Source organism: Opisthocomus hoazin, chromosome 1 (genome assembly GCF_030867145.1).
Source record: "Opisthocomus hoazin isolate bOpiHoa1 chromosome 1, bOpiHoa1.hap1, whole genome shotgun sequence".
NCBI lineage: Eukaryota > Metazoa > Chordata > Aves > Opisthocomiformes > Opisthocomidae > Opisthocomus > Opisthocomus hoazin.
Genome location: NC_134414.1, coordinates 110384371 through 110456459, shown reverse-complemented (window position 1 = coordinate 110456459; position 72089 = coordinate 110384371). Strand labels below are relative to the sequence as shown.

Sequence of the window (72089 nt, the reverse complement as noted above, 5' to 3'; positions counted from 1 at the left end):
AGGTTGGGAGCAGCCTTGGTAGCAATGACCATGAAATGGTGGAGTTCAGGAACCTGCAAGAAGGAAGCAGGGCGATAAGCAGTATCAAAACCTTGGACTTCAGGAGAGCAAACTTTGGCCTCTTCAAGGAGCTTATTGAAGGAATCCCATGGGTCGGGGCTCTAGAAGGTAGGGGGGTCCAAGAGAGCTGGTCACTGTTTAAGCATCACTTCCTCTATGCTCAGGAAGGGTGAATCCCCCTGAGAAAAATTCTAGCAAAGGAGGCAGGAGACCTGCATGGATGAGCAAGGAGATTCTAGCAGAACTCAGGTGAAAAAGAAAGATCTATGGAATGTGGAAAGAGGGACAGGCCACTTGGGAGGAATACAGGAATGTGGTTAGAGCATGCAGGGACGCAATGAGGAAGGCTAAAGTCTGCCTGCAATTGAATCTGGCAAGGGATGTCAAGGACAATAAAAAGGGCTTCTTCAAGTTCATCAGCAACAAATGGAAGACTAGGGAAAATGTGGGGCTGCTGCTGAACGAGGTGGGTGTCCTGGTGATAGAAGATACAGAGAAGGTAGAGTTACTGAATGCCTTCTTTTCTTCAGTCTTCAGTGCTAAGACCGGCTCTCAGAAATCCCACTCCCTGGAGGTAAGAGAGGAAGCCTGCAGAAAGGAAGACCTTCCGTTGGTTGAGGAGGATTGTGTGAGAAATCATCTAAGCATTCCGGATGCCCACAAATTCATGGGCCCCGATGGAAGGCACCCATGAGTGCTGAGGGAGCTGGCAGATGTCATTGCTGAGCCACTCTCCATCATCCTTCAGAGGTCCTAGAGGACAGAAGAGGTGTCTGAGGACTGGAGAAAGGCCAATGTCACTCCAATCTTCAAAAAGGGCAAGAAGGAGGATCCAGGGAACTACAGGCTGGTCAGCCTCACCTCCATCCTGGGAGAGATGATGGAGCAAATCATTCTGGAGGTCATCATTAAGCAAGTGGAGAAAAAGAATGTTACCAGGAGTAGTCAACATGGATTCACCAAGGGGAAATCATACTTGACCAATCTGACAGCTTTCTACGATGGCATGGCTGGCTGGGTAGTTGAGGGTAGAGCAGTGGATGTTGTCTACCTCGACTTCAGCAAGGCTTTTGACACTGTCTCCCATAACATCCTCCTAGGGAAGCTCAGGAAGTGTGGGCTGGATGAGTGGTTGGTGAGGTGGATTGAGAACTGGTTGAATGGCAGAGCTCAGAGGGTTATCGTCAGCAGCGCTGAGTTTGGTTGGAGGCTGGTAACTAGTGGTATCCCCCAGGGGTCAGTACTGGGCCCAGCCTTGTTCAACTTCTTCATCAATGACCTGGACGAAGAGTTAGAATGTACCCTCAGCAAGTTTGCTGATGACACCAAACTGGGAGGAGTGATAGATACCCCAGAAGGCTGAGCTGTCATTCAGCGTGACCTGGACAGGCTGGAAAGTTGGGCAGAGAGGAACCTGATGAGGTTCCACAAGGGCAAGTGCAGGGTCCTGCACCTGGGGAGGAATAACCCAATGTACCAGTACAGGCTCAGTGTGGACCTGCTGGAGAGCAGCCGTGTGGAGAGGGACCTGGGTTTCCTGGTGGATGACAAGTTAACCATGCGCCAGCAGTGTGCCTTTGTTGCCAAGAAGGCCAACGATATCTAGTATGCACCAAGAAGAGTGTGGCCAGCAGGTCGAGGGAGGTTTTCCTTCCCCTCTACTCTGCCCTAGTGAGGCGCCATCTGGAGTACTGCATCCATTTCTGAACTCCCCTCCCAGAGGAAGATGAGGGGACTGGAGCATCTCTCCTATGAGGAGATGCTGAGGGAGCTGGGCTTGTTTAGCCTGAAGAAGAGAAGGCTGAGAGGGGGACCTAATAAATGTTTATAAATATCTGAAGGGTGGGTGTCAGGACGATGAGGCCAGACTCTTTTCAGTAGTGCCCAGCGACAGGACAAGGGGCAACGGGCACAAACTGAAGCAAAGGAAGTTCCGTCTGAACATGAGGAAGAACTTCTTCACTCTGAGGGTGATGAAGCCCTGGAGGAGGCTGCCCAGGGAGGTTGTGGATTCTGCTTCTCTGGAGACATTCAAAAACTGCCTGGATGAGGTCCTCTGCAACTAGCTCTAGGTGACCCTGCTTTGACAGCGGGGTTGGACCAGATGACCCACAGAGGTTCTTTTCAACCCCGACCATTCTGTAATTCCCTCTAATTCACATAAATATCTGACTGAGCATTTGTTAAAAGTCATCTAGAACATCATTATCAGAAATCACAATTCAGACAATATTCTGAACTCACAAATGCCATGGTGTGAATTACTACATTTACTGTGTTCGTTGTCAAGCGGGAATATTCATAACCTCAGATGTTCAAATTATTTCAGTTGGTGGAGCAAAAATTTCAAATATGCTCTTTTTTTGATTTTGAGTGTCCTTGTTTCAAGTTTGCAATGAAGACAAGTAATAAACCCCCACTTTTCTAAAACTCTGAGACACATTTTCGCAGTAGAGTCCTTCCTACCTTCTCCAGATGGACACTTTAGAGGAATCACTGCTTTCACTACACATGTTTTACAGTCCTGGGTAACAGCTGAGTTCTAACGTCTACTTTAACAATAACATTTCTTATTCAAATAACTTTGTTTCTGAAGATCATTAATAGAACAGGATATTCTGGTACAGATTTGTTTATAGCAACAAAAGCTGTAATTCTGGCTCATTCTCAGTTACAGTGAGGCTAAACTATGCTGAAGTACCCAGCATGTGAGGACTCTTGCAGCAGAACAGTCTGTCACTGAGAACCAGCGCACCTCTCTTCTATTGCTAATCAACTGTTGTTGTCAAAGGAGGCACAGCAGCTAGGGAGCATGCTGGCTTCTGAAGCATAGTCTCAGAGTATTTTACAGTCAGCATAAATTGTTTGGTCCTTAGGTATTTGAACCCAAATAACCCTTCTACTTCTGTCTTTCCTTACTGGTGAATACAGATCAGTAGGGATCATCTTCTCAAGTTAAGTGTTTATATGGTGTCCTGCCACAGTACAGAGCCACAGTACAGCCTTTGTGCAGGGCATCAGTAGCAAATGCATGTGGTAAATATGTTATGAACAGCAAATGGGAGTATAAAAATAGTGTTGATACTACGTGTTCAGAAAAATTATACGTACTTTTCACAGTCCACCTTGCACATTTTGCTTATATAAACACAAATTATAGCAGAATTTAGAAAATGCTATCCATCCATAATGGAGTTTGATTGTCACAACAATCAAACACGTATAAAGTCACACGTAAAAATCTGCTTCTTTATTTTTGTTCTTGACGTATTGTCAGACCTGGTAAAAGAACTGACTGCTTCACTTTCACTGTTCTCTGTCCTCAGAATTATGCACAAATGAAACTGGATTCACTATTCCCTGGCAAATCATGTGTCACTGCTTGGGCTAGAAAAGGTCTGCTTTGCTATTCCTGCCAGATCAGGGAAATGAATGGAACATTCAGATCCTCACTAGTGCTACCATGGGACAAGTCTTGCAGCATTAAACAGTAGACACCCAGTCATATAGTGAACTGTATTCAACCTGCCCTGGCTCCAGAAAGGACCCAGAAATGTTGCATCTGACCCAAAATGAAATCTTGGGATGATGTCACAATTACATACAGCCTACAAGAAGTTTCACACTTGTACTGTGTCCAAGGTAAATACCGATGAATCGTGTACTAATGGATCAGGTCACAGATCCCAGAACGAGTGGATATAAACCATTCCAAGTAGTTTTATGTAAAGTAAAATTCTCCTTACGTACTAACATGTGTTGGATTTTCCTTCCACATTAATACAGATGGATAAATCAAGAATGAATAAATAAAGGTACCCTGTGACACAGGAGTGTTCCTCTTGTACCTACAAGCGTATATGAACTTCCTGTTGTTCACAGTTTGCAATCTATAAGTAGTAAAGATAGGAAGAAAATGAAAGCCACAGTATTACACCCTTTACTTCTAGCAGTTGCACGAGCATTGGCGTTTTATACTGACATGGATCTCTTCTCTCATGGCCTCATGCCGCAGCTCAGAATCTGAGTTTGTCTGGACATTGAAACCCCTCAACAAGTTCATCGCAAGAGCTTTTGGGGAAACACAGCCTACAGGATTGTTTAAGGGAGCAATTATTTTGCTCATAAATATTTTTGCCAGTATTTCCTAAGCTTTCCCTGATTTACCAAAGACAAGGGAACCAACAAAATTACTTTTACTCTTTCTTCTCTAGGATCTGTTTAGGGAAGGGGAAGCCTACAGCAATTTTACTCCTGATTCTGAGTCAGAGCACAGCTGCAGTAGGAAGAGTCCTACTCTCCTGCTGCACTGGAGATGATGTTTGTCTCCTTGTCTAAAAAAACAAACCCAAAAGAACTTAGATAACGGTTTTCAAGTCTAACCATTTCTGCCATCCCTTCTCCTTCAGTAACTGCTCAGAAAAGCTTGGATCATGCAACTGTGTACAGACATTAAAGGATCATTCGGTTAATGACCTTTTCATTGCACCAGCCAATGAGGAAATAGAAAAAATATGGCTTGGTTATTAGCTCTAGCCCCAAATCTTAACTCAAGGCAAGACAAGTTCTACTCCACCCTCCAACCATTATGGATCCCCAGCTCTTACTGATATTTAAATATTGCAAAAAATGTACTGGAAGCATTGCTTTTGACAGAACACAGGTAATAGGCCAAGGTGTTCTAAGGGTGAGTGTGGTAGTTTCTGTGTGAATTAGTGAATATGCCTCCATCTAATTATCTGTAAACATTTATTGTAATTCTTAAAACACAAACCATTTCTTGGATACTGTGAACATTTTACACTCTCTAGTTTCTGGACACTTGACAGAATGACATAATTTCAAGCTTCAACATCAATTAATCTTGTTACGGGTAATACTTGAAAAAGTGTTTCGGCTTTTGGTTGGCGTATTTACAATCCTATTTCCCTTAGTTATTTCTTTCAGTCCCTTAACAAATATTATTTTAAAAAATATAGGTTCTATTTTTACCATGTCATATGATACCAACTGCAATTGCACAAACATTTTAAAAGAAATTTTGTGTTGAGCCTGAAACAAAACAGCACATATGAACTCTCTTAAAAAATTTTCTGGCTCCTGTTCCAGGTATTACATGCTATACGCATATTTTGCTGAAGTACAGATTCATATCAGTAGAAAAGGAGACAAGAGTAGCATGTGTTCTTGCAAGACTTTCCGTATTTTGTTGCAGCTGCTGTAACAACCTTCTGATATAAAAACTGATGCTACAGTCTCTACCGAAAAAGATCTGTGGTCATACAGACTCTGTCTGAAATAGCAGGCAGAAGGATATAACAGCTTGTCCATAAGCTCTTACTCAGATCAGCAACTTATCCATTCGCAGTAAGGTTATGTACTGGGAAAGCTGATACACTGAATAGCATGGGCCAGGGATCCACACCCTCATGTGGAGGTCAGCGTGTAGCCAGCAGCATCACTAATTCCCCTGGTATTACTACTAAAAGTCAAGCCAAGCTGTCTAACTGACACCCTGATGTTGAACTCACTTGGTAGAAGTTTTGCTGTAGTGCCATAAAGACAAAGTTTTCTGTAGGAAACTGCAGAGACTGTATAGCATTGCTAGGATACGATTTCTCAGGAGGTAATTGCTAGGCAACCTCTGCAGAAACATGTCCTACTCAATCGCTTATAGGAGGCTGAGGAACTTCCCTGGCACCTGCTGCTCCATCACACACAAGCTAAGACTTCTTGCTCATTGTAGGTCCTCAGAGTGGCACAAGTGCCACAGAGATGTTCAGAGGTTGCCACTCATCTTTTAAGGGAGCTGCCCTATAGACTCTATCTCCAAGTCTGGCATTTTTGCAGACATTTCTGACATGCTCCGAGTCTCTGAGTGTCAACACACAGCAACTGGCCGTTAATGTTCCTAACTGCTGGATGCATTTTGTGTTTTTCTTAGGTTCAGACAGTTCTAATGAAGGTTTGCACAACAGTCTTATCAACAGAAGATGAGGAACACATGGAATGAAGACCAAATCCTCACTGGTATGATTCAGTACAGCTGCTGTAAATTGCCCCCAGTTTCAAGGGTACTACTCTGTATCTTACCAGAAGGACACCTAATCATAAGTTTATGCGGCTGTGTCCAGTTAAAGGTAGAGGCCAAGATTTTTGATAATGCTTTCCTTTCCTTTTTGCCAGTGACCTCAATGTGGCTACAAAATTCACTCCCAGAGTTCGGGAAAACTGGTTACTAAAGAGTGGTTGAAAAACAAATCTGTTAGCAATTTAGATATTTGAAGAGGTGATGACAGAGAAATACATGTATATGCCAGTGAAAGATACTGAACATTTTTCTTCAATGATTCTTAACTTTTGAGGTGCTGGCATCATTGTCAACCAGCAGATTTATACATAATATTCTGTACAATTGGTAACAAAATCCTAATTTGCAATCTGCCAAGTACTGGGTGAGACACAAACCTCAAAGATTTTTATCACATTATTTCTAAATCTGTTCTTGATTTAGTTTTGTTTACAAGATAACATTTTGTGAAATTCTTGTTCCCTGCTGAAGCAGTATCTGCATATGAAAGTCTGAAAATATGTACTAACAACAGCTCCTTATGTTCTATTATAGCATTATATACTAATAGGATGCTCATTTAAAAATGGTGTGGTTTGGTGACTGGGTGGAATATGCAATTGTACATGTAAGTTCATATAAAAATTACGTTAGCCTTGCAAAGTGTTTTCATGCCTTTGAGGGAAAAAAATGTATTAAGCCCCATAAATTTTGAAAAGATTTGTTTGGTTTTAGTTTAACAAAGGGTTCCAGATAAACAACCCTATAGATAAAATAGCTTTAATATTACCTACAGAATTAAAACACTGTGCAGACAGTACTTCATATCCTCTTTTACACTCTCTTAAACAACTACTTCTCAATCTTTTCCAGGTCCATCACATGTAGGGGAAACTGTGCTGCAGATTAAGACAGAGGGCCAAAGTTTCCTGCAATGTACTTGTATTTCTCATACTATGGCCTGTTCCTAAGCTCACTGCCACCCACAGCAGAAAATGTCAACACTTTCTAGGCATCACTTTATAAAAATTCCCAGAAGGGACAGCTGGAACAATACCTGTATATTGTACAGAGGCCAGCGACGTGCACCGCCAAAGTGCTAGGACTCTTACAGTGGGTAGCTTCTGATATTTCTAGGCAGATTAGGGTTCAATGGAAATATAATAGCTTCTTCTACAGTGGTGTGTTTCAAAGCCTACAGCATGTGCAGCATTCAATATCCATGTAATGCATGAACTTAAATGTATTTTTTGGAACTCGACTGATTCCCTAAGTTACTTCTGTAAACAAAACTGACAGGACTCCAAATATAAACCGTTATTGGAAAGACAAGAAGCTGTAGACAGTTCCTTTGTTTGAAATGTTCTCCCCAGAGAAGTTCATGGGAATTTTTTCATTGACTTCTGTGCTACCAAGATAGGCCTACTGAGTGAAATATGAAGTTTTTTCTATCCCAGACAACTGGCTTTCTGATCTTGTTTGGAAATTTCTAAAGTTTGAACTATAATTTTGTATCTGTCCTGGGGAAACATGGCTATATCAGGAAAATTGGTCAGACTTGATTCAATCACCAGCTACTAGAGTTTGAAAAAACAAAACAAAACTACTTTCCACTTCTCTGTTCTGGATTGAAATGCTTCACATCAGAAGCAGTGAAGACAAAATCTGTGCAATGCTGTCCCTCCTTTCATTTTAAAGACAGTTAATTTTTGCCTTTAAAGCAAAACTTCTTTGGAAGATCTGGTTATATTATACCCTCAGTCAGTCAATATGAATGTATACTTCTATGGTGGTGGTGGATTCTAACACCGTTGCACATCTCGGAAGTAGCATCTCACCTACACATAGATCAAGACTTTAGAGCAGTATTCTGAACACTTGATTACAATCTGTATCAATCTTAACGATACAAGGAACATTTTGACCCTTTTGGCCAGTGGAAGAATCTGACAGGATCTCAGCCACAATAACTGGATGCTAGAGAGATCTTTTCCTCAGAGCTTCTAATCCCACAAAATGCAACCAAAATGTGCAAGTCCACATGGTTATTCAGTGTGAAGGTAATCTAGAGCAATCATATCTATTAAAATAGAAAAGAAGGATGATGTTTTATTTAAAAAAATGGTATATCTCTGAAGAGAAATTAACTTAGAGAAGCCAGAATACTCCAGGAAGACCAAGACAGAGATACATTGCAATTTGCTTTTATGTTATGGAGCTAATGATTCCCATTACCAGCAGAGGTGCTTCAGGTGTTTCATAATAACCCTCCACCAGAAATAAACTTGCAGTGGTTTGCAACAGCTGCACCCCACCTCCCCCTAGCTGTGTCAAACAGACCTCAGTCCATCTAGAATGAGGGAAAAACTGCATTTTATGTCTAAGCCACCATAATCAATATCAGAAGGGCTTAGGTATTATGAGTGGCACACAAACATCTTAAGATAAATGCATTTTATTTTTTGTCAGCTTAGCAACTTTCTCATTGTTTTTATTATTTCTTATTTGACCACATTAAGTACTTTTTTCCCATGTAAATCTTATCTAGGGTCCTTTCCAATGACATAATGTGTTTGGAAAACTTGCTTTTCTTCAGCTGCTTTTTTTTCTTCTCCTACCTACCATTATGTAAACTAGGTAAGCTTTCAGACTTGTAGAACTAAATGATGTAAACAGGACAAGAGAAAAATAATAACTTCCTTAGATTTAGTGCATATAATTTGTACTCTGGTCAAAAAAATAATGCTTTTATTAGGCTCAAGATTTGGGATGATGGAGTTTTAGTTTCAGTAAGTTTCTGCTCTAAGGAAGGAGCCTGCTTTATTCCTTAACTATGGATTTAAATTGTCCACTTCTTTCAGAATAAATGTTAACACAAAGTTGAATAATTAAATTCTGAGATCTTCACTCCGTAGACAGAATGTGGGAATTCTGTACTGAGAGTTTCTCCTCTTCCCTGTAAAAGGTGCCTCAGTTTGAAGTGAGATTACATTTCTGAGTAAGTTATAATCAGTGTAAACTCATTTCCAAGGCAGTCTGAGGCAAGCATTTTTCCTCAGGGAGATTTGTCATGACTTGACAGTCCCTGTGAACTCAGACAAAGGAATCTGTGCTTCAGTTTCTCATTTATAAATGAGAAACGGGAATGCTGCTTCCCTGTCCCACAGTGGTGTCAAGGAAGTAAGTACTTCAAAGTCTTCAAAACTGGTCCGTCCATCAAGTTGTAGCAATATAGGCTATGTAAATAGTATAGCTAGGTAGTGAGAATGGAAAGATGGAGCACAACACTTCAAAACTGGGGAGGTGAGATTATATTAGGCAATCAATGTAACAACATGGTAAATTCTTCTCTGCCCTGAGGCTATGAATTCATATTTCTGTTCTTAATTCCTAACTGAAAATATGCTCACTTAGGCAAGAAAATATGAACTAGATATGATGCTTGATAATAAGGACAATTTAAAACCTACATTTCACTGAACACTTAACATTTTACCCCATTTGGAATATCAGTTTTCATAGTATTTCCAGCCAATGTACATTTTTATTTAAATTGAATTAAACTTTTTAGCCACATGTGCATGCCAGTTTAAATAGTGCTGTTTGGAGAATGTTATTTTTACCTTTATTGGACAAAAAGTATCATAGGAAGTTGCCTTCCTCTGGAAATTGAACCCAGTTGGAAATAAATGCACTGGGATACAGCCAGACCTGGAAACTGTAAAATAAAAATATACTTAGCAGAGAGTTGCACATCTTAAGTGCTTCAATATTGTTATTTTTTAGGAAGACGGAATGCTTTCTGGGACTATATCCCATGAACATAACTGAACTTCACAGAATTTGTGTTATAACTCTGTATGCTTCCTTAGACAAAGCAGGTTTCTAATAGCATCCATTTTATTTCAATGGGATGAAATATTTCTTATTATTGCATCTCCTACAGTCTCCAGCCACAATCAGTGTCCCACAACACATTCTGTGTACTGAGAACGCAAGATGCGGTCTTGGCCTCATGGTTTGCAGACTACATACGCAGATGATGAGGAAAAGATACTTATCATCACCATCCTTACTTTGTGAATTGACTTAAGAGGGATTTGTATAAAGTCCTAGATTTTTACCTACATCCAAATACATACAAATAATACAGCTAACAATTCAGTATAGGTCTCTCGACTTCTAGAAGTATCTACAGATCACACACTCCAGATAAATTTCCAAACAGCAGAAGGTGCAGATTTCCCTGCAGAGCCTTATGAACAGGTCATATGAAAAATATGGCCAAAGTTAGAGGAATTTTACGGATGAAAAGTATGCCATAGGACTATTCCCCTGAAAGCTCAGAGGAACATGAAGAACTTATAGCAGGAATACATGTGCTTCCTGAAAAATAGAAATATTTTCTTTATAAATTATGGCAGTGCTTCACACCAATGTTCTTCCACATTCTTCGTGCTATTCAAATCTGAAAATATGATTCAGTAATCCTATGTTTTTAATACCTGTATTTATTTGAATATGCAACCTATGAGAATATGCATGCTTTTGCTACTTGGAAGATAATACTTTCTGTTCTTTTTTTTATTTACAGTTAAATGTTTCACAAAATACTTATTTTTGACAGCTCACTAAGGAGAAACTATGTCCCCTCATTGTACTGCTAATGAACCTCAGACAGACAACCTGTTCACCAGAGGAAACTTGGGAGTGTGCTGGCCTAACGTTATTGTATCATTGCCTTGACAATAACCTTCCAGTGGACATTATAGTTACATCTGTACTGATAATTCAGAAGGTGCCATGACATAGACCATTCTAGAGCTTTCTCATCAATATGGTTAAACTGTTAGAAGATAGTTTTGACCCAAGCCAGTCAGTTCTCTCATCCTAAAATCTGCACTTTCCATCAGACATCCTGTGGCTGAAAAATTGCTAGGCCTACATCTCTTTTGGGAGATGTGAGGTACACCACTACACTAAAAAAGTTGGGCTACAGTTATCTCAGCTGCATATTTCCTAGGTTAGATGGCTCTTAAGATATTTCAGATTTTCACTGCTGCTTTCTATTGGCTCCAATTTTTGTGTCCAGATCTTGAAAAATAATTCATGTCAGTAGCAGTTGTGTCCCAGAGGAATCAGAGTGATTAAAAAAAATCTTGGTGCAGATTTCGGAGTAAGTCAGCAAAGATTGCTCTGAAGACCCAGTGTCTTAATTTCTTTTTCTCTAAATCTGCAAGCTAGAAGTGTTATTGATAATCTGGATATCTTTCCATTTCCTATCAATTTCACAAGACTCAGCAAATTATTAACAAGTAAGATGCTAGCTTTAAGAGAGTGACTTGTGAAGCTGTGGGATTGGTTCTTTCCTTCCAGCCTTTTTTTTTTTCAATGTTTCATGTTTTAAATTTTTGGGAGCTCACTCTGGCAGCATGTCACCAACATGACGGGTGAAATTGGTCTGCAGGAAGAGAAACCGTATCCTTTTTAGTTAGCACTGTATGGTGGGTTGACCCTGGCTGGACACCAGGTACTCACCAAAGCCATTCTATATCATTCTCCCTCCTCGGCTGGGCCTGGGAGAGAAAATATAATGAAAGGCTCATGTGTCGAGACAGGGACAGGGAGAGAACAGTCACCAATTTCTGTCACCAGCAGAACAGACTACACTTGGGTAAAGTAGTTTAATGTATTACTAATCAAATCAGAGTAGGGTAATGAGAAATAAAAACTAAATCTTGAAACACCTTCCCCCCACCCCTCCCTTCTTCCTGGGCTCAACTCTATTCATTGTTTTCTCCGCCTCCTCCCCCAGAGGGACGAAGGGGGATGGGGAATGGTGCTTGTGGTCAGTTCATCACACATTGTCTCTGCTACTCCTTCCTCCTTAGGGGGAGGGCTCCTCACACTCTTCCTCTGCTCCAGCTTGGGGTACCTCCCACAGGAGACAGTCCTCCATGGACTTCTTGAACATGAGTCCTTCCCATGGGCTGCAGCTCTTCACAAACTGCCCCAGCGTGGGTCCTTTCCACAGGGTGCAGTCCTTCAGGAACAGACTGCTCCAACGTGGGTCCCTCTTGGGGTCACAAGTCCTGCCAGCAAATCTGGTGGTGTCCTCTCTCCATGGGTCCACAAGTCCTGCCAGGACCCTACTACAGCATGGGTTTCCCATGGGGTCACAGCCTTCTTTGGGTCCATCTATCTGCTCCAGCATGGGGTTCTCCATGGGCTGCAGTGGATATCTGCTCCACTGTTGACCTCCATGGGTTACAGGAAGACAGTCTGCCTCACCATGGTCTTCTCCACAGGCTGCAGGTGAATCTCTGCTCCAGCACCTGGAGCACCTCCTTCTTCCCTGACCTTGGTTGCTGCAGGGTTTCTTCTCTCACATATTCTCACTCCTTGCTCCACTGCTGTTTCACACGGGTTTTTTTTCCCCTTCTTAAATGTGTTATCCCAGAGGTGCTACCACCATCACTGATTGGCTTGGCCTTGGCCAAGGTTCCCCATCAATACTTTGACATTTTGTAAAACTCTAAGATTTCAAAATTAAGTGTGAAATTTTTCAAGCATGGGTTCATTGATAAATCTCCCCAACTCATACACATGAATGTGAGGGGAATTCTGGTTCCACTGAAGTCAAGCAATTCCCGTCAAATGCCATTAATTTCAGTAGATGACGGAAATTTTTCTTCCCAGTAAATTCTCCCAAATCAGCTAAACCATAGGACCTTTCAGATCTCAGTGGAAGAGGAAACCACAGCAGTAGTGGAAGTGCAGGGTGTCTACACCACCGCATTCAAGGTATGATGCATATGAAAGTGGCTACAGGATTTAGTAAGTTTGCAGCTTTCACTTCAAGTGCCAATGTATTCAGATGAAAAGTTGACCTCTAAAGTGGAGTTGTTCTTTCTTGTGTATGAATTCCAGGTTTCTTGTGATTAAAAATAAAAGAACAGGTTAATAAAAAAAATGAGAAGTTTAGATTCTGAGAAAACAGAGAATGTTTAGATTTATCAAGAACACTTTTCAAAATACATTTGTATTTTCAAATGCACTTTTTGTCAACTTATAGCTCTAATACACTATAGTCAAAATGTGTGGATTCCAATGTCCTTTGAAAGCAGAGATGATTGTACCACGACCACTAGAATCCATGAAGTATGAGTTAGCTTTTCATAAATCTAACAAGTATGGAACTGCCTTGAAAAGGCATATTATATGAAAAGTCCATGTTGATAATCTGCAAACCAAAGAAGTCCTGTACCTACTCTGCCAATTTTTCTAAGGAAGAAACACAATAAAGGGAAGAAATGAAGAAGTGGCACACAGGAAATACTGCTGTGCCAAGAAATATTGTCAGTCTACTCAAAAGAGACATTTGACAGGAGTCTGTGTCCACACCACAGCTTCTGTCCTTAATAATTCCTGTGTATCTACTTTCCTTCTGAAGAACTACATGGGTGAGACTAAACATAGACATTCGTATGTTTATTGTGTTAGGTATCTGGAAAATATTTTAACATTAGTTTTTCAATTCTTTCTTAGCCCAGCAGGGAATGTGTACATGCTGTTTCTGTATCCATTTTATATGTAGGCCTTCAAGAAGGGTGTAAGAAAATGATTACTCAGTCTTTCAGAGTGCGTCACTGGCAATGCCTTCAGCAGTACCCACTTACATTCTGTGCTCCACTCAGTATTTTACATAACTATATCAAATAGATATATGAGTTATAATTAAAATTGATGGGTTGGTCTGTTCACTTTTTTTTTTTTTTTAATCAGCTTACTAGAATAGCGTTAAGAATAACAAAAAGCTTAAGAGAAGACAGAGAGAAACAAATGTGGATGCCATCCGAAGAGGCGCCACCAGGAGAGCTGAACAGAAGTTCTAGGGACTGAGGGAAAAAGCTGTTCTGTGACTTCCTGCAGTCAGTAAGTGACCGACTTAAGCAACTAAGGTCATTAACTTTCGGCAAGTTATTGAAAAGTATCCTTCTATTATGCTTCCACACTGGAGGCCAGGAGCAAATGTTACTTCTCTGTTTCAGCATCTCCGTTGGGTGACCCTGATTGTAAGATTTATGTTGGCTTAAGCATGCCTTGGAAGAATAATAACCAGCCCAGAGAAGTACAGAAAGTGCGAATTAATAATCGGAACCTCTATGGACAATGCTACTAAATGAATGGACTAATGGTGTAACCAGCAACAAATGAGAAAGGAAGTGCAGGAGAATTACAGGGGAAAAGAAGAAATAATCCATTAAATAATCCTGCTTTGTCATCCTTCAATGTGCCCATATGATGACAAGATTCTTCAGGATTTGATATGGATTTCGAAGTAACGTTTATTCCAGCTGGCTTGGTTGTTTATCTCCTGCTCCTTGAAAAACCTAGAAGTGCATGAAATGCCATCTGAAGGTCATCTGAACGCAACTCAAGTAAGTGATATTCAATCTCTGATCTCAGCCAGAGTGTAATTTTTTATTTAAGGCAGAAGCTTGCATGAAGTTTGAAAAAAATGAATAAATGTAAACTGAGATCTGTCTTATTCCAGAGACAATATGATTTTTTTCAGGTCAAGATATGTGAATTTTCCATTAAAACTTGATATATTATGGAATTATTAGTTCTTTGCTCATGAGAGTTCATCCAATCTCACTGTCAGAGCATGCAATGTAGGAGGAAAGCCTGATAGATTCAAGATGCTCATCTGAGCAAAAACACTTGGGTCTGTCTTTGCTGCATCCTTCACTACTCATTAAGGCAGAGACCTGAGGGCAAAGTAGACCTCTACATCCCACCCAGACCATGTCTGAAAGTGGCCACCCTTGTTGCTGAGAGGAGTGGGGGGAAAGAGAGGCAGACTGTATTTCTCTCCACCACTCTAAGCTGTGACATGAACTGTTGTCAGCTTTCCCATAGACCTCCAAGGTTCTGAATGAAAGATTGAAATAGAATGGCAAAGTGTTTTGAAAAAATTTCCATCAGAAATTTACTTAACTGTATCAAAACAAATTATTGATGCCCCAATTACTTTTAATCATACGGCGTTTACAGTACTGTGGAAGAAACAATTGGGTAGTCTAGAATCACGATTTAAATAATCACATTGTACTGTCTTGATTGCAACTGGTTTTTCCTTAGTTCCCCCCCCTTCTCAATTTTATCTGCACTAAGAAACAGCTAAGTCAAAGTCTTGACTACCTCCACCCCCTGTGTTTCTCTGTTACTACAGTAGAAACAATGAACAGATGAAAAACAGAATCCTTTTCCCAACAGGTCAATCTCAAATTGTACTCCAGAGGGCACCCATGAATGAATGGCAAATGGCCATTCAGAGAGTTGCCAAATACCATTAATCAATGCACCAGTGTGGCAACATCGAGCTTTGTGACAAGCATGATTTAATCTATTGTTTGGTAATCAACCTCATCTATGGACATTCTGTAATTCTTATAAATCCAAGAATTATTGTTAGTCTTTTAGAGCAGAACAGTGCAAGAATGCCTCACTTAACAATCACATATTGCTATTTTCTTCAGTCAAAGAGGTAACCATTTCATAATTATTTGAGAGAACAGATTATGTCAGCTGGACCTAACAGTGCATGCTTTGTCTCATTGAATACTGCTTTCCCCCAACCAACCCTTCCAAACCCCTGTGCAATCTTCACGTTGAAAGTTGCTCACTAGGAGAAATGGATAATAATGCCATTCATCCACTCTCTGATTCAGATTTAATAATGAGAATGACTAACCCCCCAATTAAAGGGCAAAGCTACTTTCACTGTTTATTGTTCCTGTGATTTACAACCTAGTACCATAAAATACGCAAAGTCAAAAAACCCCAAAACCTTTCTGGTCAGTATGCAATAGTTAGTGGATTATTTCATACTTGACGTTATCTTCTGAATGAAGACAAACTATCCATTTGATGAAGGAAGGAGTGAATCATTTTGTCTGTTTTAGAATGTGCACTCTCAAAATTTTTAAAATATTCCAAATTTATATTGAGACACAATCTGAGGATGAAACTCTCACTTGTAATATTACGTATTGCAAAGTAAGAAGCTATAAAACAAGATGCTTTCAAAGACTTAAAAGCTTGCTCCTAAAGAAAATGGAAATATCAGTAGAAAATACGAGCACTTGTTCAGATAATGCAAATGTAGTTTTGCAAGTGTAAACTGGTAGACCCAATGAAAGTGTTTTTGTTAGCAAAATGAAATGCATTCCTCCGTTTTCCACAGCACAGCTTTTCTTTTAAGCTTGCTTATCAATGCCCATATTGCGATCATAATTCTTGCATTATTCAAAATATTATTTTACTTCTCATATCACTTGCAGACATAAATTGAAATTGCTATCTGTCTGTGATGCAAATTAGGATTGGAAAATTGCATGATCCAGATAGTTGAGTACATCTGTGGATTAAAAACTTTGCTTGTCTTAGTAGGCATTACAGTGGAATAATTTCTTCAGGGCTTCACTGGTCCGCTGAATTACCTTTTTTAAAATTTGGCCTATTGTAATCAGCACTGGTTTTCTGAAGCAAGGAAGTAACTGCAGGGATATTACAAAAAGAAGGGACAAGTATCACAGATGGAAAGATGCCTTACTTTCATACACCGAATCCAGAGGCTCAATCCGTTGCTGAAACATAGGTGTTTAACTCTCATTCTTAGGTGCTCTGGGCTGCCTGGGGCAACTTGGGGCTGTCAGACGCAGCAGAAAATCTCTGCCCTTTGGAGCAGCAACTGAGAACCAGAAGAGATAGCTAAGACATGAGTGCCCACATATGGAGAGTGAAACGAAACACACAGTGCTGGTAGACACTCTATCGATATCTTATACAGATAAAATAAAAGCCAGGCTTTAGGAATCAGACTGTGTCATTAGTGAAGTAAATAGAAAACAGGGACTGATTTGTTCTTTGAAAACAATGTAGGTTGCATGGAGAGAGACAAAAAGACAGAACTCAGCTTCTGAAATTTGAAAGGGACAGAAAAAGAGGTAGAAGAGTCATGGGCTTTTTGTTTCTAACTACCTTGACCTGATATTTCTTTTTTAAAATAAACAAAGTTGGTTTCAGTGAGACTTCCTCTGTGATGAGCAAATATGATTAAAATAAATGAATCAAATTAGCTTTTCACAGCTGTTGTATCAGAATATAACAATATCCAGAGTCATAGAATCATAGAATCATAGGTTGGAAAAGACCTCTAAGATCATAGAGTCCAACTATCCACCCAACACCACTATGCCTACTAAACCATGTCCTGAAGTGCCACATCTACACGTTTTTAAACACCTCCAGGGATGGAGACTCCACCACATCCCTGGGCACCCTGTTCCAATGCCTGACCACTCTTCCAGGAAAGAAATTTTTCCTAATATCCAATCTAAACTTCCCATGATGCAACTTGAGGCCATTGCTTCTTGTCCTATCGCTAGTCACCTGGGAGAAGAAATCAACAGCTCCCTCACTACAACCTTGTTTCAGGTAGCTGTAGAGAGCAGTAAGGTCCCCCCCTCAGCCTCCTCTTCTCCAGACTAAACAGCCCCAGCTCCCTCAGCCCCTCTTCATAAGACTGTTCTCTAAACGTCTCACCAGCCTCGTTGCCCTCCTCTGGACACTCTCCAGCCCCTCAGTGTCCTTCTTGTGGTGAGGGGCCCAAAAATGAACACAGTACTCAAGGTGTGGCCTCACCAGTGCCGAGTACAGGGGCACGATCACCTCCCTACTCCTGCTGGCCACACTATTCCTGATACAAGCCAGGATTCCGTTGGCCTTCTTGGCCACCTGGGCAGACTGCTAGCTCATGTTCAGCTGCCTGTCGACCAACACCCCAAGGTCCTTCTCCACCAGGCAGCATTCCAGCCACTCCTCCCCAAGCCTGTAGCATTGCATGGGGTTGTTGTGACCGAAGTGCAGGACCCAGCATTGGGCCTTGTTGAACCTCACAGAGTTGGCTTTGGCCCATCGATCCGGTCTGTCCAGATCCCTCTGCAGAGCCTTCCTACTCTTGAACAGATAGATGCTCCCACCAACTTGGTGTCATCTGCAAACGTACTGAGGGAGCACTCAGTCCCCTCATCCAGATCATTGATATAGATGTTAAACAAGACCAGACCCAAAACTGAGCCCTGGGGAACATCATCTGTGACCGGACGCCAGCTGGATTTAACTCCATTCACCAGCACTCTCTGCACTTGGCCATTCAGCCAGTTCTCTATCCAGCAAAGAGTACACCCATCCAAACCATGGGCAGCTAGTTTCTCCAGGAGGATGCTGTGGGGAACAGTGTCAAAGGCCTTACTGAAGTGCAAGTCGATGACCTCCACAGCCTTACCTTCATCCAATAGGCAGGTCACCTGGCCATAGCAGGAGATCATGTTGGTCAAGCAGCACCTTCCTTTCATGTACCCTTTCTGGCTGGGCCTGATCCCCTGATTGTCCTTCACATGCCTGGTGAGTTCACTCAGGATGAATCACTCCATAATCTTCCCCAGCACTGAGGTCAGGCTGACAGGCCTGTAGTTCCCGGGATCCTCCTTCCCGCCTTTCTTGTAGATGGGTGTTACATTGGCTGTCCTCCAGTCATCTTGGACCTCCCCTCTTAGCCAGGACTGCTGATAGATGATGGAAAGTGGCTTGGCCAGCTCCGCTGCCAGCTCAGTCAGCACTCTTGGGTGGATCCCATCCAGCCCTATAGACTTGTAATTTTCCAGGTGGCATAGCAGGTTGTTAATTGCTTCCTCCTGGATTATGGGAGGTTTGTTCTGCACTCCTACCCTATCTTTCAGCACTAGGGGCTGACTATCCTGGGAATAACTAGTGTGACTATTAAAGACTGAGGCACAGAAGGCATTACGTACCTCAGCCTTTTCGTAATCCTTGTTGACAATATTCCCCCTCACATCCAATTAGGGATGGAGACTCTCTTTGACCCTCTTTTAGTCGTTAATGTGTTTGTAAAACCATTTTTTGTTGTCCATTACAACAGTGGTCAGCCTGAGTTCTAGCTGGACTTTTTCCTTTCTAACTTCCTCACTGCATGACCTAACAAGACCCCTGTGCTCATCTTGAGTCTCCTGCCCTTTCTTCCATAGGTGGTAGACTCTCCATTTTTTCTTCAGTCCCAGCAAGAGCTCCCTGTTCAGCCAGGCCAGTCGTCTTCCCTGCTGGTTCGTCTTGCGGCACATGGGGACGGCCTGCTCCTGTGAGTTTAAGACTTCCTCCTTGAAGTCAATTATTTTGGCAATAATGATGAAACCAATGGCAGTACGTGATCAAAGTAAATGATACACAGGTGCAGGTACAGAACCTAGAATCATAGAATCATAGAATGCTTTGGATTGGAAGGAACCTTTAAAGGTCATCTAGCCCAACCCCCCTGCAGTGATCAGGGACATCTTCCATTAGATCAGCTTGCTCAGAGCCCTGTTCAACCTGGCCTTGAATGTTTCTAGGGATGGGGCCTCCACTAGCTCTCTGGGCAACCCGTTCCAGTGTTTCACCACCCTCACTGTAAAAAATTTCTTCCTTATACCTAGTCGAAATCTACCCTCCCTCAGTTTAAAGCCGCTACTCCTTGTCCTATCACAATAGGCCTTGCTAAAAAGATTGTCCCCATCTTTCCTATAGGTCCCCTTCAGGTTCTGAAAGGCTGCAACAAGGTCAAATAAGGTCAAATAAGGTTTGACAAAAACCAATCTTCTTTTATTGTTAAAAGAATGTTTCTTGCCAATGTGACCAGCATATCATGTATTTAGATCTTTCATTCCTTTTAAAACTGTACACAGTTTTATATCACTATTCTCGTTTTGTTGGTGTTTTCTGGAAGTCATAGAACTCAGGTGTCCAGTCTATGGTGCATACTAATACTGATATTACCCTGTTTAGGAAATTCTTAATACTAGATCAGATGTTCACAGCTTACATGTGAAAATTTGGAGAGGAAAAAAATTCATTTCCCAGCATTTTGTATTGCTGAGATCCATGTATACAGCTGAAAGAAAATGAATATATTATCAATCCCCAGGCTAGGTAATTTTGATGTTTGTCAGAATATAACTATCTACATTGTACAGCTACAAAATAGGCTGGTTTTGTCCCCAGACCATGTCATGTTTAATAAGACCATGAGTAATTTCTAATTTTTGAACTTTTATGCCTCCAAGATATTTAATAGTTGTTATTATCTATTTCCTCTTTCTCTGGTTTATTTTCAAAGGTATATTCAGTACAAATCCTTGAATCAGTGTCGAGAAAATATTGAAAGCCTAAGTGAAGTATTGGCAATATATGAGGAAAAAATAACAGAACCACAGAGTTGCTGAGGTTGAAAGGATATCTTGAGATTGACTAGTGCAGCCCACTGCCTACTCAAGCAGGGTGAGCTAGAGCAGGTTGTCCAGGACCATGTTCAGTCTGGTTTTGGATATCTTCATGAATGCAGACTCCACAACATCTCTGGGCAACCCGTTCTAATATTTTATCACCTTCACAGTAAAAAAAAAAAAAAAAAAAAATAGTTTTCTTGTGTTCAGATGGAATTTCATGTGTTTTAATTTGTGCCCATTGCCTCTTGTCCTATCAAGTGGCACCACTGAGAAAAGACTTGCTCCCTCATGTTCATTTTCCCCCATCAGGTATTCGTACACATAGATAAGATCCAGCTGAGCCTTCTGCACTCCAGGATGAACAGCCCCAGCTCTCAGCCTCTCCTTCATAGGACAGGTGTTTCAGTCCCTAGATCATCTTCACAGCCCTTTGCTACACTTAATCCAGTATATACCTGTCTTTCTTATACTGGGGAGCCCAGCACTGGACTCAGCACTCCAGATGTGTCTCACCAGTGCTAAGCACAGTAGAAGGGTCATGTCCCTCAATCTTATGGTAGTGTTCTGCCTAATGCAGCCCAGAATGCTGTTGGGCTGCTTTGCTGTGAGGGAACATTGATGGTTCATTGTCACTCTCTTGTCTGCCAAGGCTACTTTGCAGATGGTGAGTCCAGAACCTATACTGGAATATGGGATTATTCTTCTCCAAGGGCAAACTGAGTACTTCCCTTTTTTGAATTTAATGAGTTTGCTGTCAGACAATTTCCCCAGTCTGTTGAGGTCCTTCTGAAGAGCAGTGCCCCCATTTGGTGCATACGTCACTTCTCACAGTTTTATATCACCAGAAAAATTGGTGAGGGTACACTCTGTCTCATCCCCCAGGTCATTAACGAAAATGTAAACAGTGTTGGCCACAGTATCAGTCCCTACAGTGCACCACTGATGACTGGTCTCCATCTCGTCTTCATGCCACTGACAACAACACTCTGGGCCCAGCCATTCAACCAATTCTTAGTCCATCAGAATGTGCACTTACCTAACCCATATTTTAGCTTATCTATGAGGATGATGTCGGAAACAGTGCCAAAAACCTTAGTAAAGTCAACAACAACCAAAGCTCTCCTCTTATCCATCAAGATAGTCAGCTCATTGTAGAGGGCTATCAGGTTGGGAAAGCACTGTAAATCCATTCGAACTACTCCTGATCACCTCCTTGTCCTTCATGTATTTGGAAATGGGCTCCAGGATTACTTGCTCTATCACCTTCTTAAGGACTGAGTACAGGCTAACCAGGCTGTAGTTCCCTGCATCTCCCTTTTGGTCCTTCTTGAAGAGGAACCTCTCCTGGTCACCATGAGCTTTCAAAGACAGTTGGGGGTGGCCTCAACTGGTGACATGAGCCAGCTCCTTCAGCAGCTTGTCAGGCCACATGGACTTCTGTGTGTTCATTTTAAGTGTTTCCTAACGTCATCGTCCTCCACCAAGGGCAAGTCTTCCTTTCTACAGACTGAAGGACTGATTTACTTGTAGGTGATCTAGCTGCCTAGTATTATTTAACATCATGGGAATTTTAAATTGATTTTTTCCATGTTTATGCATGTGGCAGAGAGAGATTTTGTTCAATAAACTTGAACAACAAAAAACCCATCCACCTTGCAAGCTTTCATGAAGTACAGGCAAGGCTGCAATACATAGAAGTGTTGGAAAAAGACAGAAAATAAATGATATCATTTAGGATATCCAAAATTAATAAGTAACTAAATTTCAAGACCACTGCTATAAGTGTCTTTTGTTCCCTTGTGCATTACCTTCTTTTAACTTACCTTTCACAGTTCTTTCAGACTGAAATCAGCTCATTACCAAGACAGATGTTTGAGAGTTTTTTTAAGAAGACAGCCATTTACTTGCAAATGCATTGTAAAAACCCTCTCAGTTCAAAGTGCTGGATAAATACAGTTGTGCAAAATTCACATTTTCAAGTCAGTATACAAAATGACATGAAGTTATTGCAAGATTCTGAAATATGAATAGATCAAATAAACTCAATCTTCTGCCAGACCTTGTTTCCTTTAGCATACATCTTATTCAACTAGCATTATCAAACTTCAACACAGATGCAGAAGCATAAGGAAGAAGAAAAAATTTCTCTGAGTATTACCATATTAGAATTAAATGGTTTAAAATTAGTGTCAGGGAAATATAATCTTAATCCAGATGAATCTGCCAGATCCAAAACTGCACTCAGTCTAGTAAAGTAGGAATGAGTTTTAACTCAGATAATTACAGTTATGCTGACTTACAAGACTCCTGGAGCTGTCCATAAGTAACATACCTATACACTTTTCTACTGATCTATGGGCTTTTTAACAGCAATATATATATATCTGAAAAAGAGTAATAACACAATATATAATGTCATTAATAGTTGTAAAAGGAGATATTTATAATCCCCTCAGTGTTACAGCCTGAAGATAATTTTGTGATGAGTAAAACTGTCTCCAGTGTAAACCAGGAACCAAATGGCAGAAGAACTGGCTTTTAAGGACTGGAAAACTTGACTTATCTGAAAAGTGCTTCAAGGCCAGAACGATATGAATAATGTTTAACTTGCAGCTGTTATGAATCCGGTTGGACTGCCAACGCGTTGAGTGCTAGTGTTACCACCCTATTCCCTTCTGATCTAATTTCTTTAACATCTGATGGATATCATTATAATGTGCCCCTCAGGACAGTTCTGTTTTCACTTAATCAAGAAAAAGCAGTAAAATATTTCTCAGTAGACCCCAGCTATGCATTACCACCTATCTTCACCTTTTTGAGGCATTACTGAATTTCAGAAATTCCCATCACATTTGCTTTCCCAGAGAGGTTACACAGAAGGTTGGGTCTAGGCTTCTGTGAAGTGTTGCAAGTAAAAGCCATGGCTGTAGCTGTACTTCAAGCAGATTCACCACTTTATGTGTCTTGTGTGGTAACAACACTCTCTGGCTGCTAGCAAGGACTGTGGTCTCCTCAGTATGCTCCATTCTACTAATGTAAGAGGATGAAAAGAGCAAGTGTGTATCCCACACTTCTCCCCACCCTGCTGGTGTAACAAATACCTCTATGACAAGTGCAATTTCCTTGTCTATGCGGGCTCATCTCACTGATGATTCCTCAAAGAGGTCTGAAGAGCCTAAAGATGGCACCTGAATTGACTGTAACACACCTTGGCATTAAGCTCACCCAGGCATCCAGAGGCTAGGCCGCTATTTGTCTCACACCACAGAAATGCAGGCATCAGATAGAAACCTTTGCTAAATAAAGGATGCAGCTGGAAGGGGGATATGTGAAGCTATAGACCACAAAGGACGTGCTGCAGACCTGAAAACCTGAAAAAGAGGTAATATATACAATCGTTACAGCAAAACAGGAAAGAATGGGGAAGCAGTTCTGTTCTGCCTAACTGCTAAAAATAGTGTATTTGCTAAAAATTGTCTATTTGCTTATAACTTTAATTCAATAAATTACACTGAGAAAATTGCAATACCTCATATTCTCGCAAATACACACCTCTATAGAGTAATGTTTCTATGTGTGCTTATAGTGAGAGTGGGAAAACCTTATGCATAATTAATAAGTTACGACGAATAAACACCAACTAAAACCACAGGCTTTTAACTGACCGACTTCATTACAAATATTTAAATAATCCTGATCTTCCTTTAGCTAAAACTGAATAGAATTAGCTTTGCAATTATAGTTATACTGGGTCAAAAATAAAAAGAAATTAATGTATGCAGACATTACTTTTGAGCACAATCACAGAACCATAGAATAGTTTGGCTTGGAAGGGAACTTTAAATGTCATCTAGTACAACTCCCCTGCAGTACATCTTCAGCTAGCTTAGGTTGCTCAGAGCCTCGTCCAACTTGACCTTCAATGTTTCCAGGGATGGGATATCTACTACCTCTCTGGGCAACCCCTTCCAGTGTTTCACCACTCCCTCACTGTAAAAAAAAATTTCCTTATATCCAGTTTAAATCTATTCTCTTTTGTTTTAAAACCATTACCCCTCGTCCTGTCACTACAGGGCCTACAAAAAAGTCTGTCCTCATCTTTCCTATTGGCCCCCTTTAAGTACTGAAAGCAACAATAAGGTCTCCCTGGACCCTTCTCTTCTCCAGGCTGAACAGCCCCAACTCTCTCACCCTTTCCTCACAGCAGAGCTGTTCCAGCCCTCTGACCTTTTTTGTGACCTTCCTCTGGACCCACTCCAACATGTCCATGTCTTTCCTGTGCTGAGGGCTCCAGAGATGGATGCAGGACTCCAGGTGCGGTCTCACGAGAGCAGAGCAGAGAGGGTCAGAATCACCTCCCTCGACCTTCTGGCCATGCTGCTTTTAATGCAGCCCAGGATACGGTTGGCCTTCTGGGCTGCGAGTGCACATTACTGGCTCATATCCAGCTTTTCATCCACCAGCACTCCAAGTCCTTCTCAGCAGGGCTGCTCTCATTCCTTTCATCCCCCAGCCTGTACCAGTATCGGAGGCTGCCCCAGCCCATGTGCAGGACCCTGCCCTTGGCCTTGTTGAACCTCATGAGGTTCACACAGGCCCATTTCTCGAGCTTGCCCAGACCTCTCTGGATGGCATCCTGTCCCCTTGGGTGTGTCAACTGCACCACTCAGCTTGGTGTCATCTGCTAACTTTCTGAGGGTGCACTCGATCTCATTGTCTATGTCATTGATGAAAATATGAAACAGCACCTGTCCCAGTACAGACCTCTGAGGGACACGACTTGTCACTGATCTCCATCTGGACATTGAGCCATCAACCACTACCCTCTGGACGTGACCATCCACACAATTCCTCATCCACTGAACAGCCCAGCCATCAAAGCTATACCTCTCCAGTTTACAGAGAAGGGTGTCGTGGGGGACCATGAAAAGGCCTTACAGAATTTCGGATAGACGACATCTGTAGCTCTTCCCTTGTCCACTAATGTAGTCACTCCATCACAGCAGGCTACTAGGTTGGTCAGGCAGGACCTGGCCTTGGTGAAGCCTTACTGGCTGTCTTGAATCACTTCCCTGTTCTGCGTGTGCCTTAGCACATCTTCTAGGAAGGTCCGTTCCATGATCTTCCCAGGAGGAGTTGAGGCTGACAGGTTTGTATTGTCCAGGGTCCTTCTTTATACCCTTTTTAAAAATGGGTGCAATGTTTCCCTGTGGTCCAGTATTTCTTAATAAAAGAGTCTTTTCACCACCTCTAATTCTCAAATTATGCAGATGCTCCACTAATTTCACCTTTTGGGGGAAGCTCTTGGTACTGGTCGTGACACCACCAACAGGTCAAAACCATGCTTGCTCTTGTTCCCATAAAAGTCTGTCGCAAGTGTTGATACATTTTAAACCTAGGAAATACCTGTTCTCAGGCAAATTAATAAAAGCTTGCTAATTTGTTTGATACATTTACTACACTCTCTTTTGCTGAATCTCTTGGAATTATCCCCCAGCTGTGTGAAACACTGTAATGTCAGAGATGAACAAACTGAGAGCACGAGCGGGAATGTCCTCTGCTACAGATGCTTCCTTGCCAGTTCCTAACCAGTTTAGCAAAAGAATGAGTAAAAAATGGAGGGGCCAAGAACATACCTAATTTTATTTTGCTTCAAGGAGGATACTGAGAAAAGGAATCTCTGGGGAGAGGAGTCTGGAAGGTGAAAAAGGAAAAGGAAGGAAAGATGAAACAGGTAATTTAATTTATCTTGCATTTAGTAGTTACCAAATTCTTAATCTTTGACTTGCAATCTATTTGGAATAATAATGATCATCATCATTATCATCATCTCATACATCTAAACAGTAGCACTTGAATTTTAAAGACAGGCAGGCTAAAACTTACTAAATACTGGTTTTACCCTTTCTATACAATTATATTTCTGAATGTGTCCTGTGCTGTGTTATTTATGGTGAATGAGGGCAGAGTGACAGCTGGTAAAAATGAACTGCTTAAAAAAAAACGTTTATATTAGCTTTTATGCACAATATAAAGACTGGTGCCATAGGTCTTGAGGCTGACATCTCAGTGTCCAAATTATTATGGTTTGTTAACAGTGTTCTTCCAAGGAACAGAGTGAGAGACATTTTTGCTAAAATACAATAAAACAAACAGAATTTTATGAGACTAGGAAAAGGTATGTAGATAAATCCACATCGTTCCATATGTATGTCATCATATAGTGGATGCTAAGAGACGCCTCAGGGAATGGTTTAAAGAAAAATAGAGTACCATATTGGGTAGCCTAAATATACAAGCTCAGATTAATATTGCTGCTTCCAAATCTGTGTGTTTTTTGGTGTAGGTGAGAGGCAGCATTCTGGAAAAAAAATCACCCAAACCCCAAACCATCCTTAATGGTACTTTTGGAGCATAAAAATAAAGTTATAAAGTTTATGCTGATTATACTGTGATGTGGTCATACAAAGACATATGGCAGGTAAACAAATTGTAAAATTTAAATTAAAATTACTTTTAGTACCAAAGAGACTGTACAGGGCAAATTTCACCTGAGAATGTATATTATCTTTTATTTAGTGTATGAGATAAAGGTAGTATTTCTCACCCACTTTTTTGCAGAAGTGCATCACAGTTCCTTACCCATTCATCCTGTTTTAACTAAATTACTTCAGTTCTGAATGGGATCTGGGATACATTTTATTTAGTGTAATTCATCCTAAATTCATGGTGATTATCTCAAACACTCCCAATACTATCCTTTTCACATAAATATACTTTTTAATATTTTTAACCATGACTCACCACGGATACTGTAAGACTGAATAAGGAAGGCTGAATGAATTCCTCTTTCATTACAGGAACAAAGACAAGTATAAAAGAAGAGTTTCAAATACATGAATATTAAGAAAAAAAACAGATTTCCCCTTTAGAGAGAAGTTTCTGGGCCATACATTGAATCACTTTTTTTCTAAATTGAGAACTTTCCTTCAAAAAGGAAGTGATCCTTGCATAACTAAACTGTGATTTAATGAACCAGACAGTTCAGATTTAATTGCAGGTACAAAATCATGTTTCCCTCTGGAAACAAGAAGAAACATATTAGACTTTCTACTCATACAAAATGCCTCATAAGGACAAAAATCATCTAGATCTGTGCAAAAACTCCATTTATACAACAGAATTGTAGTGCTGTAGGGAAAACATGATACGATTTAAAAGCATATTTTATTCACTGAATCTTCAAAGTAAAAGAGGAATGGAGACATAGGGCTACTACGTTTTTTATTCTTTTTTTCCTACAAATAGTAACTTTGTCTGAAAATCAAGATCCCCTGTTATTTTTTTTCTTTATCACAACAAAATATACTTTGTTGTACCTACAGCCATTTGCTATAATGTTCATTGCCGTATCAAGAAGAAGGGATAAACTTTTCAAGCAGCCAAGGGTGGTGAATCTTCAGTCAGTTCCACGGATAAGTAGTTCTTCTTTCTATGAAAAAAATCGAATTAGTCTGGTGGTTTTCCCAAATAATTTATGTCATTTTTCAAATAACTTTGCTATGGAGATGTTTTTTGATTTAAAACTTTGTTTCCCAGTGTGTTTCTATTAAATATTGTCCTAAAACAAATAAACAAAAGTTGTATTTTTCATATTCATTTATCATGTGCATCACTAATACCTATGATAAAAGATTTCCTTCTGCCAAAGACATTCAACATTAGAGAGCTCAGTCTAAAAATCTTCTCTAACTTATTTGTTGATGAGTTTAAGTTCTAATGAGTATCTTATGTTAAGTTATCATTTTGTTAATATGCTATTTTTTGTACTTAGAATTATTTAGAAACTGCTTTCATCTAGATGTTCATTCTTAATACAAGGAATAATCTCGGGCAATAGACAGCTGGAAATCAAAATAGGTCAGTAAAAAAGAACAGATAAAAGCTACATATCACCATTATATAGATGAAGCCAGAAACTCATCACAATTGGAGCACAGATATTTTTATGAATTAGATATTTAAATACATTTACAGCCACTGGTAATTTTTTTTCTGTGTACTGCAACCAATTCAGCTTTCCATTCTTTAAATGTTTGTTCTGTTCAAAAAATACACAAAACAAGTTATTCCTGGCTGCAGAAGGCCTTTTATAGGCATTTGACAACTAAGGTTTGAAAGAATCTGGATGGATTCATTCTACAATGAAAAAGACCGAAACTGACCAATATGGTCAAATTGTCAGTTAATTTGATAAACTACAGTTATTAGACACAAAAGTAGAGAATGCTACATGCATTTGTATTAAATATGTTGCCTCTATATTTGAGGGGAATCATAATGAAACAGGCATACACTTCAGCATTACTAAAAGAAAGTACTGAAGATTTCGGTAGTTAGTTGTCATTCCAACTTTAGCTCAGAAACAGTGTTGAGAGGCCTAACCTGAGCACAACTCCCTCTGCAAATCAAGGTGTTACTGTCCTGGTTCATTTCCAAATTTCCAAATGGAAAACAAGTAATTTTAGTTTAGGTAATAATTAAGTACTTACAATAAACACAGCCACCTTATGTATCGGAATAAAACCTGATGATGAGGTCACTGTAAGTGGAAGCTGAATACAAATATTTTGACACAACTGTAAGAAAACAACTGGAAGACTGTTTATACTTAGAAAGTCTGACTGATGCATTAGAACAAAAATATTGCCAATTTCTGTCACCGGAAAAGGAATTTACACAGTGGCACATCATTTTACATTTTAACTGCAGCCTGTTGCTTCTGGGAAATCAGACTAAACAAGGTCCTACCCACAGTGTAGATAGGTCACATTAATTACCAAAAGTATACAGAAGGATGACTTAGACAGAGGACCTGACCGATCACATTCAAAGTCACAATGGTAAGACCTAGGAACAACAGCCTTCTTCTTCAGAGGAAAGCTACTGCCAGAAACTTCAGTGCTGAACAATGCCTTAAAATCAGATGTTTATGAATTTGATATATAAGTTATGTGGCCTGATGTTTCATTCTGCACAATTGCAAGACATTTATGTGGTTTTGAAAGAAGTGGTTATGGGAATTTTTGAGGATGACTTCTGAGGTTTTGTAGAATTGCTTGCATCAGTCTGTTGTCCAAAATGTTAAATCAGTGAAGCTGTGTTAGAAATGATTCACATCTTCAGAGAAAACATATAATGGGCCAAAGTCATGCTTGGTGCAACTCCAATGAGTTTAATGGGGTTACATGAGGGACTGTTTTTTGTTAATATTGGATAAAACTATTCCATTACATTAAATTTTAGCTCAAAAATAATAAATGGAGAAGGATAACATTATGGCTAGGAGCCTTGGGGCCCACAGGCCTGATTCCTCAAGGACATCATGAGCTCATCTTATGCTCGGTTCATAGAAATTAAACAAATTGACTTCAACTTATTCCCTTGGAAACGATGGTTCAGGGGAACTCTCCACGGTATGTTCCTGTTCTCTCAGTGATGACCAACTTTAGAGACTGGTCTCCACTGTGGGAAGGTGATCTAAAACACATCTGGTTCTTTTGGGAAGGAGGAGGCAGTTATCACAGGAAGGAACAGCTGTCGGAATGAGACATAGATCTTTCTGAGCACTTATATGTATGGTGCAGGGAATGGTAGTTGCCCGTGTTAGCTTGCACTGTGTTAGGAATAAGCTAGTCTGGCTCTGGTTTTCTAGTTTGCTGCTTTTCACCACAGCAAACACTTGGAAAGCGAGACATGAAAACAATTCACTTTCAGCACTAAGTAAGACACTTTGCTTTTTATTCCAAAAGAAAGAAGCTTTTCCTCCTGCAGCCATAATTCCAGAAATCCACCTGATGGATTGAATCACTTCTTAGATGGTTCTTTGCACATGGAAGGTTCCAGGTTGCATGACAGAACAGTTTGAAGATGCTCTAAAGCAAGAGGTTGCCCTGCTGAGCATGGTTCCTAGTTGAGGCCTAACATCGCACACCCAGCAAGGGTTGGCACCTGTACAGCTGAGTCCAGGGAAACTTCTTCACACCTCTTGTCAGGTGGCAATTACCCTAGATCCTAGAAATGTGAAGATTTTAAGCAGCCACAAGTTTTCAGTTCCTCTCCCCCACCTCTCCCCAACCTTCCCCTAAAGGTAGCAGGTATTCAAATAACACACTTCCATAGTAAAACCGTAAGAGAGTATACTTTTTTCTTTCTTTTCAATCTACCATGCAGACACTGAAAGAACAAACCAAAATGATTACTACAAAATAGGAGTTAATGAGGGTGTTTGCTAAAGCAAAACATGCTGCAGCATTTCACATACACTTTGATCAGCCCATGGCAGGCCAAACCTGCAACATTTACAGCAGTCCTTAGAGTTTCAGATATCCTCATTGGGTTGCCTCCCTGGTTTAAGTGGAGCAGTGATTTTTTAATCTTTGGGTTTTTTCTCACCGTTCACAAGCCCACCCAGGCATCGTGTAATTCATCCAGATAGGAAAGATTTCATTGTGTGGGCCAGATTACTTGGAAATGATTCACTTGTACCTGAGTTCAAAGCTTCTGGCGTAGACCTATGGTATGTTCTAGTCTGCAGTCATTCTTGACTCAGACTTCTGTGTTCAGTGCAAATAAGCTGCTAAAGCAAATCTTACGAAAGTTCAGTGGCTTCAAACTAACTTGGATTTGAAAGTCTCTTCTGGGATTTATGAAAAAGAAACAAAGAAGAAATCTTTTAGGGGGGAAAAACCCTGCACAAAAAGGCTACATTTCATACGATTGTTAACCCAGAAGAGAAAGTTTATGTTCTCCCTAGGCTGTAAAGTGATTTGAAGTCCAGTATCTTAACTCACTCTATAATGACGTGTACATAAGAATACATCACTTTTCCAGCAATATCTTTCCTGATTTATTCAGTATTATGGAGTGTGACTCTAAATTTCACTGCTGCTTTTGTATCCTGTTGTTAATGTATGCAATGAAGGCACCTGCAAGAAATCTCCATCCTGCCTGGATACCAGTAGGAAACTGTTTTCCCACTGAAATAAAATATTTGAGATCACTTCCTCTCTCCTCCCATCTGATGCCATTTTGCATCCTGTTCAAAAAAAGATCACTTGGAACTGGAAGGTAGCAGAAAGATAAGAACAGTAAAGGACAAGATTCTTCTGCATCCTTCAGTGACCCAAAGCCTGTAGTATTACATCAAGTTGTCGCAATTCTCCACCAAGAGGCAAAGGCAAGACTCTCAAACATAAATCTCCCTAGGTCATATTATTAGTGTTTTTCTGCATCAATAATCATGTAATCTATTCAGACATAATACTCTGAACCCAAGAGACTGAGGAAAAGTCTACAAACTTCTGGGTGTCTCATCTACTAAGACAAAAGATAGCATAGTCTGCACCAAACTTGTTTTGCTCATATTAATTACCTAACTAATTTATAGACCTCTCTTCAGCTTTCTGAGCTGTTGTTTCTCAGAGAAGTGCCCTAAATATTTCCTGTTATTCGTTCTAGGTGATTTTGAGAATTTGTTAACTCAAAAAATGTCAGTGTAAGACCACTGACAAAACAAGATGCACACCTTGCAGGACTGAATACATTACACAGAATGAACAAACCCTTCTACATGGGTCATGAAAGTCGCATGAGTTCACACTAAAGATCTAAATATCACCATCAGGTGGAAGATTAGTACCAGCAAATGGTATAGAAGTGGAGAGGACAAATACAGAGCACCACCCTTTATCCGTGTTTCTAATTTCCAACACTATTTTGCAAAGTAGTTTGAAAGGAGCTGAGGTCAAGCTGATATTTGACAGCCCGTGATTAAACCACAGGGCCAATACATGCTTCTTCACTACTTTCTTGGCTGGTCCTCACGAAGCAAACAACCAACACTAGGAAGGGCAGCTGAAAACAGAGGAAGCTGCAGGGGTCATGACAAAAATCTTGCTTTCAAGTGCCATTGCCTTCAAGTCTGAACGGCAGAAACAGAATCCTCTCTGCAAAATCCTCTCAAACAAAAAAAAAAGTTTCCATTCAAAGAATGGAAAGAGCCTGTCTAGGGAGAGACTGTAAATGTCTAAGTTCAGGCATAGGAGATGAATTCCTAAAGGTCTGTGGACATAGCCAAAATAATTATGCAATCAATCACAATTGTGCTCCTGTTGAAGAGCAAACAAAAACTGTGCTGGCATTATTATTATTTGAACCACTATAAAGGTAGGAGAGCTCCAGTTTGAATGTGGGCACTTTCTACCAGGCTCCAGACACCTAGTAAGAAACTGCCTATGTCTGAAGGAGCTTATGATTCAAAGACATGAGACAGATATGTATTGGGAGGTAGAACAGAAGCAGATTAAATGAGTTAACTGGCTTCACACTCCAAATCCATGCTGGGTGAGAAACAGTAATTAATCTTGAGTCCAATTGTGATGCCAGTGCACTGTCTTTCTTATTCATATTGAGAGCTGAATAGGAAAGAAAGACTATGCAGGCACTTTTTTGAATACTGACAATTGTTTTAATATCAGCTCGTGACAAGAAAATATATTTTAGTTTAGGACTGAACTCCCTTCACCCTAATTGTTCTGCATTTCTGGAAGAGATGTACAATGAGAAAACGAAGTAAACAAAATTTAATCATCTAAGTCTCTCACAATCTGGAAAACCAAGCCACTGCTTCCACCTTCAAGAAATATTTTTAAAGTATGTGAAAGAATACTTTGTTTTGTAAACACCTGTCATGAAGTACCTGGCAATTTTCAATGAGAAGAAAACACTTAGAAAATGACAACAAGGCTTTGTGCTGTTGGAATGACTCAGAAGACTTGAGTGCAAAGATACAGACAAAACAACACACTTGAGAAGCAGAGAGCCAAGTGATCTGTGCTCCACCGCCATTTAGAGATGACATTAGATTTACTGTGGGGAAATAAAAGGCATGAACAACTTTTCCACTGTGTCTTGCAAAAATGGATGAGGAACAGTAATCTAGCACACATTAAAATTTTCAAAGCAGCTGACCAGCATTTTCTAGAAACACATTAAGAAACCAAAATTGCCCTGACTAACAAGAAGTTCTTCATGGGAAATTACACTAAATACAATGAGAAATGTTTGTTTGCAGCTGAGGCCATACAGTTCTTCAAGAAAAACCCAGTGGGGAAATATCTCAGATTAACAGCTCCTAGATGCACAGGATATCAAACACCAGCAAACTTTTGAGTATTCTGCTTCTGAAGTCATTGCTTCTGCATCAGAATTCCTTATCTTGATTTTGGAAGATGACCTCCTACCTTTGTTTCCTAGGGCTCTTTATTTTCTCTTGCTTGTTGTAGCTGTGTAAGGAAAGGGAACTTTTGATCTACTTGTTTACTTTGCAGATTTGAACTTGTGCCTATTTAATTATAGTGCCTGCTTAGACACAACTAGGTAGAAAGAAGTGGCTGATGCCTTCTTTCAGCAATAGGTCTCATTTCCAGGACAGACCAGAACAACGGCTCAGTCTCCTCCTTCTCTTCTATTCCACATGCTTTCTTGTATCGTGACTATACTATATTTTTCCCCTAGACTTTTCTCTTTTTCCAACCGTTATACAGTCTGATTCTTTTACATTACAAATTTGAGAAGAAAAGGAAAAAAATGGTTCAAATATTAAAACTGAAGTGCATTATAGTGACAGTTTTATGTCTTTTCTCTGCATATATCCAAATCCCTGTTCTCACATACAGGGAGAACAGTACCTCAAAGCTGTGGATAAGCAGACCAGTGAACCAAGAAAATATAAGCTGTTGGTTTCTACCTTGTGATCTGTAAGATGGGAATCCTAATATTGATGGCTATTATTTCCTGTTTGTTTTTTTAAATAACGAAGAACTCCAGACCAGTTATTTAGAACAGGTCCACAGGATGATCCCATAAATCTCACAACGAAAGCTGAAAATGCAAGCACTACATGAAGAAAAGGAAAGTAAAGCAGAAGGGAAACACATTTACAAGGTCACAAAGCCAGAGTGTGAGCTTGGCCGTGTGGCTCCAACCACTGGTCAACACTGCCCTCAGCCTGAGGATCTGACGTGCCAGAAAGGAGGCTGCACATCCCCACTGCACAGCTGTCAGTGATTAAGGGTGGTGCACCGAAAGGAGACTCAGGCTTTCACCTCCAGGAGACGTTATTGCGAAGTTTCTCCATGATGGACTCTTCCACTCTTTGACGTGTGCAATGGTTTGAAGCCACAGTCTGGCCACAGAGTATGGGTCTAAATGGAAATTACTTGAATCCCAAGAAAAGGTCAGAGAGTCTCTTACAGATGTTGTTCCGGAAAAAGTGTTTATGGGTTCGGTGTTTGAACCAAATAAAAAATTTCCATTTGGCTGAAGTTTCACTGAATATTATCAAAGGGTTATAAACATTCTACTTTAGAATGGTATGTTCAGCTGCTACTTGCTAATTATAAATCTAGGTTTTAGTGTTGGCTTTGAAAAATACTTGTCTTGGGTAGATAATATATCCTCCATTACTTCTGTCTGGGGAGTAAACACAAAGAAACCATAACAGAAGCTTTTCCTATCAGCTATCACATGGACTGAAAATAGCCATTTTAGTTCCAAAATTGTGTAGCTAATAAAGTAAATATGAACCTCATGTATGCTTACTTAAATGTCTGATGGGAAAGTAACGTTTTTCCTGATTGTGGGAAAAGACCAGTCAACCATAGTGTAGGGGAGAAAATCCACTGTGTCATTTGGCTGACGTGTAGTTAAAAACAAAATGTTATTTAAGAACACCTTCTATTGACCTCATTTTCCATCCAAAATACACGAGAACTGGCAAGAGTGTACCAAAATATCCACTTGCTACGCTGTAGGTTAAAATCAGTTCATTCTGTTGTAACCATTTAATTCCGCTAATAAACCAAGTTACACTGTTTTATATCTTACAGACTAAAGACATTTGAATTTACTGTAACAAATCCACCTAAGTGTTTCCTTTTCTATTCACTTCCTTCTTTGGTTCATTTTTGACAACAAGCAGACTGATGGGAAGGAGAAAAACAAATATAAGGGGTCTTTAAAACAGACTGTGCTGATTATGGATGTGCTTGTGACTAAGGCATTTGTCTGGTACTCAGTTTCTGGTTCTGTTCTTGGCTCTGCTGCATATCTCTTGCATGAAATTGTACAGTTCACTGAATTTATCTCAGTTTCTTTAACTGGAAAATGGAGGTGATCTTCATTTTACTGTACTTTTGCCAGGATCTCTTCGCTTGCAGTTGTAGGCATTACACACACACTCTTAGACGAAAAGCAGTGTTCCTAGTCTCATCACCATGCGGAATGTGCTTACTCTCAGCACTGTTTATGTTAAGTTTTTAAGAAATTCTTCTCAAATTCCTGCAAGTCTTGTGCTGTTTAATGACATCCCATCTAATACCGAAACTGAACTAAATTGCTTGGTTTATGACTTATAATCAGACAGCTGACAGAAACAATGGCAATAAGTTAAGATTTAGAATTCTTCCGGCAAATATTTGAAATAACACATGCAATGAGAAAATACAACAATTTGGAACCAGATGGCAAACAAAAACAAGAGAAAGATGTCCTGTAATGCATATTACCTCAGCAAAACTGTTCTTATCTTTAGCAGCGGGCCAGCAGTGTGTTGCATATTGCTGCGGGATATCTCAGGGTTGAGCTCCAGCTCTGGGATTAGTAATGTTGTCCTAAGCTGGGAAACATATGCCTAATATGTAAAAACTTCTGCACTCTTAATGGATCTCTTCGTTCTTTTGAAAGCCCATAGGTTTTTTGAGACTGAGTTTGTACTCAATGTCAGCCACTCAGGTCCACTTACTATGCAATGCTAAATAGATTCAAGAATCCTCACTATGCTCTCAGAAATGAACATTACTCCAGAATAATTAAACTTTAGGGCTAGCAAACAAACAAAGCCAGGAGATGAAATCAGTTCTAAATTAATGTTCTACCCATGGGATGTTACGAATGGGTAGTGGCAAACATGGTACTTTACAGGCAAAGTTTCTGTGAGTGTCAGATTCTTCTGCCTAAATAGGGTCTTCCGATACAGTTCATTTACCTACAGTAGGTATTTAAGATTTGAAACTGCTTTGGCCAAAAGCCTTTTAATTTCTCCTTCGCTTTTATTTATGTATATCAAAATGTATTTGCATAGGTATCTTGGTTTGTCCTTCTCTTCTTAAGAAACTTTTTAAGGCTGCACATTCATAGCCTGGCTTTCATTAGTTTAACTACATTGCACATTTTGGTCAGGCACACCTGCATGTTAACGGCTGTCTGGAGAGCCAGCCTTTAGACTGATTGGAATTTCATTTAAGACAACAATCCAAGTGCCCTGGCCTTCTCCTGCCTCCAAAACACACATGCTGAGCTTGAAAAAATAGCTGTAAATGTGCTGAAAGGAAATTGTAGAATGCTCTTTCCCCTGTCCCCTCCTCCTCAATGCCCCACTCCACAGCACCATGGTAAATACCAGCAAGGCAGGCTGGGAAATTCTTCTGAAAATGCTAACACATGAGTCTCATATCATACTCTAGCACTGGTCATTACCAGGCAAGGCCACTGAGAACTGTACTGGTGTGAGAAAATTCCCAGAGCCCTGGTTTGTGGCAGTGACTATTGTGAAGACCACTTCGTAGTGCAGCTTATTCCTGAGCTTTGGAAACCAGTGTCAGCACTAAAAATCCTTGGTGCCTTTTTGGTATTAAAAGACTTAGGTATGGCAAGTAACTTCTGATATTTGTCACAAAGTCTGCAGAATATCCAGTCATTTTCAATTACTTCTCCTGGCCTAGCATTACCACAGTTCTATTGAACAACATTGTGAGATACAAGAAGCTCTATTCAAAATGTTTATAGGCATCAAATGGATGATCTTGACTGAAGGCAGAAAGTTGTCTAAAATTCACAAATCTTAATTGAGAATCCACTGTTTGATTTTGGTTTAAACTTCAAAGGGTGCAAAAGTAAGTTCTCTTCCTTTTAAAAAGTATTTCAAATACTTTTGATTTAAGAATCAAATTCTTATGATTTAAGAAGTTCAGTTATTGAAGTGTTTCAGTATTGAAGTACAAATCCACTTTCCCAAACATACTGAAAAGACATGTAGAACACTGCTGTGTAGTGTGCAGTCTTGTTTTTACATACTAAACACCAGATCTAAATATCTATCCCAGTACTCTCTAGCATTTCTGAATAGTTTACCTTCCAAAAGCATGAAATTAAGCGAATGTTTATATTTTTACTTTCTCATAATTGTCGTCATTGTTGCTTGTATCAAAGTAATAAGTATCACTTCACAACAATAGTTTGCTTTCGCTGATTTTTACTCTAATTTTTGAGTTTTCTACACTAGTTAAGACCACTTAAGGTATTGTTCAGTTCTCAGCTTTCAAGCAACGTAAGTTCTAGACCAGATACAGGAAAGCAAATGCCAACTGCCTTGTTAGATGTCCTCTTTCTTAATAAAGCAGGTGATTAGATTCTTGTACAGCTATTAGACAGATAAAGGCAAAAGACAGAACTTCCTCGATACATTTAAAGTCTTCAGGATTTAAATTCTTCCTCAATCAGGACAATGACTCCCCTTCCTTTTATCTTTCCAGACCTAAACAGAAGTATCTTTCTTTATTAAAAACCTATCCAAATACAGCTGTTTTATTAGATAACTCAGCTTTGACTTTTGTCTACATGACTGTTGATTTCTTTCTCAAATATAATGCTTTGGCTACTAGAAATATTTAACTGAGTATTCCATAAGCTTTTTGTTTTCTAAAAATTAGCCATATTTGGAAGTTCATATTAAAGCTAATTTTAAAATAGGGTTGGAGAGAGCAAGGTGGAAAGGTAGCACATTTTATGTACAAACAAATTTTATGGATTATTTGTGCAAAAGTACTGCTAGTACTATGATAAAAATAACTAACTAGGACAGTGCTGATTTCTCTTGACATTACTATATGAATACTTTCTCATGCAAATCTAAGCACAGCTTGGAAAAAAAGTTTAAAGATGACCTGTACAGATAGTAAAATGAAAGCTTTTGTGGTAAATGGGGGAGTGTGGTGTGTGTGGCACGGAAAAAGGCACACAGAGGAAAGATTTTTTTCTCTTAAGTCATGCACTTAATTTCGTGATACCTTTTACTTAGAAAAAAATAATTGACTTGAGGATTTAGATTTATATCATTTAAAGAAAAGTGTTTTATTAAGCATTTCAAAGCAGAAAAGTCCCTAAACCCATTGCCAAGAAAAAAAAAAAAAAAAGAAAAAAAATACTATAACTACAAAAGCTTTACAATGTATTGTTATTTCCAGGAAGAACTTTATGTATATTAACTCTGCAGACAAAACCAAAGGGAGTACATAAACAAAGTCAGAGGAAAGTGCTCCTGGCAGCAAATGAGCACACCAGTCTACACACTGTCATCCTTCTTCTCACTGGTTAGGGACTTCTTGTTTTTACAACCACTTCACAGTTGTCTGCAACACTTGAGTAAAGATAATACAGAGAATAAAAAACACATCTTGTCTGACTGTTATTCAAGAGACTGAAATACTTGTTCCAAGAATACACACTGTGATTTTCTGTTTTAGTTATGTGTTCATTTCAGTTGCAAAAATGGACAAAGTGGTGGGGAGGATATTGCAGCCAGCTCCAACACACACTTCTCACCTTCTGCTCTGATTTCAAGTGGATGCCTGCTTACCGGTGGCAGTCAGGTCAGAAGAGGTTAATATTTCACAAAAAGGCCCTGATATCAAGCCAGCACAAACTACTCACTGTTGTTGACAGCAGCAGGCACCGTCTGTCACAGAGATATAGCACAACATTTGGTTTACATTAACCTTGAAGGCCTTGGAGAAAGGTCTTGGAGAAAGCTGCATATGTGGTTCCAAAGTCTGAGAGAACAAGGGATGGGAGTGAACTTGGAGAAATTATTTTCTTTGAAAAGATGGAGATTAGCCTTGTGCCTTTTTCTTCTTCCACTCAATGCCTCTCAGTTAAACTTTCCTGACTCCTGCACTTCACCAAATTACCCCTCTTCACAAACCTCTTTTTCTACTCTAATAGACAGAGTATAAGACAAAAGCTGGGAAAGAGGAGGGAGGCGTCTTCATGGAAAACGTATGCTGTCACAGATCTAAAAAAATTCGGGGAAGCATTTCCTTTCTTGATCAAACTTAGGACAGTGTTGTGTGCAGTTAGGCATTTTCTTTAGAAATTTTATCTACTTGTAGCTAAAGCAAAGCCTGGAAGCTACCACCAAGTAAATACAGAAAAGAAAAGAAAGTAAAACCTAATTTCCCCATTAATGCAAGTTTGGTGAATGTGTGAACTCCAGTCAAAATTTTTCCCATATTTAGAAGACAGGTGAGCACTCCACTATCCATGGTCCATAGCATATTTCACCTTATATGGTTCTCTACCCGTCTTGTTGTTTTCAAGAAACTTTTAGAATTTGAACTGTCTTTGTGAACACCACTCATCTAACAAATTTAGTTAAAATCAGCAAGTTGGTGCAGGCAGATTAAACGAACACATGCTTACACAATCCTTTTTTCTCACGGGTGACCACGGCAACAATGTGCTCCTAAAGCCTAATATTTTCCTTTAGAAATTTCAGCGGGGGGAGGTTGGGGGTGGGGGTGTTTGTTGTTTTTGTTAAACCAGCTCTAACAGTTTTTTTGTCATATAGTCTGACCAGATGTAATATGCCTTCTTTTCTCGTTAACTATTTACTTTTTTTTTCCCCAATAACAAACTATTTCAACAGTTATTAGGGGACTTCAAAACTAACTCACCTAAGGACCCACTTACTCACAATGTCAGCTTTGTCATGAAATAGTTTTGTGCAGCTCACTAGATGCTGACGCTATCTGCTCTCAGCAGATGGTAAAATATGAAAATTTATATCAAACTGCACACCCCCTGGGCTTTAATTTGAGTGATTGCTTTATAGGAAACGGTGATTTCAATCCTCCATTACAAATTGCTCCACGAGGATTGCAGTTCATCCAGCTTCCCTGAAGATGAGAAGGCTTGTCGTAGGAAGTGTGGGGTCAAGAAGGTGGCACGACATTCACCATAATGCATAATGTTTATAAATTGTCCAACTAGCTCTGCTTCAAAAGACATAGAAACCTGCATACTCCTATAAAACATGAGTCATGGAGAAACCAATATTACTACAAACAATTGATTCCAATTAATTTGTTTAGCAAGTGATGTGAATTTGGCCTTAGACCTGTGGTAAAGTTTAAAGCGTTCAAACCAGAATCCATATGGACACAAAATATCTCCCTTTAATTCCCAAGAAAGATGGAGGAAAATATGTCCATCATCTCTGAAGTAAAAAAATTCTGATAGCCAGTTTGCAGTGAAATACATTAAAACATTTCAGAAAAGAACACAAAGAACTTACTTCACAAGCAACATAATTGAACAGAAATAGGTACTAAAAATGAGGAACTTCAAATATTATTTTTCCTTTCTTTTTTAATTTTAAGAGCATTAAAATGCGATTTCCTTAAACCAAAAAAGGATGTTACATTGACCATTAATATCCAACTGTCCTAAACTCTGTGAGAAGCAAGTATTTGGATTTTCAACTTTCCAAAGAAAGTACAGAATAGCTGGACTGGAGCTAAAAGGAGACTAACACGGCACTGAATATCCACATATCTCTCTAATGAGAATATTTTACTGCACAATAAATCTTAAAACAGTTTGTATACATACTGTAATTGCAGTATGACTCAAACAGCATTAATCAAGTGTTATGGTAACCTCATTTTAAAGTAACAACTCAGTCAAACATTTCCATCTCTGTATTTCATTTCTTACCAAGATTCTTTGAATAGGAAGGATTTTAGGATGTCCTGTGCATTTGCTTTCCTTATAAAAATGTCAAATCTCAAAGTGTACATACATACCCAGAATTCCTTACTGTATTTTCTTCTGTGTGCCAGTAGTTGACATCATTTCTGCTTTGTTTGAACAGCTGGTCTTTGCCGAACTTCAGGGGTTCAGAGGTACGATCAAGGCCAAGACTTCACTCTTCATAAAGCAGAAATACAGAGCACAAGGAAATAGGATGTATTGTTAAACATCCACTTCCCTTCCCTTCCCTTGAGGGATAAGCTTGTTAAGTCGACAGTTCCCTACTGCTTTGTTAATGCAGGTTTCGCCGCATACCTCAGAACTCCAGCGTGTTATCACAGAGCCATGATTTTCAATGACTCAAGGATATATGTACTCTTTATTTTCCACACTGCAATTTTGACGGACTCCATTGCAAATTACAGGTGCCCATCATATCCTCTATCTAGACCTTATCTCACCATTCAGCTTTCAGTGTGACAGTAAGGAACACAGGTGAGTTTTGGGAGATGCGTTTCAAGGAAATGGAGAGGCTGAAAACGGATTTTAGCATTGTCAGCTAGAAGGGAGCAGTGAGAACAGGGTTCCACAAAGAGACCAAGCCAGGAGGGACCCCACACAGGACCCTGGGGTGGTGTCAGCAGGCAGATCCATAAGTTCAGACAGAGCAAGGCAATGGCTGGGTACAGTTCAGGACAGAGGACTGGAGGCAACACAGGTGCAAAGGCCACCCAGGAGTCAGAGCCAGCAGACCAACTACCTACAGTAAAGCCTAGGCAAGACTGGGTGCCTGGGCCTCAGCTGAAGTGGAGCTCCTGCATTATTAGCAGAGAGGGCCTGAGTAGGAGTCCCAGGTCAGGCCAGTCAGGACAACTAAAACCCACTAAAAATCCTTAGAGCCCTGACAGTCCACAATGCAAATTTTCAGTGTTTCTATGTCCGTTCCTCTATTTCTTTCAATCTTAAGAGCCATTTGAGAAGAACACCAGGTAATGTCAACAGAGGATTTCATCTGAACTAATCTTTGTTTATTTTTTCTTCCAGGTTTTTCAGCTTTTCCAGCCATATTATCGACTGATTTCATGTTTGATTTCATTTAAGTTTATAAAGTTGTTATAAACCAAAAAGCAATCATCGTGTCCATGTCCCAATTTTTCTTAAATCCACTTCTCAATGAAGTGAAAAAGATCAAGACTTAAATACTTGTTAGGGAAAGGAAACTTTCCTTAGCTATTAAAGTCACATCTGTAAATAGAAAAATTCCTGTATTCAAATTCTCAGAGACCTGAGCTCTAAATCTTCCATTCTCTCAGAAGCCTTGAAGGACCAGCTGTAACATTTTCTGCAAAATTAAATTTCATTTGAAATTTATTGGTTTCAGCTGCATTTTGCAAAAAGATATCTAAGTTTCTGAAATTGATTTATGCCCGATTCAGAGTGAATCAGTAGAGCAGGGGTCTACTTACAGAGGTGTCTCATGTCGGGAAATCAGGTTTGCTGTGTGTGTAACTGAGGCAGGTTGATCCTCACTGGATGCCAGGTGCCCACCAAAGCCACTTTATCACTCCCCCTCCTCAACTGGACAGGGGAGAGAAAGTATAACGAAAGGCTTGTGGGTCGAGTTAAGGACAGGGGGAGCGCATTAAGCAGTTATCATCAAGGGCAAAACACTTGGCTTGGGGAAGTTAATTTAATTTATTACCAATCAAAACCAGAGTAGGGTAATGAGAAAATAAAAACTAAATCTTAAAACACCTTCCCCTCACCCCTCCCTTCTTCCCAGGCTCAACTTCACTCCCGAGTTCTTTACCTCCTTCCCCCTCAGAGGCACAGGGACATGGGGAATGGGTTTCAGGGGGACAGCCTGCCTCACATGGACTTCACCATGTGCTGCAGGGGAATCTCTGCTCCAGCACCTGGAGCACCTCCTCCCCTTCCCTCTTCACTGACCTTGGTGGCTGCAGGGCAGTTTCTCCCACACATTCTCACTCCTCTCTTCGGCTGTAGCCGCTGTTGTGCAGCAACTTTTTTCCCCTTCTTAAATCTGTTATCACAGAGGCACTACTGTTTTCCCAAAAGTGGGATCGCTTACCCAGTGTGCGATACACCAATACACACACAGAGCAGAGGTGTCGTCTTTATTACATGTGTGCGCAGATAGAGGTGCTTGGTGATCATTCCACAAAGCTATAGCACCCCACTTAGCCGAGTCACAAGGACTAAATAGTCCTAAAATAGCTTGTTATATTCTGACTGGTTCATCATGTTATACACTCACCTTAAAGGTATATTCACTCTTTATTTAACTATGCATGCTTGCAAGCTGGGGGGCATGCAATCTTTCTGTTTCTGACTTGAGTTAGTGGTTGTAATCTCCCCCTTCCACCTTTACCTTATTCCTAGTTACCCTAGCTGTTTGTTAACTTCATGCTTCTTCAGCAATCATCCATCTTTCAGTGTCTTCTGGGCAGGATGTTCCCCTTTTATCAGTCTGTTAGCTCCTCTTCAAGGGCATAGTCGTTAATAAGGCATACATTGTCTGTACAAAGCAGTCAGACCTAAGTGGTGTCATTAAGACCTAAGCCTTTCTGCCTGATATCACTACTACCATATCACTACCACCATTGCTGATCGCCTCAGTCTCAGCCCGCAGTGGGTCCATCTTGGAGCTGGCTGGCTTTAATAGACAAGGGGGAAGTTTCTAGTAGCTTCTCACAGAAGCCACCCCTGTAGGCCCATCGTTACGAAAACCTTGCCACACAAACCCAATACAGTAAAACACTCAGGCTCTGGTGCCATTTGAAAGTTTCTAAATGACAGAAGTTGTTGAACATCAGAATCTTCCTCCTCCATTCAGGTTCAAAGCACATCGAGTCTACCACAGAGCTACATTTTGGGCTGCTGGTCTATGTCTATATTCACAAATAATGGATCTGTAAAGTGAAAGAGCAGGTGCTGAGGAGCTGACCTTCACACTATGCACACTTCAGGGGTTTATGGTTTGGATTAGCTCAAATCTGCTGCATGTACTGCATTCCTGTCTACACCTGGAATGTACCAGGTAGTGATTCAGCTTAATTTTATCTAAAAGGCCTCCTGCTCATGCACTGGAGACTGCTCTGTGATACAAACCAAAGCACATGAAGTGAAGATGATCTGGAGATTCTCCTTAAAAGCACACTTGTCATATGAACCAAGACAGTAATGTAGTTGGGTGCAGGAAGATCCCTAACACAGATGCAACCTGGAAGACACATGTCCCCCACCACTTTCCACCCCTGCCTTGGAAGCAAGGGATCTGATATTTGTGGTAGATTATTAAGCACACAGGCACAAATACTACTTTGAATTCAGCTTTCAAAAAATTTTTTCTGTCTCCATGTTCAAAAAACCAAAATATACCAATGATACATTCTTCAGCAGCCATTTGATGTATGAAAAGAGTGACGTAAAGTGTATTCACCCCTTCATCTTTGCAACTTTCCTTATCCAGTGAAATGCTATGTACTCATAGAAACATAAAACACATCTTCCTTCTATTCCCATGCATTTGAGTGTGTCCATGAGAATGAAACTCATGAAGCCTAGATGAAGCTGAGGAAGCCATGATGGTGTTGTAGGGATTGAATTAAAATAAAAAATAAGGTACAGATGAAGAAGGCAATTCATTTTCAGCTCATAAATCCTGATTTTAAAGTGAAAAGTGTACACAGAGGATGTATAAAAATTTAGTGGCTACAGTCCTTCTAGTGTCAAAAACACATATTGACATAAGAACACACACTTCTGTGGAAAAAAGTTTTAAGCCATTAAATTGTAAGATGTTAGTAAATCAGCTTTGGTTAAACTTGGCTCCCATTGTGCACCTGCATACGTATTTCACTATTTTCCAAGATTTAGTTACTACATCACTCAGTAAATCAGTCTATGATTTACTGAAAGAAGAAATTTTGAGCAAGGAATGAGTCATGATATTTATTTGAATTTCATTGACCCCTGGTGGGAATGAGGGAAAGAGTGGCACTGACCATTTCTGTGAATGTAATGTTTTCGTGTCCCATGCCAAGACACTTTATTTTTACTTGGACAGCTTCTGAGCTGGAAACATAAATAACAAAACCAGAATTTCTGTTGGCCACCTTCTCAAATAAGTGAGGACTGCAGGGGAAGGAAAGAGATTTAATCCAAACTTGGCATTCACCAAGAAACCAAAGAATAAACAAAGTGACACCAGGCCAAGGTAGAATAAAATAAGGATGTGTTGTGTCTCTTTAAACTCTGTATTGATTACTCGGTGTACATACATATATATCTATGTGTATATTTTTGTGTGTGAGGGTGTCTGTGTATAAAATCCAGCAAAGCTTTATATTGCTTTATGTATGAGTGCCTTATGTATGCCTTTTAGCATCACAGAAGATGATTTGATAGAAGAGCAGACCTGAACACCAAACCTTTGCTTAGTCATGTGTTTGTTCTACTCCAAACATGACAAATATGGCAACAATCAAGGTGGTTGACTTCTACATCATAGATCTTACTGACTCTACACCAAAAATAGAAAGGTGAGCTATGTACTTGTTAGAGTGGGTCCAGAGGAGGGCCACGAAGATGAGCAGAGGGCTGGAGTACCTCTCCTACCAGGATAGGCTAAGAGAGTTGGTCCTGTTCAGCCTGGAGAAGAGAAGGCTCCGGGGTGACCTTATAGCAGCCTTCCAGTACCTGAAGGGTGCCTACAGGAAGAATGGAGAGGGACTTTTCACAAGTGTGTGTAGTGATAGGACAAGGCGGAATGGCTTTAAACTAAAAAAGGGCAGATTTAGATTAGATATTAGGAAGAAATTCTTCACCATGAGGATGGTGAAACACTGGAACAGGTTGCCCAGAGAAGTTGTGGCTGCCCCCTCCCTGGAAGTGTTCAAGGTCAGGTTGGATGGAGCTCTGAGCAGCCTGATCTAGTGGAAGATATTCCTGCCCATGGCAGGGAGGTTGGAACTAGATGATATTTAAGGTCCCTTCCAACCTTTACCATTCTCTGATTCTATGTATCTGCACACAACTGCTCCACTGACATCTGTTGGTTTTGTCAACAAACTAGAGGTGTACAATCAAAGCCTCAAAAATTAATGAGAATGACTCCTATCGTTCAGATTATTCTATTACACTCCTTGTCTGTGAGGAAAGCAGCAAAATTGCGTGAGTTATTGTATGAAATTAGATAAGTTTATTTTCCTTCAGGGCAATCACCAAATAAAAGTCTTCTTAATTATTTCTAAATATTCCTGCAGAACAAAAAAATCCCATATCTGTTGACTGAGATACAACTTATCTGGACTTTTGGTACAATGTAGATTTTTCAATTAGTGCTTTGAGCAGCAAAACAGCTAATCTTTTGATACATAGCTTGTAATATTTTTTGTCCTGTGCTAGACTGGAAATCAAACTAAATGATATTCAGAACTCTTGAAAACCCCTGACAGTGAAACCCTGGTGCAGTCTCAGTGAAAATAATTGGGCAGGATTTGCAATGTCTGAAAAGATGTTTACATTCTTCTGGTTAAAGCAACTGTGTATATTTGAGCACACTGAACCTATTGTTGTGTGAGGATTCTGCAAAGTTTTGATAAGTGATGTTGAAAACTTCTCAAGATGAATTACTCTGCTTAGGATACCTTACTATCAAAATGGCACTGCATTACGAATATAATTCCTACATGTCCGTGTGCAAATCCCTACTCACTTGATGAATGTGCTTTTATAACCTCAGGAAGAATGTAGAATTCCTCACACCTGGTGCTGAGCTGAGATCAGCAGCTAACATATCTCAGGTGACAAGTGGTCCCCATTCCCTGTGTTGGAAGCATCCAGCTTTCTGCAATGAGAACTTGTGTTGCTGGTGAGAACTGTCAGTCATGGACTATATTCCTGTGCATTGCAGGATCTACCAGCAAGACTCTAAAGAGCATTAAAAGGATTTTCATTTGGCCTGGTTCTTCTGCTCTTTCTTTTCAGATTCTTCAGTTCTTAAGAAGGTGTTACAAAAAAATTCTTCCCTATTCCTTTCTCTGGCCAAGCTACATATGGCCAAATGGTAGTACAAAATACCATTTCAATAAGCTGATTCTCTAGGACCTTTTAGGTCAAGAGAGACATTCTACAGCAAGAGGAAACAGAATAAAATCAGATCAAAAGCATCCTTGGCACTGAGCAAATAGCAGCACTTAGTTATGTCAGGAGTATATATAATATTCCTAGGAAGGGAAGAGATAAATTTCTGTTCGCATCTCTCACACCCCCTCCTGTTTATGAAAAGCTAGTGTCCTGGGTTTGGCCAGGACAGGGTTAATTTTCACCAGAACCCAGGAAGGGGCACAGCCGGGCAGGCTGACCCAACCCCAACCTGGCCAAATAGAGCAGGGTATTCCATACCATGTGCCATCATGCTGGGTTCCAGTGGGGGGGACCTGGGCGGCAGAACTCACTTGCTGCTCGGGAGGGCACAGCGGTGGTTCGGTTTGGGAGAGAGAGCGGCTGTGTTCTGCGGGCTCTGTTCTGCTGGTTTGTTTTGTGTATTCGCCTTTTCTGTATCATTGTTGTTCCTGTTCCCTTTTTTTGCTGTTCTATTAAACTGCCCTTATCCCGACCCACCAGTTTCTGCCTGTTTCTTTCCATTCTCCTCCGCACCACGGCAGGGGGAGGGGCGGCTGCGTGGCGCTTTTTTTGCTGGCTGCAGGCAAACCAGAACAGCTAGCTTGTCTATCCATCTCTTTCAGTAAATTGTAGATGGTTTTAAACATCTATAGTTCATTTTTTTTGTATGTCAAAAAGGCCTCACTGAATACCTTCAGGATAATTTCTTACTGCTATTTTTCTTATACTCTGCTGTCATTCTAACATTGCATGATAGCTTTAATCACAGAATCACAAAATGGTAGAGGTTGGAAGGGACCTCTGGAGGCCGTCTTTCCCAAACACTCTGCTCAAGCAGGGCCACCTAGAGCCAGTTTCCCATGACTCTTTCTAGATGGTTTTTGAATACCTCCAGGGATGGAAACTGCATAACCTCTCTGGGCAATCTATGCCAGTGCTTGATCACCCTCACAATAAAAGAGTGTTTCCTTATATTCAGATGAATCCTCTCAGGTTTCAGTTTGTGCCTGTTGCCTCTGGTCCTGCCACTGGGCACCACTGGAGAGAACCTGGCTGCGTCTCATTTGCATTGCCCCTTCAGATATTTGTATGCGTTGATAAGATCCACCTGAGCCTTCTTTTCTCCAGGCTGAACAGTCCCAGCTCTCTCAGCCTTTCCTCATAGGAGAAATGCTCGAATCCATTCATCACCCTTGTGGCCCTTCGTGGAAATCTCTCCAGTGTGTTCATGTCTCTTTTGTACTGAGGAGCTCAGAACTGGACACAACACTCCAGGTATGGCTTCACCAGTGCTGAATAAAGGGGAAGGATCACCTCCCTTGACCTGCTGGCAATGCTTTGTCTAATACAGCCCAGGATATCATTGTCCAACTTTGCAGCAAGGACACATCAACACATCACTGGCTTGTATTCAACTTGGTGTCCACCAGAACCTCCAGGGCCTTTTCTACCAAGCTGCTTTCTTACTGGATGTCCCCCAGCATATATTGATGCATGGGGTTGTTCTTTCCCAGGTGTAGAAAAATTATGCGAAAACTTGTTGCAGAGTAGAGTGAGATGTCCCCACCGTGGTAAATGATGCTACCTCTGTAACGAATCCCTCTGCATTCACTGTCATTTTTTTCTCTTATTTTTTTGATTATCCATTTCCCAGAAACAAAGAATGGATGAGATTGGAAGGGACTTCTGGAGATCACATAGTCAAGCCCCATCCTGTTCAGAGCAGAGTCAGCTGGAGCAGTAGTGTTTTGAATCTCTACAAGACTCCATAACTCTTGAGTAACTTATTCCAGTGTTTGACCATCCACACAGTAAAAAGTGTCTTTTTACATTCACATGGAATTTCATGTATTTAATTTTCTGTCCAGTATCTTGCTTTCTGCTACAGGACGCAACTGAGGTTCCATCTTCTTTACTACCCCCATCAGGTATTTATACACATGGATAAGATTTCCCTGAGCTTCCTCTGTTGCTGGATGAACAGTCCCAGCTATCTCAGCCTTTCCCAATAGGACAGAAATTTTAGTCTCTTTGTCACCTTTGAGGACCTTCACTGGACTCATTCTTGTACACCCCTGTATCTGTTATACTGGGGAGCCCAGCACTGGATCCAGCACTTCAGGTGTGTTTCACCAGTGCTGAGCAGAATGGAAGGATCTTTGACCTGCTAGCAACACACTAACGTAACACAGGATGCTGCTGGCCTCCTTTGCTGTGAAGGATGGATTCCTGGTTCATTTTCAATGTGGTGCTCACCCACACCTACAGGTCCTTCTCTGCAGAACTACTTTTCAGCCAGCTGGTCCTGAGCCTGTACTGGACCATAGGGTTATTCTTCCCCATGGACAGGACTGGGCACTTTCCATTGTTGAAATTCATGAGATGATTGCTACCAGACCATTTCTCCAGCCTGCTAAAGTCCCTCTAAATAGTGGCACAGCCATCTTTGTGTCAGCCACTCCTCTCAGTTTTGGGTCATATGCAAACTTGCTGAGGGTGCACTGTGTCCTATTGTCCAGATAAATAGTGAAGACATTGAGCAGTATTGGACCTAGTATCAACCCTTAGGATACACCTCTAACAACTGGCCTCCAGTTGGACATTGTGCTGCTGAAGACAATCCTTTGAGTTTGGCAGTTCAGCGGGTTTTCTGTTCACTCACTAGTGCTTTTATCTAGCCCATACTTCATCAGTTTTTCAATAAGGATGTTATGGGAGACAGTATTGAAAGCCTTGCAAATGTCAAGAAAAACAACATCCACTGCACTCCACTCATCTACTAAACTAGTCATTTCTTTGTAATCAGCTACCAGGCATTAATTCCTCCTCAGAAATTAAAGCTGATTTTCTCCTAATGAACCACAGCTTAATTAATAATCAAAGATTAACCATTCTTCCAACTAATTATTTATCCTTTTTCATGATTTCTGCTAGGATGCTAATTTCATCCAGTCTAGAATCTATTGTGTTCCTCAATAGGCTGCAGGTTTGGGGATTTGGAAGTTGGTTCTACTCAATTGTGGAGCTGTGGAATCGCTGGCCTTAGTTCTGAGCCAGTGACCTTATCAGTATTGATACACATAGATTTTATTTCCCTGCCCCTTCTAATCACAGTTAGTTTTGTCAGTGCCCTCTTAAAAATTGCTTTGTTTAGAAAATGTAAAGAAAGGTGCAGTGGTTGAGAGTTCATCTCATCCTTCTCTCACGTGTTGATATTATGAATCATGTGAGGGATGTCTATATCTATTAACTTCTAGCTAATCATACTTTACTTCAAAATTAAAAACAAAAAGATAAGATGAAACTTGCATTGATTATTTAACTTTTTAATAAAAATTGGACTTACAGAAACCACAGGAATAATGCAGTACTCTAAAACTGCATGGCATACAAGTGAAGATTTAGAGGTCATTAATGATTACTTCATGATAATCTCTATTCCAGAACAGTTCAAATGCCACCAGAGGAGAGGATAATGTTCTGAAGATTCCTGTTCTGAATAAGGTAACAGCAATGGCAAGCCAGACTACATTTACTGTGAACACCCTTCCAGACAGGAAGGATCTTGGCTAATGAATGCATCTGGGAGATATGTGTCTAATAAACCTGGCACATATTTGTTCTATCTTGAAAAAAATATGAGAGTAGGGATCTGGAAAATTGTTGTTAATAAAAATCCTCTAGCCTGTCAGTGCTACACACTTAACAAGGTTTTATGACTTCTACTGTATTTGGTCTACTCTATGGAACTGAATCATACGACAAATTCTTTGGATAACAGTATCTTACATGATAAAGAAACAAAAATTCAGGATTTAGTAATCAAAACAGATCTAGGCCTTGATGTCTAGATACAAATGATTCTGCAAAACTTTGTTGCTATAAGCAATATTTTAGGATGCAGCATAGAAGTCAACCTGTCAGAAATTCATATTAATATTAAAGCATCGGTGTGTTATACAGACTGAGTCTGATATACTTGTTAAGGGAGCCAATTAGATACACAGCAGAAAAGACGGCTTGGACCCATAAACTCTCTCACCCTTGCTTACTTACTACAAAAAGGACATTGAGGTGCTGGAGCACATTCAGAGAAGAGCAACAAAGCTGATGAAGAGTCTGGAGAATAAGTCTCATGAGGAGCAGCTGAGAGGACTGGGGTTGTTTAGTCTGGAGAAGAGGATGCTGAGGGGAGACCTTATTGCTCTCTACAGCTACCTGAAAGGAGGCCGTAGTGAGGCAGGTGTTCGTCTCTTCTCCCAGCTAACTAGCGATAGGACGAGAGGCAATGGCCTCAAGTTGCGTCAGGGGAGGTTTAGATTGGGTATTAGGAAAAATTTCTTTACTGAAAGAGTGGTCAGGCATTGGAACAGACTGCCAGGGAAATGGTGGAGTTGCCGTCCCTGAAGGTGTTTAAAATACGAGTAGATGTGGCACTTTGGGACATGGTTTAGTAGGCATAGGCATGGTGGTGTTGGGTTGACGGTTGGACTTGATGATTTCAGAGGTCTTTTCCAGCCTTAATGATTCTTATGATTCTATGCATACTTCTCGCAGAACATCATACATCACAGATTTCAATGGGGAAAAAAAGTTGAGCCATAGTAACAGTTCTCTGTTGGGTTTAAAAATTTGATCCTGGCCCCACAGTTGTGCCTTTGTGTTGTGCAGACTTACATTGTTAGAGACTAGTTCCCTTTCTTTTTCCTTTTGAGTTTCTAAAGGTGTATTTAATTGGAACCACAGATAGTAGAGATAACAGGACAACTGAGAAAAGTCTCTGGAATCTCAGTTTGGTCTGATTTTCAAACCATTTAGCCAGATCAATCTATAAATTTTTTTTTGAAAGACCAAACTGCACTGCAAACATATGCTAGAAACACATGTACTAAAATGGTCTTGCTAGACTATTAGAAAAAGAATGCCTCTTTTCCTGGTCCTGCTCAAAAATCTCCTTACAAGTAATTTGCAAATGATCTGAAAAGAAATGGGAAGAAGTATGCAGATCAAGCAGTCCACAACCTGAGCTTCAGAACTACTCTGTGCCTGGAACAGTCCAGATGAGGAACTAAGATACCAGACAATGCTAAATCTGAGGAAGGTGGCTTGTAGGCAGGAGAAAACAGCTTTGGAAAGTTTACACTCATGGTGCAGAGAACAACTGAAGACATATACCCACCCACCCACTGAATTTCATAGTTTAAAAGTACTTTTGGATATGTCACTGATACAATCTCTTAGTGTCACATATAACATTTCCTATCCTCTCCAGTTGAAGAGCATGTTCTGCTGCACATTGAAAAATGACTTGTGCTTAGTTATATGCACAGCTAATAGTACTCCTCAGCACAGCAGTGCCTTCTTTTTTAAGAGTAAATCTCTTTCCATACACTATGATCTTCCACCAAGGCTAGGTTTCCCAGGAATAACACCACAGTGTAGCACACTTCTGCAGGACACAGAGCTTCCTCAATAGCTGATCTGAAATTGCAGAAAGAAATTGCCAATACCCTGTGCTTGCATGTGTAATTCTTCCTCCTGAAGTCAAAAGAGAACTATTGATTGATATTTCATAATGTACTTCTAGAGGGCATAAAGATACTGTAGTGTTACGGATATTTTAGCATATTATTCTTGAAGGGTCTTAGTAAGGACACCTCCTTTTACTATTGAACGTCATCATCCAAGACTAAAATCAGCCAGCAATTGTTTAAAGCAATAGGCAGTATTCTGAACTGATATGCTTTTTCCCTCACACACATAACAATTGAAAGGTCTACCCTCAACACTGAAAGGAGAAGTAAATTGTCCAAAACTGCTGAGTGGAAATCTTCTTCAGCAAGCCACTTTTTTTCCTAGCAAAGGAAGAGAGACTTCAGACAGTGCGTGTGCATAGTAGATGATTACAGAGCTATTTCTTAAAATTATGATCACAGGCTTGTCGGTTTTAATGTTGTCATACAGTCATATTTCTTTTCCATAACCCCTAATAGTTCAAATACATAAGGTTGTTTGTGAGCATAAGATACATGTCAGGATTGTATCTGTGTAATTGATAGAACACAAAAATAACAATAAACTACTGTTAAAATATTTCCATTTCCTTTTTTAGCTTTTTTCATTTTAAAATCTACAAAATGTCTTTTTTGGTGAACAATCAGGTGTGAAGTCGATGCAGCACTTTAACTGAGATAGACAGGCTGAAGTTAAAGAAGCAGTGCATCAGGACTCTGAGTAAACTCAACCCTTAGATATTATATGTGTTTTCTGAGCAACACTCATTGTGTTGCAGAGGACCAATCAAGCCTTCCACAATAGTGAAGTCCATGTATTCTCCTGTTTTAAGCATTTGAATAATATTTTTGGCTTAGGCCTTTCTTTGTCCCCATTAAACACGACTAAATATGACTTTTAGCCTCAGCACCTGGCTGATCACCACATATACTAAATAATAATTCTGTTGACTGATGTTCTGACCACACTTGTTCTCCAAAAAACAGGCAATGGGAAACAAAAATAACCCCAGCATCTGGAACCTACTTGCTGCTAAATATCACAATAGCATGATTTGCAAGAAAGCCAGGTTCCCTGCAGCTCAATAGCTGTGCAGCAGAACTCTGCCTTTCTAAGCAGACATTCACGGGGAGAAAATAAAACCCTAGAACTTACTCAGAAATAAAATTGCTTACTAGTGACCTCCTTGCAACTTGGAATCCAACTAGTTCACAACAGCCAGATAGGGAACAACACAAAGAAACTTGTTGATTTTGGAGTACTCTTTCCAGCCTTTCTTCCCCAAAGAAAAGGGAAGATACTGTTGACTGACTGGAACACATGAGACGAGGACAGCCATAGACTTGTCCTCAAATGGGAAATACCAACAAGAAAGATGTTTCTAAAGCAAGCAAAGAGAGAAAGAGGATGCTCAGCTGAACAGACTTCAAGCTGAGGAAAAGCATACTTACCCGGCATCCTCACAAAGAGCATCTGCTTCAAAGCAGTCTTGATAAAGTGCATTTCAGGCAATTGGCAGCACCATTATCTTTTGCAGGGCAAAGGTCTTATTACATGACTTTTACAGACATAGACTCTGTAAGGAAAGGAAGTGGTGCGTGAATACAGTTCAAATGAACATGTGTGGGCAGAAGAACTTTAGCTCTTGCCCTCATCAACCTACCCAGTGTGGTACACACCCTCAGGCACGTGCTAATAAAGAAATGGCTGCCCAGATTCTTCCATTCACAATGCTGTTTCTCCGGGTCCTGTACACATACATACCATAGAAAGCTATGGAGGGAAATGACTCATATTTATAACACACTTCCTTTCTAAGCCTACATCTTTTCCATTTTGACTTTCTACAGTTGATCATGCTTTCCAACAGTTAATCCTGCTACAAAACCAGAAGCTGTTGTCCTTCATCATATGCTTGTCTAAAATACCATAAATAATTTCTACTAAAGCAGACCCAAATTCTCTAACTGCTCTAAGACAGCTTTAGTTTATGTGACAAGCATCACATTACCACACTCTTTCATATCCATCACAAGCAGCTGTCAGTACTGTCTGAACTGTATTGTTCAGGTACTATTAGGAAGCTTTGACTGGAATACAGGAAAAACTGGATTTTATAAACCTGAAGGTGAAGACGAGTGTGACTGAGAACTCAATAACAAAGAATTATATCAGTAGGTGCGTTACCTTTTTTTAAAAAAAATGAAACCCAGAGAAACTTGTTCTTAAAATCATGTTGATAATAAAAATTGGTCTGGGTTACAAATGTTATCAAATGCTGAAAAATTTAATGAGAATTAAACAGAAAATGGTCAAACTCATGTCAAAATTTTAAGAGATTGCAAGCTCCAGTCTAAAATTTTCCTCTCATTGAAGAGACAGGACACTTATATATTGGTTGCACAGTTGATTCATGTTTCTGTATTCTTCTTAGCTCAATACAATAAGATTTTATGCTCAAAATGGGCTGAAACTTGTTGGCTAACATTAAATATGAAGCTTGCTTTTCTGTCAAAGTTCAGAATAAAAAAAGAAATCTCATGACTCAAGTTTCAAAAATATTATTTTCTAAAAACACAGACTTTGAGTTCTCCTGGTAAATAAATAATAAAACCTCTTCAACTTGAGGATTCTCAACCATACCTAGCCATGATTCATCTGCCTTATTGCCAGCACACCTAACTTTTTGCACAATAGTCCCCTCAAGGGAACAAGAAAATCATGTGGATGAGTAAAATTAGGCACATTTTTCAGGATATCACAGAAGAATTACATCTCAGTTAAAAATCTTTTAGGAGATTAAGTGGTCTGTTGCTTGATGCATAATCATTAGCACAGAGAAAACAAATCCTGTCTAGGTAAAAGAAACCGTACAAAGAAGCCGTTTGGGCCACGTACCTAGTTGCCAATTCTGTCATCTATATTATTATTTAGTTAACTGTAAACTGTATGGAAATACAATAATTTGACTGAAATCCCAAAGTTGCACAGAATGCATACACAACCAATGTCATACATTATATGTATAAAGAGGGTATCAATCACAGATATGAACAGCTGAGAGTGTATGAAGCAGCAGCCAACTGGCAGGCAGACTAAGATCAAATGCAGCATCATTCAGCTCCCAGATGCACAAATCTAGGAACAGAGGGATAGCATTTACGTAACAGTACACCCTGGAGTATTGAACGTGAAGAGGGAGGAGAAGGGAGACAATTACCATGATGAACCCCACAACCAGCATTGGAAAGATTTATTAAGGGCACATACATTTATGTTCCACTCCCCCACCGAGACGCTGGGGAAGGCCTGAAGGCATTGCAAAGGCAGAGCTTACTATTTACCCAGGGCTCTAACGCACGGGGAACATTCTAGAGATCCCAGCTGAATCCAAGCAAACAGGCACATACCCAGTTATTTAAACTAGAGTGAGAGCTCATCCGATTTATTTCGCTTTTGATGTGATATACATCTTGTCCAAGATCAAATTTATGGAGCAGAACTTGTCTTTCCCTGCAGGATGGAGCCAGCTAGCCTGGGAGAACACTGCCTCTGTGGAAACATGGCACTGGAGCTTCCTGACAACAAAGGTCAATGTGACCACAGGGCAATGTGACCATCCTTGATCTTCGGAGGGAGTCCCTTTTGGCCGACACAGGCCAGGACCTCTTCAGCCAGAATGAGGTGTCCAAGAGGGTGGCTTGCAGCCCTCTGCAGCCCGGGAATCCGTGCAACCCAGGCTGGCTCTCTGTGAGGCACCAGCCTTGGTGGCACCTGCTCCATTTTCACTTAATTGAGGAAATTGCTCCAGGAGGGACAAAGCGTGTATATGAGGGTTTTTTTCATTCAAATACCACCATCTTGGAAATTTCATGTAAGACTGTATCCCTGAGAAACTGCGCAGCCCTGGCCTTGCTGTTCTTCACAAGCCCAAAGATGTGGCATGGGCACCAGCCGTGGAGGTACCGTGAAGAGCCCAGAGTATTAGCTATCATTCAGCGTTGTATAAAATGTTTTGCCTTTATCAATATGAATAAAAAGCTGATAAATAGGACCACAGTGGGGCCTATCTGGTCCTGAAGACTGTCCAAAATGAGATGTCCCAAAACTGCTGATGGCTCTGCTCACCTGTGTTTTGAAATCCAGTCTGATTCAGTGTTTCCAGACACAGACACAGTAGGATGGGTCTGATGAAACAGCATAGAGTCTCCTCTCACTAAAATAAATAAATTGTGCCTTCAAATCAACTCAGAAGCTGAAGATTGCCAACTGATAATTGATCATTTGCATTGTTAGAATCTAAACAGCATATTCTTATTTGGTCCAGGCTGACAGGCACAATTCAATTTGGCAATCAAGAACTGTTTCAGTTCCACTAAAAAAGAAAGAACCTGTCAAATGATCAGCTATTTCTTTTAATGGAAAACATTCTTATATATATAATACTGATCTCAGCTCTGCAAAACTTAGCTAATATTTTATCTCAGAAATTATTTTAGTCAAGAAATCTTTGATTTCATCAAACTGTGGAGCTCACCATAAGATGAGCCTAACATTGTACGTAACTCTGGCTGTTGTTGTTTTAAGAACAGCAATATAAAACACATATTAAATTTCTGTGCATAATCACCCTGTGGAGCTGAGAGCTGACAGAGTTGTAAAACTGATAGCAAGCTGCCTGAGAGCACAAGTATAACCAAGCACCACAGCTCTGCTTCATACAGCCTGCCCTCACGGATGCAGCTGGATCACAGCATGGTTAAGGAAGTCTGACATGATTATTTCAGGTATGATGCGAGGATTGTGAGCAAGTAAATTCTCATGACTGGCTCTTTTTCCCCTTTCACAGTAGATTTTCTCTGGTTCTAGAAAGGAACTAACATCTCTTCTCTCCCTGAGTACCAACTTCAGCAGGGCTCTGCATGCTTATTAGATTGTTGTGCATCGAATCCTGTATAAGCTGTCACCACAAGGTCCAACATCATATAGAAGTAACAGAATCTGAATAAAGGAAAAAAATAATGCATGTGTGCGTATGGATTGCTCATAGATGTTGATACATTTGAATTAAGTTAAATGTGTAATATATACTTAAAACAGATTGGGAATGATAATAACTGTGATCTCATATTTTATCCTGTCTTCCAAAGATGTTTAAGTGACTTTTTATTCATATCTAGCTGCTGTTTAAAAGAAAAGAAAAAGAGCTACTGATCTAAGCAGTATCTGTTGAGGAACTGGGTATCCAATACTTTCATGCTTTAGAAGGGTTGGAATGTCTTAGCCTGAGGTATGTATATATATGTGCATTCATGCTTAAACAAATGAAACATATCAGATCTGATTTTACCTAATAAGTTACAGTATTCCTCCAAATGACAATTCCATTTAAACACCTAAAACAAGGAATAATACAGTTTTCAAACAAGTTTATATACTTTTCTGTGATGAAACACACAGCTCCCATTCAAAGGCAAGAGCTCCCTCTAGAAAACAGCTTGGGGAATTTTTCTAGATTGCATTTTGCAGGCAACTTTGAAGCAAAGAGGATGAAGTCAATGGATGTGGGAAGCACAATAGCACAATTGTCACTCTTCTGAGAAACCTTGTAATCTGCCTCCAGGACCTATGTTTTAAAAGAATGAATGTTTTGGGGAAGGAAAAAGAAATATCAGCACCTCTAACATTTTGAAGTGATTTCTATTGTACCACACAAAGTTATATGGGTCATCTCCCAAAAATAATAGCAATAGTTCAGGTGCTCCTGACTCCTTTTCACTTAGATTTTGGCACAGAATCAGATATGATCGGGTCCCTCCCACAGACTTTCTCTGTGCTAAGCAATGAAATGCTCAGGTTGGAAAAATGTAATCAGTTTGGGGGTGACAGATGCTGTATTGCAAGAAGCTTAAGGACCAAAAGGAATTAAAAAATTTACAAGAAGTGTCACAGAATATGGCCTGCGAGAGAAAACGGAGGAGATGATTGCCACTATTTTGTCTGAAGAGACAGAGACTGAGAAGTAACAGGACACCAGTTTTCAAAGAGTGCCATGAGGAACAGGATGACAGTGTCTTATCCATGTCACAGGATGTTGGGGCAAAAGTAACAGGCTGAGGTTACCTGAGGCAGCAGTTTTGGAGCAACCTTAGTTTGTTTAATTTGAGTTTAAAGACTTCCAACCATGTCAGGAATTGCTTAGATGAAGCTGCTTCTGCCTGAGTGAAAGCGAATGATTTGCACAACAGCTTTTGGTGTCCCAGCCTTCAGGACTCTATTATATTGTACGCCATGCACAGCTCTTGTTTGTATTTCTGTTCATGCCTCAAGCCAGTTTACTTCTTTGCAACAACATGACATCCTTTTTGAGGATAAGCTAATGATTCGCTAAAGCTTCCAGATTCTTTCTTTAGAAATATTATTTGGCCACAAAAGCATCAGGCAAATTGTTGATTATTCCTTGCTCTGCATAGAACGTTGTATTTATTTCTAATTAATAAAGGCCTTTTCTTCTCCAGGACACTGTCTGAATTTTTTAAGGGTCATTTTGAGCTGTTTATGTCATCCAAAGTGCTAGCAGCCTCTCCCGGTTTGGTGTCACTTGCATTTTTAATAAGAACATTCTCCACAAACTGTTAGACTTGTCCTTTTCCTGTTTTTCAGTATCTACACTATTCTCCAGGAGAACAGGGTTGCAGATGTCAGTTACCATGCCTGTAAATTCTCAAGAGGAAGACCATAAGACTCAATCCACTTGAAATCAGCAGATTTATCTAAGTGTTCTCTTACCTGTACCTTCCCTTTGTAAGACTCCTGATGGCATTTTTTGCTTTTTGCTGAAGATCTGAAATGAAGTGTCAAACAATTTAAGCTGCTTAGTACTTTCACTTTCACTTATTATCAAACTACTCTCTTTTGAGAGTAGTGGTAGTACTTTTTATAACTATATATGGCTAGAAATATTATTTTTAACATGTGATATTGCTTACTAGTTACATTTAGATTTGAACAACTGGGAAAATTCCAGTGAACATTTCAGTGCTGACAGATTTTACCAGTAAACAGCAGTTTCCAGAAAACGATATGACTGAGAAGAAATATTCATATCAAATTACAAGATGGTTTAGGGGAATTATAGACAAACAAGAATTAAAGCATCCTTTAACAATGTTCTCACATAGCTATTTACATGTCTGTATAAATGCCTAGTGAATCTGAGCAAGTAAAAGAAAATAATTTCTCCAGAAAAATTAGTTTCTGACCACTGAAAATACTCAGCTTTTTTCAACTAAACTGTTTGTGAGCCATGTATCTACTAATCTGCCTTGGTAACGTGTATTGCAATCGTAGCACAAAATGTAAGTTCTGTTCATCTGCTTTATAGAGTACTTTTGCAGCTCTTTCTCTTAAAAAGTAAACTCTAGGATAAGATTGAGATTTCTGTTCATTTATAGGAATAGAAATTTACTTTATTTGAATATTTTACACATACTGAAATTAAAATATTTTAATAATGTTGCCAAACACTTTGTCCACTACAGCAATGATTGTCAACATTTTTCCATGTTTATGGCCTTATTTTACAAGAGAATATGTCTGGGAACCTCCCCTCAAATTTAGCTATAGAGGAAAAGTTACAGCTGTAGAGGGTATTTTTGACCCTGTTTATGATCCCCCAGTAGACCCTATCTTGAGAGACAGTTCACTGTGAATGTTCACTCAAAGCACTTAAATCAGGGAGTAAAAATATAATGTTCAAGTGAATGTTCATATAGCTTTTGGTGATATCTTTCCAGCTGAAATACAGAGACCTAGCCACTTCAGTCTTGCACATAAGCAAAATGTACACATAAACTAAGCCCCTTAGCTGGTGAGAAAACCTTTTTTTGCTTAGCCAATAGAAAGAATTGGCAAAACACCCTGAGCACAAGTATATCATTCTGTTTAATAGACAGCAGGAGTGTACTGACATGTAAGCCAGCAATTACAATACAAAATATTCACGTGCCTGCCAAAGAATGATGTCAGTTCCAGGCTGTAGTGTTTGGTACATATCAAAATACCCTCGCTACTAGAAACAGAGGCATGTATGTGTGAGTTGTATATGAATTTCCAAACTTAATAAGGCCACACACCTTGAAAATGGATCATTTAATGGTCAGCGTCAGAGCATACATGTATCTGCAGTTAAGATTCTTTTTCAAATGTTAGACATAAGTTAAAGTGTGGCCTTTTTATTTGCTCTTACACACCTGGAAAAGATTAATAAGCATTTAGTTTTCCATTCTGTAAAAAAAAAGTCTTATTTTTTTAAGTAAAGAACTTGAAACAAGTTATATAGAATAGGGAATACTTTTAACAATCTAGGACACGTCTTTCTTGCTATGTACCGAGTTTAGGGGTCAAGGGAATTCCCTCTGTATCAATAACATGAGAAGAATAAAAGCTTTAAAAATATGAGGAACCATCAGGACATTGTTTCTGGAGGATCCCCAAGAAACTACACCAAATTCAAACTGGGATTTTAAAAATTATGTGGGCAATTTTTCCCCTTCCCAAGTAGAGTCACTGTTCTCATTTGCTCTTTCCTAAATTTTCTGCATAAGGCTGAGTCTTATTAGTCGTATCTTATGGCTTCTGAACAGATATCAGAGCTTAATACCCAGAGATTTCCCAAATATTGTTTTGATACCACAGGCCGAAACCAAAGTCTGTTTTAATATTTGCAAATCCTTCTATGTATTTAAATGGATTTTTAACCAGGTCTGGAAAGCATACCCGAGCAGTTTCTTTACAGGTAATTTCAGTTGTCTTGAAACTAGTTTCACACCATTGTGATTGAGAGATAACAGAATGGGGAAGTAGGAATCAGTTCATACAAGAGACAATGGGCTGTAGACATAAGGTTAACAGTAATGCAAAATGCTGCAACGTAGTGGAAAGTCATAATTGATTCTGAATAACTTCCTTTTCCTCCCACACATCCAGGAGCTGAGAAAATATTGAAGGAAAGATGAGAAAATTCACATTCCTCTCTCTTGAGCATGGAGCCAAGCCTTGGAAATTGGCTTTGCCTGTCTGCCACTTGTCTCCCTCCTCCCAGTGGAAAAAAATGCTGTGACCATCTCCTCTGGAAAATTGGTGAGCATGATTCATTGTGCTGATGAATAATTCCCTTATTAAAACATTTCTAAATTGTTGCCAGCTTTGTGATTCTTTTACCACCATGCCTCCAGCGATTCCTGTACCTGTGAAAGAGAAAGAGCCAACTGTGTTGGATGCGCAGGTGACTTATACAAGAGTCAGTACTTCAACTGGGAAAGTGAGACAGTCTGTTTTTGAATGTCTTATGCAGTAACTTAGTACCCCAGCTGGATATCTCCACAACAAAGAGCAATCTCCTCCAAGAACAGAAAGCAGATTAGCCCCCCAGTCTGGCACAGGCCAACTTTCATAGAGGCTAAGCTCACAAACAGGTACTATGGGAAAGAATAGGCTCTACCTTTCTTCTCCACCTGTCCTGGTTGGGTTTGTACTTCTCACTGAAACATTGAACTTAATGGTGCAGTCACCTCCAGGCTGTGTTCTAAGTCACATAAAATTAAAATGTGGTTTTCAAACACGGGATAGTGACACAAACTGTAAAAATAGAACTGGCACTTTTCAAAAGCTTTTGGCTGAGCATCTTTTTCCTAAAAGACTTTCTAGGCAATTACACTGTGGAGCTAAGAGTGGAAATACCCACAATAGTGGTTACAGCTGTGTGAGTCCATCTGAATCCCTTTCACACGGAAATCTGCTGACTTTCTTATTGATGAACATCATTCACATGCTTCAAGGCAAAACTGAGTAAACAGTGACCTCTAGGTGAAGAGTCGCCTGGTCATGAGCATTGCCATGACATCCTTCATGCATGATCTTGCAAGAGAATAGGAGGGCTGGGGTTCAAACAAACTAGCGAAGGCAAAATCAGTGAAAACACTAAAGATTTTTGATCAGCTCCTAAGAAAATGGTTGAGTAGCCCTCAGCCCCTGGGTTTGCAGTGATACAATTTATTGGGACATGATGGAATTGACAACACTATGTAATTGAAGTTGAGCTTCTAATCATTGGTGAATGTCATGAAGATTTTCTGAAGCAACTTTTGTTCTCTCTCAAGAAAAGGAACTTATTTCAAGACTGAGAGTCTTCATTATGCTGTACCTAAATCCGACATCCTCTATTCAAACAAAATCCCAGAGTGGGGAAAGGCTGGACCTATACTATGAAATTAAACCATGAGAGGGCATATTGCTAGGCACCGGTAATGTGATCATGTACTTAAACTACAAGAGCAGTAGCTAGCTTTCGGCCTATGGCAGCTAGCACTCTCCCAAATGACTCCTGGGCATGGCTTAGGCAGTGCACATGCAGCCATCCCATTTTGGAGGCTTAGACAGATGAGCTTATTCCATTTCAGAAGAGACAGGATGGAACGAAGTCCATGAAGCTGAGGTCTGACTAGTTACCTAAGAACTTCTTTGTTCCCTTCTGCAATTTCATGTTTAGTTCAAATATCCCCATGATTATAAATCCAGTATTATTATCTTTGTATAACAAATGGGAAACTGATAATCTAAAAGCTAGATTATCAGAAAACATTTCAGCTCTGAAACAGCCTTGTAAATCTGACAGATTTGCCAAGACTATACAGAAAGGAAACTGATGGAGCGGGTTATTGAACACAGGTCTCCTGTGTCCTTTACTGGCGCTATCGTCAACGGGCCATCCTTCCTTCCCTTCAGTGGAACAGACTATATGCTGTGGAGATGTTTCTAGTATGAACAGATTCTGAGGTCACCATAAACAAATGAAACTAGACAATTCTAGTAAGAAAACATCAAGAGGTATGCTTTTAAAAAAAAATTTTTTGTGTGTGTGATGATACTAATGTACAATGGGAATCAGAACACAGGCTGCTTAGACCACTCTCCCAGGAATGGCAGTAAAGATATTATTTTAGTACGGCTAAGGCAAATAATAATAATTGAAGAAATACATTGTTCATCTGTTGACATGTAATTAATTATTGTGCACAGCTCAGCAGAAGATGATGTTTGAAATATTGTCCCAGCACATACCAGGTGTCCTGCTTTCACGGAAAAGAAAAATGCGGGTATAGCACAGTATAATATCTCTCAGATTATCTCAGCTCTATAGAAGACAAAGGTTAATGATGGATGCCTATAAAAAAATGCAACAGACTATTCAGCATTCCCAGACTTTCAGACAATGACAATTTACAGTGAGTTAGAGAGACTACACAGAACATGAGAGTTTTTTCCTCATACGAACACCAATCTTGCTCTGGAGATACGGATATCTCTCTCTAACAAAATCTGTATTGTCATCAAGAGAAGAAATTAATGGGGTAACATAAATTTCCTATCAATCAACTGTATTTATATAGGGAGATGTATAAAAGCACACCCTCATGCAATACCTACTTCTAGGAAAGGACTTGCAGAGCAACAAGCTTTGCTTCACTCAATTTTGGGCTCACATAAGACACTGTATTTTAAGTTTGGATGCTTCTTTAGAAAGCTAGGAATGTTAGGAAAGCTATCCTTTGTACAAGAGTGTATAGAGCCAGTGTATCTCAGGATTTAGTGTTTACAATCCTAATTCCACATATATCAGCAAAAATGCCCAGCCAAGTCCCAGTATATGCTACTTTTCACAGTAAATTGCTATTGAAACTGATGAGAAGCAGTGCTAGGACCATGCCCACCCATCAAGATTGCTACATTCCAGTGGAAAGCTTTAATCCTATAGGCATCTTTCTTTCTTGATAGCTTTATGATTGAATCTTAATAATTTCAGATTATAATTCAGTATTTTAGCAGAGGCGACAGAGTACGCATGTTGAAAATTGTATAGAAGAACCACTATGTAGCAGGTATGTTGAGCTGTAATTAGCTAATGGACAGATCTGCCAAATTTACCAGGATGTCAAGTTTACTTCTGAACAGCAAAGACAACTTAAAAACATTTTAACCCTTTCCAAAAGACTGAAAAATGTAAATTCAAAGCAAAGGACCAACGAGGCCACTTAACACTGTATTTGATCAAAAGGAATTGGTGCCAGACAGTTCAACAGACACAGACATGCATGCAAATCATTCCCTTCATCACCGGGCTATCATTAACCACAAGGAGACGTAATGCATAAACTCAAATACACGTCATTTGTTTCCTAAAACTATGACAAAGGAAAGTCCTGCTCAAATATATAGCACAGTATATACCTTTGTGAATGAAGCAAAGTGGTTTCCACAGAGACATACACTAGAGGAGAAGGGAGAGGAAGATATTTTTCTTAATTTTCCCCCTCAGTTTCTACCCCAGGTTTTACTAGTGCTAGCCTTTCCAATATCAGCAGACATGTACTCTGAGATTCCCTCTCTCCCTCCTCCCCAACACAGAAGTAAAATATGTATTTAAAGTAAGAATAAAATTCCTGTGGATTTCCGAAGGTACTGACTCTATTCAAGTTAACAGCTGGTGAATAACACCATGGCTATCTCATCTTGATAATGATAACTGCTTTATAAGGTGAGAGTCTTACAGTTACAATTAAATTTTATAGTTTATTACTTTTTAATCCTCTAGCATTCTTATCAGATATTCTGTTTTATTTTCTTTCCGAGTACATCATATATAATTATCTAGGCCTTTACTATCCAAGTTTCTGCACTACTCAAAATTTAGTCGTATTGGTACAAGATAGTTGTGGAATTTTACTCCATATAATTCAAAACTGAGTTCCCCTAACACTTCTGGTGCTCTAGTCCCTCGTTTCACGATTGTAAGAGCATGCAAGTCTCCTGGTGGATTATTGAATTTGCTGTTTCTGGGGATATATCTGTAGAATGAAAAATTCCTCTAAATTAATATTCAAAATAGCATTGACTATTTTTATGATACTCCAAGCAGTTCTGAAGTGTTTAACCAGCTAATTTTAGTAGCTCTCTCTTAATTGCATTTTTAATTTCTCCTGCTATCTTCCTGGAATACTGTTATTTATGCTAAGCAATATTTACTTAAACTATTGCCTTTAGATAGCTTGTAAACATAGAACATTTGCTATTCATCTCACTTGAATTTTAAAAATAAGGGCTTATATAAAATGGCCACTTATTAGATGAATCCAGGAACCTCTTCCAAGAACTCTATGGACAAACAGATTTATAAGGTGAAAACTGGAAAGTACAATGCATCTCTTACAGCCAAAAATTCTATCTCAAACCAGATGGATGCAGGAACCACATTCATAAGCCAATAATCTTTTTATTGCCATAGTTAAGACTTGTGTCTCCCCAGTTTACAGTCGAGAGCTAGTTTGCTGGGCTACAGAATTGCAATGCTCAATTTTGGTCCCGTCCCAGTTACGTAGATGCCCTTATGGTTCCATCACTGCTATTATATCCAACTGTTTGGATCATTATTTTTGTTTCTGCTATAGCTGTGACTTATTACTCCCGGCTGCAAGTCACGAAGTGATGGAAAATGCAGAGGTGGCACCGTTTGATATTTCTTGTATTGTTGAATAGACTTCCTCTGGGCCAGACACAGACTTGGGAGCTGATACCTGCAATTATTTTTTTAAAGAAAATGCTATGTTATTATTGCTGTCTTAAAGATTTTCCTTGTTGTCATCCATACGAAGTTTGACCTTTGTATATGTAAATTTACGGATATAATACACTTGTCAGTTTGTGGCTTTACTATACACGAATTATGACTAAATTCCAACTCTACTTAATTCCCTTTTCTTTCAGCCTTCCATACAGCTTCAAAGTCTTAACTGTAGATATCCATTTTTTCCAGTCCGCTATTTTTATGGCTAAGCTGACCCCTGTACTGATCCCCCTCAATGGACTAATCAATATAACCATTAAAAAAAAGACTAAAATTGAAGATTGAACAGAAATTGAATTGGACATTTGAATACTGAAAGAATTTATTAACTGATTCATAGTGTCTTCACATACACAGATTACAAAATCAAAACCTTATGGTTTCACTCATGGCTTTGCATGCATGTTAATAGGCATTCATATCACATGTCCTTTGATGCACAGTAACTCTTAATGAAGTCTAAGTATAACATAGCCTTTCTGAAAAGTGAGGGCACATTCAGCAACATGCTACTAAAAATCTTGACCTAGATTACATAGAGAGAATTTAGTTTTGGTTTATGCCTGTTATGCATTTTCTTTTGAATTGGTATTGAACTAGTATTAGTAAGCATGCTGGCCTCTTTTGAAGGCTTTTCAGTTTTTCTTCTTTTCTTTCACAGAACTGCAGAAGGTTTGAAGTTGAAAGGCATCTCTGGAAGCAATCTGGTCCCACCACCCCGCTCAAGCAGAGTCAGTCAGAGCAGGTTGCCCAGAGCCATGTCCAGTTTAGTTTTGAATATCTCCATGAATTCATACTCCACTATCTCTCTGGTCAACCTTTTCCAATGTTTGTCCACCCTCATAGCAAAAAGGTGTTTGTTTGTGTTCAGAGGGAATTTCATGTGCTTTAATTTGTGTCCATTGCCTCTTGTCCTGTCTCTGGCACTACTGAGAAGTCTGACTCCCTCATCTTCTTTCTGTACCACTGTTTATACACAGGCACAATATCCTCCCGAGCCTTCTCTGCTCCAGGCTGAACACTCGCAGCTCTTGCAACTTCTCCTCTGCAGAAAGATGCCCCACTCCCTTAATCATCCTTGTGGCTCTGTGTTAGGCTCGCTTCATTAAGTCTATGTCTTTATTGTCCTGGGGAAACCAGAACTGAACATTACACTCCATACCATACATGACATTTTACTGTAGTCTACCAAAAGCTCTGCACTGAGAGAAACACAGTTCTTTTCACCATGAAAATAATTCTGCTGACAGTGGTTTCTGTTTCTGATAAGGTTATTACTATTTGTTGTATACCTGTAGAACCAATGGTCTTGACTGGATCACGGATACTTAAAGGTAGAATCACAAAAAGAATCTTAATTTAGTACACATACATTCTTATTAATTTCTTCATCAGGATCCCAATGTTCAATTCCCAACTTGCAAGTGTAGGCAAAATATGCTTTTATCTATAGAAAAATAGGGTGTAGTCTGGAGAAGCTGAATAATTTGCTGATGATCAGTCTTGGCTACGGTGATGAATATTTATCGTTTTCCCTTAATAGCTGTGTTTAAAGAATCTCCTTCTTGCTTTTGATGATTTATATCTAAAAAGAACTCAACTGCTTTCATTTCTCTTATTAATGAAGGACAATTGTTTGAAATATTTTTCTACTACGTCCTGGAGTTTTACTCTGTTCTGAGATTATAGACACCCTGTTCATACACCTCCAACAAAATACCTCTTTTCTCAGTGGGAGTTTTCACATGACTGAAATATTGATGAATCAGAGTTCTTCTCATCAGTCTGTACAGTTTCTGGTATAGGAGTAAAACAAGAAAGATGTCCGGTCATCCAGTATTTCTACTATTTTATCCTTTTAGCTACTGGCAAATAAAGGACATTGTGTAAGGACATATTTCAGTACTTCAGGCTCTCCAGGAGTTATATTTTGAAAAGTTTCCAGAAAAACAGTAAGAGCAACACTAGTACAGAGGGTAGGCCTTGCATGCTCTTGTATCTATCGTAAACATGATTACACAGAGTAAGGGTATATTGGTTTATTATCCTTTTAAAATTAACGGTTTCTAAACATCAGAAAAGTTCTTTGAATTTCTGCTGGGAAGCAGTTGCTTTTTTTGGAGTCTGCATGGCTGAAGAGCTCAGTACCACTTAGTTTTAATGAAGGAAGTTTTGCTTCAATTTTTAGTTAGGGTTTGTTTTGTTTTGTTTCATTTTTACACTAAAAAGATGTGCATCTCCTAATTTTAAGCACTCCAGCCCTTAATCAGGAGGTCCTTAAATATCTGCTTTGTTTTAAGTAGGTACTTTCAGGCTTTCTCAAATAAGACACTTTCTCAAATGATTAAACATATGCCAAAATAAAGTTAGTCATTTGTAAGCTAGAATAATGTATTTGGTTTAACTTTTCAGTAGAGCGCATGGAATGAATAGAACACTTTTCTTTTTTTGGCATGCAAAGACCAACTTCAGTTCCACAGCTAAACACCTGAGGACAGAGCTGCTTTGTTTTTTCCGTCAAACACTTTTCCCAAGGGATTTTTCTGGACGTTTCTTATCTCCTACTTTGTTACCCCAGCATAGTTACAGTCAAAACTTCCTATAGACCAATTGACTTGTTGCCCCAAATATGCGTTCTCTCATGCCACTCTGAATCCAAAGCCATGTTTGGCAAGTTTTTTAGCTGCAAATCCAAAACTGTAAGTATGAAGCAGGAGAAGATGATGAAAGAGCTAGATTTTGATAAAGGGGAATGATGATTGTTATTCTCAGTTTTCACAAGCTAGTTTTTCCAGATTCCACCAGGGAGCACCGAGTGCCTGCCAGGGTTGATCAGATCCTATTAGACTGACACTGGATCTCTCTGCAATTCTTTGCTAGCTAGAGTTCTTACTATTCAAAACTCTTTAATGGTTTCAGCGCAGGAATGGAACTGTATGAAGAATTTAATCTCCATATATCTTTTACTTCTTTCTTTGCAGTCATGGAAATTCTGGTTCTAGTGGCTGCTGTGAAAACAACATCTTACTTGTGATCTTTCTTTAAACTGTAAATCGGCTCAGTAAAATGCTTTCACATCTGATTTGCCTATTCTTGATTGGTGGCAGCCCACAAATAGTAGCAATCTATATGCATCCACAAAACTCTACGAAGTGATTCTATAGGTAAGTATTGAATCAATAAGACAAATATCGTACTTCAAACAAAGTTAAAAAAAAAGAAAGAGGAGTCTACTATTAACCTCAGTGTTCATGACTGGAAGTTACTTGCTTGTTTGTGTGAATGAAATAAAAAGTTTAAAGATTATGCACAATTATACCACTACGTATACAGTTGTCTTTAAGTGCGGCCTAGTTCAAAGAACTAAGACTGCTCTTCAATTCAATTTACAGAAGTTACTCTGAGCTAGAATTCAATAATCATCTAATCAGGGTGGTTATAATTCTATGTTTCAAAGCAACAGCATATATCAATGTTCAAGTGTTGCCTGTATTAATGATTAAGAAGTTTAATAACCTGTTATTACTTTTACTCCAATTTTTATTCATTTAACTAGCCATAATTTTTATTGTATAATATCCAAACAGTACATCATCTTTAAAAAAAGTAAAATTGAAGACATCATGCAAAAATAAAAGAGGAAAGAAAAAAAAAAATCCCTTCATATGACAGTCTCTTGCAAAAGCAAAATACAGAAAAATCATACCAATGAAATTCATCCGTAATTCCTTACTAATTCTTTCATACTTATTAATGACACGATTTCTCTTCAGACTATATTTATTCCCAATGTAGATAATTTATATTGTCAATAGTTTCATAAATTTTTATAATTTAAAATAATTCTCTTTTGGAGGAATGAGTCCATGGTGTGCCTTAACTGCCAATAATAAAAGCTGAGCAAAAATTAAAGTTTATTTGTGATATCTTCTTTCAAAGTATTTAACAGATCACAATATCAACATCTCACAAAAAAGATTTTCCTCAGGTAAGATGACATTTTTCATAAGGTTTCGATCTTCTTTCTGAGCCGCCATCTACTGAGCTGTCACATTCTTGCTGTGAGGTTTGTATTCATAGGCTCTTGCAAAGAAGACTTCATCGACTTCAAGGCAGCAAGAGAAGCAGATGTTATCCAAATAGCTTTATTTTTCTGGACATAAAGAGAAGGGAACTGCATGCGTCATTCGAAAACTATGTTTAAATTCTCTCATAAGACCTTTTAAATTACAGTTAATAAATGTTCCAAATCTTGCCATGCTTCACTAAAAACCCATTGCAGTTCTACACACAAAATGTCTATGTGGAAAGTACGTGTCTTCATTGTTTTGATTCCCACATGATCCACTCACAGCTTGTTTTAGAAAATTATGTGAGAAAGAAAAAATAATATCCTATATGTTTTTGTACGGACATGTACAGCTTTATTGTCCTCTGAGTAGGGTAAAAGATTTCAAATTATGAAATATGCCACATGAAAATACCTGAAGGAAATTGCCCTTTTTTTATTTTTTGTGACAAGTTATAATATTTCCTGATAGTTTAAAAACTTGTATGACATTAGGATCTTCCCTGTGTTTTATAAAAAGATTCCAGTTGCTGAATGCATGAGATAGAGAAGTGGCAAGCAAAAATGCATGCTAAGAAAATGGAGAAGAGAGGCAAAGTCTGCTAGCTTTTACCACTTACAGGTTCTCCTTATCACAGCACAACTAAATCTCAAAGATTACATATTGGAATTAATATAAGAGTTTGGAAACATCATTACAATACAACCTCTGTCAAATGAAATGTGATATTCAGAACAAGAATTCAAAAAACACCTGAATTCTGTTAAACTGTAAACTGTTAAATTCTGAAAACTGTAAAATTCTGTCCTAATACTTTCCTATGCAGAAATGAAAGTACTTGTAATAAAACCCATGCCTGGACGGATGAGTTTTAGTCCCTTTAATAATTTTCATTTTAATATTTTTAGTGATACACTGAGATGCATCAAGAATGCATCATGCTGTGATCAGGAAGAGTTAGCAAAGCACATTAGAAAGGCAGGAACAGCCAGGAGGAAAATTCCCTTGAATATAACCTGTAATAGGAAAGAAGTTTACTTTGTGGTCATGCAGCTTAAGCGTAATTTTTATATGCTGCAGTCTTTTTTGCTTTGGAAACCATCCTCACATTATCTTTGGAAAGCTGCATGGACACCAACAGAAAAGATAGATCATATTCATGCAATTTCCAAATTCAGGTCTTTGCAGGCACGTGTGGGCATTACCTCACAATGGCAGCCTGGGAGGAAGGACTGTGCATTCAGACTCATGGTACTCCCTAAGAA

General features: G+C 39.5%; 1 long non-coding RNA gene across 1 annotated transcript; it reads right to left on the bottom strand.

Moving 5' to 3' along the window:
• Window positions 1–23737: 23737 nt before the first annotated feature.
• On the bottom strand, window positions 23738–43595 carry LOC142365711 (uncharacterized). Its single transcript, XR_012766590.1, has 5 exons — window positions 43360–43595; window positions 41463–41586; window positions 27862–27970; window positions 26115–26172; window positions 23738–23849 (listed from the first exon to the last, which is right to left on the bottom strand). It is a non-coding gene; the product is annotated as an uncharacterized LOC142365711 (long non-coding RNA).
• Window positions 43596–72089: the final 28494 nt, after the last annotated feature.